At 41.9% G+C, this 70674-nt stretch overlaps 4 protein-coding genes and 1 long non-coding RNA gene across 10 annotated transcripts in view; 1 reads left to right on the top strand and 4 right to left on the bottom strand.

Moving 5' to 3' along the window:
- Positions 1-15645, bottom strand: part of OSCP1 (organic solute carrier partner 1) — a 17437-nt gene extending 1792 nt beyond the window's left edge. The window contains exons 1-10 of one of the 6 annotated variants that reach the window (XM_034413306.2): positions 15407-15591; positions 13621-13650; positions 7295-7449; positions 5709-5876; positions 4498-4578; positions 4280-4383; positions 3927-4055; positions 3769-3838; positions 3159-3335; positions 2954-3017 (exon numbers count right to left, since the gene is read on the bottom strand). In XM_034413306.2, coding sequence (XP_034269197.1) covers positions 2954-3017; positions 3159-3335; positions 3769-3838; positions 3927-4055; positions 4280-4383; positions 4498-4578; positions 5709-5876; positions 7295-7449; positions 13621-13650; positions 15407-15518 — 1090 coding nt within the window. In that variant the 5' untranslated portion in view covers positions 15519-15591. Of the gene's footprint in view, positions 1-2953; positions 3018-3158; positions 3336-3768; positions 3839-3926; positions 4056-4279; positions 4384-4497; positions 4579-5708; positions 5877-7294; positions 7450-13620; positions 13651-15406 lie in introns of all 6 variants that reach the window. The other 5 variants (XM_034413307.3, XM_034413304.3, XM_087876734.1 and 2 more) reach the window with 5 other exon arrangements.
- Positions 15646-17925: 2280 nt separating this feature from the next.
- Positions 17926-27561, bottom strand: LOC117663273 (cornifelin-like). Its single transcript, XM_034413309.2, has 3 exons — positions 27204-27561; positions 25410-25546; positions 17926-18297 (listed from the first exon to the last, which is right to left on the bottom strand). The coding sequence occupies exons 1-3, from the start codon at positions 27307-27309 to the stop codon at positions 18202-18204; spliced, it is 339 nt and encodes a 112-aa protein (XP_034269200.2). The 5' UTR covers positions 27310-27561; the 3' UTR covers positions 17926-18201.
- A 7187-nt stretch (positions 27562-34748) lies between these two features.
- On the bottom strand, positions 34749-49483 carry MRPS15 (mitochondrial ribosomal protein S15). Its single transcript, XM_034413310.3, has 8 exons — positions 49143-49483; positions 48322-48384; positions 47773-47848; positions 47420-47468; positions 46198-46282; positions 38878-38936; positions 35505-35696; positions 34749-34937 (listed from the first exon to the last, which is right to left on the bottom strand). Exons 1-8 carry the CDS (start codon positions 49237-49239, stop codon positions 34827-34829), a joined length of 732 nt encoding a protein of 243 aa, XP_034269201.1. The 5' UTR covers positions 49240-49483; the 3' UTR covers positions 34749-34826.
- LOC117663275 (uncharacterized) lies at positions 49346-51989 on the top strand. The gene is made up of 2 exons (XR_004590661.3): positions 49346-49414; positions 50734-51989. It is a non-coding gene; the product is annotated as an uncharacterized LOC117663275 (long non-coding RNA).
- Positions 51990-60041: 8052 nt separating this feature from the next.
- LOC117663513 (ras-related GTP-binding protein C-like) lies at positions 60042-70049 on the bottom strand. The gene is made up of 7 exons (XM_034413754.3): positions 69730-70049; positions 69285-69488; positions 68817-69016; positions 63557-63671; positions 63002-63144; positions 62244-62392; positions 60042-61311 (listed from the first exon to the last, which is right to left on the bottom strand). The coding sequence occupies exons 1-7, from the start codon at positions 70027-70029 to the stop codon at positions 61163-61165; spliced, it is 1260 nt and encodes a 419-aa protein (XP_034269645.2). The 5' UTR covers positions 70030-70049; the 3' UTR covers positions 60042-61162.
- Positions 70050-70674: the final 625 nt, after the last annotated feature.

Here is a 70674-nt window from a genome sequence, read left to right as displayed (position 1 = left end):
ACACCACTTTTTTGGGGAGTAGTACCATAACATTATATATCAAAGGAAAGATAATTTAATCAAAAATGTAATGCAACGAAGTTTGTTCAATTATCTGTATTCTATGAAAAGTTATAGCCCAATAACCAGAAAAAGGAAGCACAATTTGCTTAGGTTGATATTGGGTAGCTTTCCTTCATCTGATTGTAGCCAATGAGCATGAGTGTTTAGAGAACCAATCAGATGTCGTCTTGTTTTGGCAATAAGCCAATCAGATCACAGTAGGATTCAGTTATTGATGTCATGTATTGAAGCTGAGAGGAGGACATTTGTCTGTGTTATGTGATTGCTATTAAATTGGTTGGGTTTTTTTGTGTTCTGTCATTTAGTAAGCTTGTAAAACATAAAAAAATTAAAGTAATGGTGCAAAGAGTTGACTGGTCACCCAGAAAGTGATGTAAAATAGTATTATTAAGTGAACAAGGCTACAGTTACAGTAGTGGCCAAAATTGTGGAAACCTTTTGGGAAAAGTGTATTTTCTAAAACTAGCTAATAACACTATTTTTTTTTGGGAGTAGTACCATAAAATTATATATCAATGGAAAAATAATTTAATAAAGAATGTAATGCAATAACTTTTATGAAGGATTTGCTATTAGAATAGCAGTTACAGTATAAAGAAAAGTGAAACACGTAGAAAAACGAGATATACAAAAATTATCACTATAGAAAAAACAAGATATACAAAAATTATTAGTCAGTTAATATTTAGTTGGATAACTTTTAGCATGAATTATGGCCTTACAACGTCTTCCCATGGAGTGAACCAAGTCTTTTAATTCTGCAGCTGTTGTAATGTGAAACCAAGATTGAATTATTGCTTCTATTAACAGGTTTTATTGCTGGGTCACTTCTGACTAACAAGTTTCTTTAGTCGGCTCCATAGATTGTCAATTGGGTTAAGGTCTGGGCTATTCCCAGGCCATTCCAGCAATGGAATATGATTATCTTGAAACTCCAAAAATAAGTGGTGTTCTTAGCCATCAAACCTCAAAAATACACTTTTCCCAAAAGGTTTCCACAATTTTGGCCACTACTGTATAAAGAAATTAGAAAAAAAATTGGTGGAAACTTAATCAAGGGTGGCATTTCTAAGTTTTTGAAGAGGTATAAGGAGACTCAGTCAGTACAAAACCATACTGGTAAAGGCAGGAAAAGGTGCACAATAGCAAGTGATGCTAGAAGATTTAAGAGCCTGTGCCTCCGTGACAGAAGAAAATCATCTGGGTGTATACAAAATGAAATGGCGCAATGCAATGTGTTGAGTGCAAGAACTGTTTGGCGCAGATTGCAGGAATTTGGCCTAAAATCTAGAATTCCATGGAAAAAGCCAGTTTTGTCTCTCAAACAAAGGTTGAAAAGGATTATATTCTTGATTAAATTATCTTTCCATTGATATATATATATTTATGGTACTACTCCCAAAAAAAAGTGGTGTTATTAGCCATCAAACCCCAAAAATACACTTTTCCTAAAAGGTTTCCACAATTTTGGCTACTACTGTATACTGGAAACAATGCCAACATTTGATCTATCTCAATCACAAGTATATCAGGGGAGACTTTGCCAAACACTTTACTGAGATTACGGAGCATTACATCCACAGCGATCCCAAGCTTAGCCTAAGGGACTGGTCTTCTGCTACCTCCTTCCAACACCTAAGGGTGTAACTTGTCAGGAATGTATTACGACATCACATAAATTCTTCAACTTCTGTATTTACAGTATGTCAGACATCAGAATGTACATGTGGATGTGGATATTTTGGCATTGCTGTGGCTAGCTATGAATGCTGCTGGTCAGAACATAAAGACTTAAGATTTGTTTAGGAAACAAAGACAATCTTTCTCTATGTCAGAGGTGTCAAACTCAAGGCTTGCGGGCTGAATCTGGCCCACGGGATGCTTAGATCTGGCCCATGGGCCCGCCCAGGAAACAGCGAAGGACCTGCCCACGGTGCCTCTGCCAGCAAAAATACGCGCCCTCCCTGAGCTCTGTTTTTGCTGGCAGAGGGCTGCAGGAGGCTGCCGCGGCCAAAAACAGAGCCTCGATGAGTGACGTTGAGCTGGCCACGCCCCCAGCTCCCCCAGGGTCAAACACAACCCTAATGCAGCCCTCAATGAAATCAAGTTTGACACCCCGCTCTATGTCTTTATCAATCCGGAGTTACACTTCCTACCCCATTTCCTTGATTGAGTTAGGAAAGGCTCTAACGTACCATCCATAATTATTACTCTTTACTTCCATTTCCTCTATATCCTCTTTGTGCTTTTCAATTTGCCAGTGAACTCATGATTCATCCATAATGGATTCTTAACACTTCTCATTTTCCTTTTCACAGAAATGGATCATTTGTGTGTATACTTTTAATATTTTGTTTTTCATGATCTATTCCAGACTTATTTATCTGATAGGATTTTGAGCCATGGTGTGCTGCCTTCCTTTAATCTAGCTTATTATTAAAACAAGCTTCTGGAAGTCCTAGCTACATGACTGACTTCCCTCAGTTTTTCCTCCCCCATTTTTCTTAAAAGCCATGGAGAAGGTGGGGCCTCTCAGTGACTATAATGACTTGTTATGTTTGGTTACAATGCTATCTTTCGTTGAATGTCGGCTACAAGGAACAACCAACTGGGACTGGCTTCGGTCTGCATATGGGTCCATGGAAGTTTTTAACTATTTTGCACAGAAAAAATATTTTCAGACTAATCCACAAATACAGTGGAGTATTTCTAATGAATGTGTGCTGTCTAAAAACATCTTGTTTTTGTATTTTATTAACTGGAACAAAAACATTAAGAGGTATATGAAACTTAAAAGCTTACATATACAAACTGAAGTTGCTCCAGTTAGAAGAAAATGTGTATTACTCATTTTTTGAAGAAATAATAAGATGCAGCAATAAATGTCTACCTGGTCTGCATGGATATTGAGAACTTGATAGGATAACTCCTCTGGGCGAGTCAGGGCAGCGTGTCTTAAGAGATCAGAATAAATACAATTGATTAATTAATTAATTAATCTCCATATATTGACTTTTTATCACTAACTCATTTCTGGAGTATGACGCCTGATATTTCAAAGGCCAAGGGCAACTCTGGATATATGGAAAACCCACCACCATTGCTACTACCATTGAAAGCCAAGTATCATACTCTTCCTCCTCATCAGTGGTGAAAAGATTCAGACGAAAACCAGCCTCCTTGACTAGGGGCTTCTTGATCTCCAAGCCACCCATCAGCCTGGCTAATAAATTCAGCTCTTCTTTAGCAAGAGGGTTGGGAGCAGTGTTCTCCTGCATTGACAACAAAATTTCTAAGAGCTATGGAAAGAAACATGTAAATTACACAATCTGAACTACTGTGAAATGTTATTGGTGCTAATTATTGGTTTCCCAATTTCTCCTATCTGGAAACCAGTAGGTTTGAAATACCACTCTCCCCCCCATCCCTTTCACTTAGTAAGTAGCCCTGGAGTAAAGCAGAATCCACCTTAACAGTAGTTGCAATGGATATAGTTAGATCCCAACAGAAGGAAAGAAACTTGAAATCAAAATTAGAAAGTTTTACAGAATACTCTAAACAAATAACTTCTAGACAGAGTGTCTGCTCCAGTGTAGTAATCTAGGGATTTAGGATATTAATCATGAAACAATCAAATGAACAAAATGAAATGAGGAGCAAAACAGCCTTGATCTGTGTTTCTGAGGGTAAATCAAAGACACTGACCTTAACACGAGATGCCAAGTTTTTGGTGGCCCCTGATACATCTGTCTCTACAGGTCGGCTGATGCTGTATCTAGAGATTAATTGAATTTATGTACATAAGAGGCATAGAGGAAAGTTGCTGAAAGTCCCAAACTGAAATGATGCCAACCATGACTTACATGTTTGTTCCCAGTCTAATGACTCTGTCTCCATGAAGGTTAAATGAGCCTTCCCGATACGGAAGAACATAATTTCCTCCACTGCGGAACTCAATCCTCTGAATTTCATCTCCTTTATTGTTAAAAAGTCTGTAACATTGTAAAGTGTAAATACCGTTTCCTTTTTTCTTATACAATAGATGGGAGAGTTTGGGGACTGAAAAATTCACTCATCAACCCAACCTTGTGAACACTGTTAACCCCCAAAAGGCAGCCTGCAGTATGAAGCTGGGGATTCACATCCATTTGGACTGGTGATCAGCACCTGATCCAGTTAAGGATAGTTTAGGAAAAAGGCAAGTCAAAGGATTCACCTGATGAGTCCAGGGATCTCTGTCCCCCAAGGAACTGAACTTGAGGTTGGCAGCACAAAATGGCCGTTGGAATTCTGGACTTTATCTTTTAAGAGAATGGAAACCTATAAAGAAATACCAAGACTTGTCAATAAAGCTGCTTCACTTGGAAATCACTTATGCTAAACATTTTCCTTTTACCATTATCACACCATGGAAGTAATGTGTAACATGCCTACCCTGATATGTATGTCCTGGAAAAAGATGAGCAGCGTTTGCCGGATGAGCTGAAGTTCCCCAGCAGAGAGCAAGACGTAGGTCTAGAGAAAAGAATCAGAAGCGACAACATCTGATGAGTTCTTAGTTCTTCTTGCCCATTTTAGAGCTAAGTGGACCAAGTATTTCACATGGCCTCATACCTGTCACCAGATTATTATCATATTTATTTTGATGATAGGTTGTAGGACCCCACTTTTAAGCCAAATCTCTCAGTTCCAATGATCAAACTGGAAATCTAGATGCAGGTGCATCATGCTTATGCAATTTAGAATTAATTTCATAATATTTTAAATATTTAAGATATACTTTTAATATGGATATCTGATAAGCATATATGTAAATGACGTGATGGTTCTGTTTTTTATTTATTTATTTATTTTATTTTTATATGCCGCCCTTCTCTGGAGACTCAGGGCGGCTTACAATGCGTTAAGCAATAGCCTTCATACTTTTGTATATTTTATACAAAGTCAGCTTATTGCCCCCACAAACCGGGTCATTTTACCCACCTTAGAAAGGATGGAAGGCTGAGTCGACCTTGAGCCTGGTGAGAATTGAACTCGCAGTAATTGCACGCAGCTGGATGTTAAATGCTGCCTTAGTAGGAGGCATTAGTCTCCTACACCACTCAGGCTCCTGTTTGATCGTTCACTGACGGTGTATCACTGAACCATCAGCGTTCATTCTATGCCATGGCTGTTTATACAATATATTTAACTACAGTAAACTAAACTATAGTAATTTATTTAATTTTCCTAGATTTTTGGATGGGCATGAGAGACTAAAGCAGTGTTTCTCAACCTTGGTACTTGAAGATGGGTGGACTTCAACTCCCAGAATCCCCCAGCTAGCAGCGCTGGCTGGGGGATTCTGGGAGTTGAAGTCCACCCATCTTCAAACTTCCAAGGTTGAGAAATACTGGACTAAAGCATAAACTAACTCTATCGTATGGCTATGCATAACGTGCAAGGTTAAAATTGTAAGTGATTACTTAGGAATTGAGGGTGTCATGAACCCAGCTCATCTGCAATTCACTTGTTCCTTCCATTAACTTTATTCCCAGAAAGCTAAATCTACTGTTGACAAAGCTATAATTCTTTCTATAATTTACGTTGCCTTTTATTTTTTTATACTTTTTCTGTACAGAAGATAGAAGGTAGGGCATTCATACATCAATGAACTTGCGCATGGTAACATCAATTTGGTTCAGAATTTTCGGTGATTCATAGACAAAATCCTTAATGGCGTCCAGGTGGTTGAAAGTGATGAGCAGAAGGTCCTTGGGTCGAAGGCAGAGGAGAACTTGGTACTTGAAAGCCATAGTCATTAGATCATAAAGCTACAGAATAAGCAAGAGATATCAGTTAATTACAGAGGGCAGGTCAGGCAGCAGCATTTATAAAGTTACTTATATTTTGTTAGAACACAGTAACTGACTTCGCATCTCATTCTAATACAGCTAGAAGGATTTTACTTGAAGAATACCAATAATCCTGGCTAGCTTTCAGTGCAATGTTAGTTAAAATGCAGGAAATACCCTTTGCATTCATGCCCAGGACCTAGCAACAATATATTGCACATTATTTACTTAAATGCATAGGGTGATGGTTACAATTAAAAATATTAAGATATACAGATAGTCCTTGATTTACAACAGTTCATTTAGTGACTGTTCAAAGTTATGACAACATTGAAAAAAGTGACTTATGACCATTTTACATATGACTGTTGCAGCATTCCCATGATCACATGATCAAAATTTGGACACTTGACAACTGGCATGAATTTATGACCCCAGGGTCCTGCGATCCCCTTTTGAGACCTTCTGACAAGCAAAGTCAATGGGGAAGCCAGATTCGCTTAACAACCAGGTTACTAATTTAACAACTACAGCGATTCACTTAACAATTCTTATAAAAAAGATCACAAAAAGGGGCAAAATTCATTTAACAACTGTCTTGCTTAGCAACAGAAATTTGGTGCTCAATTGTAGTTGTAAGTCGAGGACTTCCTGTAATAAGCAGAAGCAACAGCGAAAAAGAAGTATGAAATTAATTGAAAGCCCTCAGTTGATAAAGCAAATGATTTGAAATATCTCAGCAGCAAACTTACTAGACATTATCACATCTGCATTCCGATATTGACCAAAACTTAGATCTTAAATGTGTATGCATATTTTATATAATGTAAAGTAAATAAGTAAGTATTCACTTACCACATAGTTTCTTGAAAAAGATTACAAGTAGTTCATTGAAGAATACACATATAAACACATTAATGAAATATTCAGATGCTTTCCCTTAGCAAAGAACATCTTGGTAGCTATTTTGTTCAATAATGCTATTGATATGAATGGAAATCAGCCAAATGAGAATTGAACATATGAATGAGTGAAGCTGAATGTGAGAGTTCAGACTGCCATTTTGGAAGGCTGATGAGGACAAGTTATGGGATGAACAAGTCCAGGGAGAACATGTTTTAAGGGCTAAGACACTTGTTGGTTAAGAAAGCAGAAAAAGACAGGTAGACATTCCATAAGACTACATGACACCATATTTTGTCGTTAGCTATAAAGTCAGTAGGCATTGATGTGATTAAGCACATACACTGAAAATCAGTATTTCAGATAATTTCTCCCCTTCCATGTGCATCTATGTTTCAAGTTGTGTGAACTTAACAATGGCTTTTCTTGATAAAAAAAAGGGTTACCCAGATTCATAAGAAGATATCTAGAGAAAAAGAAAGGTCTGACCTCACCTTATCCATACTGGGGGCATTCAGTCTCATGATGGAGGCATGAACCAACCGCTCAAAAACTGCCCTTAGGGCTTTCCTGGAATAGAGTTCCTGCGGCTTAAACAACTCATCCATAAAATTTTTACTGAAGATGCCCCCAATGATGTCATTCATCACTGAAAAATAAAATAATCATAATTGTTAGAAATCAATTGTTTTAGTTTCCCCAGGAAGAAGCAGGTGTTTTGCAATTCAGAAGACGTGCTGCTGAGGCTGCTTTTTCACTTGAACTTCCTTGCCAGAATATTCCTCCATTGAACAAGAGGCATGCAGAAGATTATTTCCTGATTTCTTGCTGAGGGTTTCACTAGACTGATAGCAATGCAGGAATTGGAAAACATTTTCTTATATTTGGAAAAGAGATGCTCAAAACTGCTTCACCGCTGTTCCTACACCAGGCAATTCCTTCTTCCAACAAGATGGAAAGGAAATGTTTGCAAAATCCAAGAAGCATATTTTTCAACTTTAGTAGTTATAATTTGCAACATTAGTTTTTGCACACTGCTTCAGTTCTGCTTCTTGCAGTCATGACAAAAACATTTTTAAATATGATGTAACTTATTGTGAAAAATAATATCTCAGTTTTAAGATTCTCCAATTAGTTGGGCTAATCTTCTCATTAACTTCTCATTAACTCTTTCTCATTAAAAGAGGATCCCTTTTTCTTATGAGGATCATATTTTAGGCATAGTAGTTTAATTATCAATATTTAGGTGGCATTCAGTAGTATTACTTAAACATTTATGTTTGTTTGTTTTTTGTTTGTTTGTACCCTGCCCATCTCACAGTTTGAGGCAACTCTGGATGGAGTTGTTTTTCCTGCCCCATAAGATCCATAATCTGGATCTCCTGGCTTTGAAGAACTCTCTACTCCATGAATTACCAGACGTTAATAACCTTGAACACTGAAGTGACTCAGACTTTCTAACTGTGACTTATATGGGAGGATCAGATACCAAACAGGCTGGAAATTAACCCATTATCAGCACTGCTTCATCAGGCCTGAGATCAGATTCAAATTAATTACAGAAGTGTTGACTGTCCTTGAGGTTGATGAAGACACTGTCAAGTATTATCCAATATTGTCATTTTTCCTTTCTATGGTGGAGGGAGACAAACATTGAATTTCTTCAGTTCTCTGCACAACTGTCAGAATTCATTGTGACTCCACAACACACTTAACTAGGCCTGTTGCAAATGTATTGGTTGCATTTGCACAGCTTACTTTTAAACTGAGGTGTGGGGTTTTTTTGGAGCTTCATATGCATATATTGTAACCTAGCTCACATGATTGAGTGAATTGTGGAAAACCAGAAAATGGGTTAAGGGCAATTGTATGGACATTCCCCACAATGTCTTTTCTATCTGCCACTTTTATTTTTTCCCTAGCGTCATTCAGCCTAGCATCCAATTGATGTTGCTAATCACAGACTCTCCAGAGACAGATATGCAGCACAATTCCCTCTGGACAAACTCTGAAACATAAAATATCCCTACGAAAGCCTTCATCATGTTGCTTGTGTGCTGATTAGACAAATCAAAAAACATCTTAGCCATTCAGTACTGACCCAGTGGAAGAACCTTTTGCATTGTGCTACCCCCACAACACAAGCCATATTCAGAGGGTAGGAGGTAGGGACTTAATTACTCATTTTTAACCGGGGATTCCTGAATTGTTCCAGGACCTGTAGCAGAAGCCTGCTGCAATTTGTACTTGGGGTGCCCTGAGACTGAACCCCACAAGGAAACAATTAAAAGAAAGGAATGCTACGCAGCCACTGTATTGTACATTTACCATTCGGAGCTGAGTTCTTTTTAGAAACCTGTTGCTCAAATCTATGCAAGTTAAGTGTTTTTTTTCTAAATAAATGATTATCCCCTACTCCTTGTTTACCTGCAAGACTATGGTACAGCATAGGTAAGCGGATCAAAGGTAACACACTGGGGTAATAATTGTGGCTGTCACTAGTGCCCACCACAAATTGCAATGATGCCAAATGCCACCATGAGTTCCCATACATGAGTTCCAAACATCTGATGCCATACCCAAGAGGCAGGCAGGCAGGCAGGCATTTGCATGATAATGCCACGCATGTACTGTTATTTACTCCCCACAGACCCTCACTGTTGCAATCTGCTTTGCATCACTATCTATTAAATTGATTACACAAACAAAAATTTTATGACAGTATGAACAAATGTTGCAAAGTCATACTGAATGGTACTGAAAAGATCTTCAAACAATAAACTTTGGGATAGAGCAGATTTCTCCATCTTGGTGTCTTTCCAGATGCCTTAAAGTAGAAATTTCATCATCCCCAACCTTACCCAAGATCTCTGAGGATGATGGAAAGTGAACCTATATATCTGGAGGGCACCAATTTATGAAGAGATTAGATTAGAAGTAGCAGATTAAGGCAGTTATCTGCAAGAATTGGTGCCCTGGTTACTAATTCTACAGCAGAAGCAACTGATAGAAGGGGAAACAAACGACCAAAACTTTTTGCATTCTGCATATGAACAATTAGACATTGTTCATGCAACCCAGAGTGTTTCATAGCATTTTAGAGTTGGAAGGCACCCTTGAGGCCATATGTGCTTTACACAGGGCTACATTTGAAAACAATGTGGAGGCTAAAACTGGTACATAATGCAGTGATTGCATCATGCCTGTATGCCAGACTTGCTACTGCACAGACTCACAAAATGAAAGGAGTTGGAAGGGAGTCTAGAGATCATCTAGTCCAACTCTCTTGCCCCCTGCAAGAGTCTATAACATCAACATTCCTGATCGATGGCCATTCAGTCTGTGTAAATGCCTTTAGCAAAGGAGAGCCTACCATTCTCTAAGGCAGTATTTCTTAAACATTTACATATATTTTGTACTCTTCCCCCCCATATCTATTCAAAATTGATTTTCTTGCTATTTAAACTTGTTTCTTGTACTTTCTTGTTTTGTTTCCTAAAATAGCTCTGAATAATTCTGCCCTGCCTTCTACATGATAGCCTTTCAGATACTTGAAGACATATCCCAACCTCCAAACATTCCTTGCGAGATTTTCCTTGCATTCTTACTATATTGATTGCATTCCCATGAACAAACTTCCGTGTATCAACGTCCTTCCTAAAATACAATATACAGGGATGAATGCAATAGTCTAGATCCAGTCTGGCTAATGCAAAACAGACAATGAGTTTTGTTGATCTTAAGAACCTGTAATTCTGTTGATGCAGCCTATGATTGCTTTTGCTTCTGAAAAGGACCCAGAATCTTTTGGAGTTTACTGCTACTCAATATGGAGCTCGCATTCTATACACATACTTTTCAATTTTCCTACCCAAATGTAGGAAAATTGCCCATAATATTTATCCCTGCTCAAATTTATCTTGTTGATCTGAGTTATTCTTCAAGTTGTCACATCTTCCTGATTTCTGATATTATCCTCTAAAACAATGTTTCTCAACCTGGGCAACTTGAAGGAAGGTGGACTTCAATTCCCAGAATCCTTCAGCCAGCAATACTAAATTCAATAGAATAGAATAGAATAGAATAAATAAAATAGAATAGAATAGCATAGAATAGCATAGAATAGAACAGAACAGAACAGAACAGAACAGAATTCTTTATTGGCCAAGTGTGATTGGACACACAAGGAATTTATCTCTGGTGAATAAGCTCTCATTGTACAAGCAACAAGTGATAAATCATTATTATAATCATCATAAACATACACTCATCATAAATCATATGATACAACACTTAGTGATAGTCATAGGATACTAAATCAACATAAATCATATTAGGATGCTAAATAAAACAATTAATATAAATCATAAGATATAAGCAACAAACTTGTAGTCATAAGGAGATAGATAATAGGAAAGATGAGAAGGATAATATAGTCCTACTAGGTAGTTTGACAGTATTGTGGGGATTAGTTGTTTAGCAGAGTAATGGTATGGGGGGAAACTGTTCTTGTGTCTATCGTCTTGATGTGCAAATGCCCTGTAGCGTTGTCTTGAGGGAAGAAGTTGAAACAGCTTATGTCCAGGATGTGAGTGGTATGTAGATATTTTTCACAGTCCTCTTTCTGGCTAAGAGGTTTACTAGTTCCTCATTTCTATTCTATTTCTTCATTATTGAACAGTATGATGCAGACTTACTTAAAATGCACTGAAGCATACCTGTTCGGCAGGATAACACTTTTTTCTAGTTATTCCAAGCCCAACTCAAAGTGCTGGTTATTATTTATAAAGACATTGATAGTAGAGTTACAAGCTACATCAAATACTACTTTCTGCCACATTATTCTGATTCTCATATTGGGTCATCTACAAGGGGCGTGTTCAAGGTTTCATCATCTTGGGAGAAAGGGGTAATTAGATGAGAAGGCAGCCTTTCTTTGTGGCCAATCCTCATGCTTTGGTATTTATTTCCAGTACTGACATTGTACAACACTGTGAAAACAATTTTTCCATGTAGACACTTGAAGCTTAACAGTGACTAGGTTTGCTACTGTTTCTTCCTTTATGTATTTTATGTTTTAGGAGGAATAAAATGTGATGAGCATAGTTATGATGTTTCATTAAGCAGGCTTTTTTAGTTTTGTACTCTGACTCTTAAATTTTGTGATATCAGTTAAATGTTTGAAAGAATTAACTGCCAACCTTATTATAATGAAAGTGTAGGATGACAGAGGGGATACTTATAGACATGACTAGGTTTGCTTCAATATCATTCCATATTGATTTAAAATCCATAAATTTGTTCATATGGTGGGAAAAGAGTAATGCTTAAAGATATGAACGTGATTCTGAATTATGTACCAAACATGCAGAATCTATCAATGTTTTGAAAACTATGGAACTACAGAATGAAGCATATTAAAATATTAATCATTTATCATGGAAAGGCAATGCCATTCTAGATTGATAGATTCTAGATTAACTATTTACAAATTGTTTTCCTTTCAATGCAATGGAAAGACTGATCAATAGTACTCTGTATGGCAAAATGGGTTTCCTTTTCACTGTATTTTTTTGTTTTTCTAAATATTTTTCTTTATTTTTAAACATTAAAGCAAATAAATAGAACAAAACAAGCAGATCTTGGAATTCCAAGTATCTTAATTCTGTCAGTCTGTAGTCAAATTAGAGCAGGGAATTTCACTGGCTAAAAAGATTTGATTACATTTAACCTTGACCAAGTATTGTCAAATAATTTGTAGACATTTATAAAGCATTACCTTGAGTGCAAAACATCTACAGCTAGAAAAATTCTTATTGCCAAAAAGTATATTGAGTACTACCATGAGAATAGGCAGTACTTTTTAAAAAAATGGTTATTAATTTAAAATATATTTTCACTACTCGAATTTTCTTTCCTTTTCCTGGGTCATGAATGCATATTATTACCATCCAAATTTATCCTTGAAAAATGTGTCCCAATGAGTTCCCTGGCTGCATGAGGATTTGAACTCAACCTCGCAAATCTCAACTGGTGTTTCCCCTATACTGGCTTTTCCAGGCATGTTTGACTACCTGGCACCATCTCCAGACTTTGACTATGTTGCAAGGAGTTGTACTTTATGCTAGCTTCCAGACTGAAGAAGACTGCTAGATGCATGCTTTTTCTTCCTATTGCTTTTGCAGCCTATTATGAAAGGTAGCCACTTTTGTAGTTATGGTTATTTGGACCTATTATTCTTCCTACGAGCACGCATCCCTTCGCTTCTTCCCTTGCTGGAACCATAATAATTAGTGCTAGGAAATCATTTTCAAAGGGATGGGAGCCATCTACTGTGGGAAATTTCGTAGGATGTCAATAACTGAAATATTGAATATAGTATACGTGTTCCTGGATAATCTGCATTATCAGACATGAATAGATTAAAAAGCGAAGCCAGAAATAGCACAATTATCATTTTTAGGATGTTTTACAATAGGTCAATCTGTCTTGTCTAATGACAATATTTAACCTGTCAATTGATCTACACCTTACCTCAAAGTCTATTTGGATTAACAAATTGGCCTGTTCAACAATGATTCCAATAATTTTTCTATTTTATTTATTTGACTTTTATAGCTGCCCATCTCAACAAGTATTTGAGCCCAATATATTGAAGGGTTTGCCTTATAACACATAAAACAGACCATACACTTCCACAACTTGAACAGAATAAATTTTTTTGAGTAACTGCTCTGAAGAGATTTTCTGGCAGCATCCTTCAACATACTGCATATACATAGTTTGGAATCTCAGTGCAGGTCTAAAAATGTTACAGTACCTCGTCTCCTGTCCACATCAGTCCATTCATCTACACGAAGCATAAAACAGAAAAAATGGCGGGTCAAGTACTAAGAACACACTGAGAACAACGTGGAAAAGAGAAAAGAATTGAAGAGGGATGTACATTTTTTTACTCTTCCACTTAATACGATGATGCACAGCAGAAGAAAAGCTATTGAGGATATTTAAAGTGGCAGTGATAGAGGTGTTATGAAATGGGATTGTATCACTTTTCAAGCCCATTTCACACTCTAGAGAAGAATTGCATTTTCCCGGCATTAAAAATTCTTGAAAATGAAGGAACAGCTCAGCAGCAGCTCAACTTTTATGGTGTCCTACACAAACAAACAAAAATATTCACAGAGAACCAAGGTAGGCTGAGACATCCTCAGAGCCACATGGATGGGCTCTCGTTTTAGAGCGATTCCATGTTTCTCAACAAGAAGAAACTGCAGAAGAGGATTGTTTGATTTCACCCGAAGAGGTAGAAAAATGAAGCACAACCTGGCCACACAACCAAACATTACTATTTTGTTATTTTTCAGTCTCTCCATTTCTCATAGTTTTGTTTTCAGAACACATAGAAAGGTAAAGAAACAAGAGTTTGCCCAGCAGTAAATAAACAAAGCTAAACTAAACTCAGGTGTTTTTGGATCCAGAGGTCCTTAATGGTTGGAAATTAATCAAAGAGAGAAGCAACCTGGAATTAAGGAGAAACAGTGGAACAGCTCGCCTTCAGAAATCATGGGTACTCCATCACTGGAGGCTGTTTAGAGCAGAAGTCTTCAAACTTGGCAGCTTTAAGACTTGTGGACTTCAACTTCCAGAATTCTCTTGCCAGCATAGCTGGCTGGAGAATTCTGGGAGTTGAAGTCCATAGGTCTTAAAGTCCGCAAGTCTTAAAGCTGCCAAGTTTGAAGATCTCTGGTCTAGACAGTCACTTATCTAAAATGGTATATAGGTTCTCCTGCTTGAGTAGGAGGCTGGACTACCTCCAAGGTCCCTTCCAGCTCTATTCTATTCTAAATTTGAACCGTGTGTGTGTGTGTGTGTGTGTGTGTGTGTGTGTGTGTGTGTGAAGGTCTTCCTACTGGACACATTCATTCACATGTGAGCTGATTTATTCTCATCTTGGTGTTTGGTTTCTCCAGTTCACTTCCACACCCCATTCATTGCTCAGCTGTTCTTCATGAGAGAAGAAGGGGCTCTTTTCCAAAAGCCCAGGAAGCAGGAGCCTCTGGAGGGGGGTGGGGGGGAGCCTGGAGCCTCCAGAGGCAAGAGGAGCTTGCAGAGGACAGACAAGCCCCTCGGCCTCTCTGCTTTCCCCCCTCTGGCCCGATTCCAACGGGGTCCAGGAACAAAGGTCGACCACAGCTCCCTCTAACACAGGGGTGGGCAACTCCCTTTTACAACCTGTGGACTTCAACTCCCAGAATTCCTGAGCCAGCTTGGCTGTAACAGGAATTCTGGGAGTTGAAGTCCACAGGTTGTAAAAGGGCCACAGTTGCCCACCCCTGCTCTAACAGGTTTCATCACGAAGAAGGAATATGGCCTATTCCCACTTTCGCTGCACACTTTATTATTGCAGACAAATCGTGACTGGATGGACGCCAGCAAAAGTTTTGCCCTGGGGATCAACCGGGGGGAGGGAGGGGGAACAGAAGCGACCCGGCCTTCCTCCCCAGGCGCCGCGGCTGGTCGACTGTGAAAGGGGGGGGGGGTTTGAGGCGACGAGGCCTGCACTCCCGGGGGCCCCGACTCCCCCTCCCGGCGGCCCCCCTGACCTTGGCGCGCCTTGTCTCCCGGGATGCTCTGCGCGCGCAGCCGCTGGTCCACGATGTACAGCATCTCCCCGCCCAGGTTGAGGACGAGCAGCGGCAGCGTCCGCAACGACATGGCGGGCAGGCAGAAAGAAAACCCCGAGGGGGCGAGAGGGGCGCCGCGTCGTCGCCAAGGCAACGGGAGACGGCTTCCGGTCGAGGGAGGCAGGACTTCCGGGCGCGTTCTGGCGGGCGCGTGCCTGAGGGACAAACGAGAAGGGGGGAGGAGTTAGCGAAGGCCAATCGGGTAAAAAGGGGGTGGAGCCCATTTCCTCCCCGCCCCCCCTCAGCTCCCACGCGGGGATGGTGGCGGGTCCCTTGAGCTGCCGTGGATTTCCCCTCGCGGCCTCTCATTTCAGTCCCACGCACGCCCCGCTCAGCCACCTGCCACAATGACTTCTAGCCATGGGCTGCTGCTCCAGTTTTTGTATTACAGAGAGTCTTTGATTTACAGCCATTCGCTTAGTGACCATCCGAAGGGGCAACGGGAAAAAGCGACATGCTCGTTTTTCACACTTAAGGCGTTGCAGCGGTCACGTGATCAAAATTTGGACGCTGGGCAGCTGACTCCTACTTGAAAGAAGAAGAACACAGGTACTTCTCAATTTATGACCACCATTGAGCCCAACATATTGCTAAGTGAAAAATTCGTCAAGTGGGTTTTGCCCCATTTTATGATTTTTATTGCCGCATTTGTTAAAGGAATCACTGCAATTCATAAATTAGCAACATAGTTGTTAAGTGAATCTGGTTTCCCCATTGACTTTGCTTGTCAGAAGGTCGTAAAAAGGGATCACATGATCCCAGGACGCTGCAACAGTCATAAATGTGAGTCAAGTTGCCAAACATCTGAATCTAAATTGTGTGACCCTAGGGATGCTGAAATGGTCATAATTGTGAAAAATGATCATAACTCACTTTTTTCAGTCCATTGTAACTTCAAACGGTCATTATAATAAAGTTGAGGACTATCTGTAACAGAGTTGGAAGGGACCGTGGAGATGTTCTAGTTCCAGCCGCCTGCTAAAAGCAGGAAATCCTATAACATTCCAGACAAATGGTTGTCCAATCTCTTGTGTTGGAGCACCCACAACTACTGGAGGCAAGTTGTTCCATTGGTTTATTGTTCTGACTGTTCGGTCCGGAAATTTCTTCTTAGTTCTCTCCTTGATTGGTTTCCACTCGTTGCTCCTTGTCCTGCCTTCAGGTGCTTTGCAGAATAGGTTGACTCCCTCTTTGTGGCAAGCCCTGAGATATTGGAAGACTGCTATCATGTCACCCCCCCAATTCTTCTTTTCATCATTCTAGACATAGCCAATTCCAGCAACTGTTCTTTTATATGTTTAGCCTTCAGCCCCCTAATCATCTTTGTTGCTGTTCTCTGCAATTTTTCTAAAGTCCAACATCTGTTTTTATATCATGGCGATCAAAACTGGATACAATATTCCAAGTGTGGTCTTACCAGGGCATTATAAAGTGATATTATCAATTCCCCTGATCTTGATTCTGTCCCTCTATGAATGCAGCGATGTAGGGTTTTAAAGGTGACAACCAGCACCTTGAATTGGACCCGGAAGCAAATTGGCAGCCAATGCAGCTCCTGCAGGAGAGGTACCTGGACCTGCACAAAACCACGTGGGCTGCAGCAATCTGGACCAGTTGGAGCCTCTGGATACTTTTCAAGGGCAGCTCCATGTAGAGTGCATTACGATAGTCAAGATGGGAGGTACCTAGAACAGAAGTGGGCAACTATGGCCCTTTTATGACTTGTGGACTTCAATTCCCAGAATTCCTGAGCTAACATGGCTGGCTCAGGAATTCTGGGAGTTGAAGTCCACAAGTCATAAAAGGGCCATAGTTGCCCACCCCTGACCTAGAGTGTTAAAGGAACATTAAAGCTGTTCCCAATAAAACATTCCTCCTTAAACCTCCATTCTCCTGATGAATTCTAAAAAATCAAGATTTTGGAGTCCCAATACACCTGGTCTTGGTTGGGGAAGACTGCACTAAATCCTTGCAATAAAAGCAAACACAAAAGTTGATAACACAACTTTATATCAACACAGCTTTATCTCAACATAATCATTTCTCCTTTTTCAATATGCCATGCTGCCTGACTGTCTGGAAGGTTTACTAATTGATGCCGTGCAAGGATTAATGGTGCCTGTCTGATTTTGGTTCTTCCTCATAAGCACAGAGTGGCTGATCTTGCTGGATTTTGTGTAGGACCTACCAGGATTGTGATGGGCAGGTGGTTCACAAAAAGAGGTGGCAAAACTTGTTCCTGGGAAAAACATACAGGAGAACCAAAGTTGTAGGTAGCAGGAAAGCTGGAAGGAGTGGAACCCTGGAAGAAGAGAGCACCTCTCGACCTTCTGACAGGCAAACTCAACAGAGAAGCCAGATTCATTTTATAAACATGTTACTAACTTAACTGCAGTGATTCACTTAACAGCTGTGGCAGGAAAGGTCGTAAAATGGGACATAACTCATTTAACAACTGTCTCACTTAGACAGTTAGCACTCACTTAGCAACAGAAATTTTGGGCTCAATTGTGGTCATAACTCAAGGACTACCTGTACGTTTGAGGAAAAACAACTCCACTTTCCCGGTTACCTTCAGGAAAGATAGCTTGAGCCTGCCTCCCCCCTTTTGCAGAGCCTGGTTTCCCAGCTGAAAACATTGCTGGAGTGGAGTGCCTGAAAGTGACCCCGCCACTTCATGATGGCACCTTCTGATCCTGACCCACCTTTGTTCTTTAAGAGCGAGAGTGAGTGTGCACTTCCCGAGCCATTCTGCAAATCTCACACCAGCCACAGAGGCACATCGACAGCGCATCCCTCAAAACAGTGCCCTGGCAAATGGATAAAATTTATTGTGTTAATTCATGGGTGGCCAGGCAGAGAAATTTACCAAGAGACATTATAATTTACTTTACAACAAGGAGACTAAGAAATATGATATTGCAGGCTTCTTACAAAAATAAACTTCAAGTGGCAGGGCAGGAAGTTTTAACATTAAAAGAAATCCCTCCCAAAATGTTGAGAGCAAGGAAGGACTATGCTTTTGTGGTGGATGAACTTAGAAAACGTCAGATACAGTATAGATGGGAGATTCCAACTGGATTGGTGGTGGATTATTCAGGACAGAGATTCCGTCTTAATACATTATGGAAGGCAAGGGATTTTTACTTTAATGTATTAAAGGCTGGAGGTTCTTCTTCTCCAGAAATCAGAGGAAGAAAGGAAATAGAGGAAGCAAGAATGGGAGTGAAAGAAATTACCCAGGCTCAGGCAGAGGCTCAAGGAGGGGCTTTGATTGTTGAAGAAGATTTATTACAACTTACGAGCTCTGCCCAAGATATGGAGTTATTTGGTAAAACAGAGGAGCCGAGGGATCAAAGACAGACTCGAGCAGCAAAGAAACACCAAGAGGAATTAAAGGTGCAGCAAGCCCAGATGAAAGCACAAGAAACTACAAAATCAGAAGCAGTGGGAGGGGCAAGGCCGAAGATCAAAGTGACCTTCAGCTAATGCTTGAAAAGCTTCAAATTGCCAAAAATGGCAAGTAAATTTTTAACTTGGAATGTCAATGGATTAAATTCACCGCAAAAGAGGAGGAAAATATTTCATTATCTGAAGCAGTATAAAAATGACATTATATGCCTACAAGAAACACATATTAGAATGCAAGATCAAAAATATTTAATAAATGCAAGATTGGGGACACATTTTATAGCATCTGCACCGGAAAAGAAAAATGGTATAGTTATATACCTGAAAAAAGGTTTAATAGCTAAATTAATTGAAGCAGATCCACAAGGAAGATATATTGCAATTGAAATCTTAATAGAAGGGAAAAAACCATTATTGATTGGAATATATGCACCAAATCAGCAACAAGAAAGTTTTTATAAGACTTTACATCTAAATTAATACAGTGGAATTATAAAACACATATAATGATGGGAGATTGGAATGGAGTTTTGGATATTATAAAGGACAAAAAAGGATCTCTACAAAATATTCAAACACGTGCTAGATTGCCTAAATCTTTTTTTGATATGATGGAGGATATGGAGCTGAGAGATATTTGGCGTGAGAGGAACGGAGAAGAGAAAGATTTTACCTTTTTTTCTGATAGACATCAGTCATTTTCCAGGATTGATTTTATATTAATTTCTAATGAATTTTTTTCTAGGGTGAAGAAAACGAAAATATGTCCAAGAACATTAACAGATCATAGTCCGGTTTGGATGGAATTAGAATATGAAAAGGCACCCAGGAAGTCCTGGAGGCTGAATGAAAATTTGTTTAGATATGAGGAAAATGTGAAAGAACGTAAACAATTTATGAAAGAATTTTTTGTTATGAATTTGCATAAAGGTACACCTATGGAGACGGTTTGGGATGCAAGTAAAGCATATATGAGAGATATTTTAATTTATTTGAATAATAAATATAGACGTAAACAGGAAAGGAAACAGAAGGAGTTAGAAGAAGAAATAAAAAATAAAGAGCAAGTATTAATTTTAAACCCAATTGACAAGAAAACAAAAGAAGCAATTAATTTATTGCGAGGACAATTTAATATGTTGACGGCAGACCAGGTAGCAACTAATTTGCAATATGCCAAACATAACTCTTTTTGTAATGCGAATAAACCAGGCAGATGGTTGGCATATTTGCTTAGGAAAAAACAAAAGCTACGTACTATAGAGAAAATAGAATATAAGGGTAAAGAGGTGTATCAGCAAAATATGATTAAAAAAGCATTTTCAGAATTCTATATGAAGTTGTATACTAGTGATAAGATTCAAGGTATAGATATAGATAAATATTTACAGAGGGGGAATATCTCTATAATTTCAGAAGAACAAAGGGAAGGTTTGAATCAATTGATAACTGTTGAGGAAATTATTTTAGCAATTAAACAATTGAAGGTGGGAAAAGTCCCTGGGACGGATGGGTTGACAGCGGTTTATTATAAAAATTTGCAAGCAGAAATGGTGGAACCAATTTTTTTTTTTATTTGATTTATATGCCGCCCTTCTCCGGAGACTCAGGGCGGCTTACAAGGCGCTAAGCAATAGCCTTCATTCTTTTGTATATTTATACAAAGTCAGCTTATTGCCCCCACAACTGGGTCCTCAATTTACCTACCTTAGAAAGGATGGAAGGCTGAGTCAACCTTGAGCCTTGGCGAGATTAGAACCTGCAGTAATTGCAGGCAGCTGTTCTTAATAACAGGGTTCTTTAGACCACTGTACTACCAAGGCACTTAAAGAATTATTTAATAAAATACAAACTGGAGGACAAGTGCCTCCTTGGAGAACAGCATTTATTTCCCTGATCCCAAAGGAAGACCAAGATCATACTCAGCCAAAAAACTATAGGCCTATATCGTTGTTAAATACAGATTACAAGATCTTTACTAAAATATGGGCAAATAGGTTGATGCCAGTTATGCAACAAATGATTCACAATGACCAAACTGGTTTCATTAATAGGCGATATATGAAGAGTAATGTAAGACAAATAGTAAATATATTGGAGTATTTGGGAAAAAACAACCAGGTCCTTGCGGTGCTTATATTTTTAGATGCGGAAAAAGCGTTTGATCGACTGAACTGGAATTTTTTATTGAAAATAATTGAAAAGATGCAATTTGGAGAGTATTTTATACAATCTATTAAGGCAATATATCAGCAACAAACGGCACAAGTAATAATTAATGGTAGTTTAACGGAAACTTTTAATATAGAAAAGGGAACAAGACAAGGATGTCCTTTATCTCCATTATTGTTTATTTTGACTCTGGAATTTTTGTTGAAAAAAATACGTGGTTCAGATAAAATAAGGGGAATTAAAATTAGGAATGAGGATTACAAGGTATGAGCATTCGCAGATGACCTGGTTGTGACTTTGACCCAACCAATAAATTCGGTTATATGTTTAATGGATATAATTAATCAATATGGACAAGTCTCTGGATTTAAAATTAATGCAGGGAAAACGAAGATAATAATTAAAAATATGGTTACAAGTCAAAAAGAAGAAATTGAAAGAATAACAGGATTTGAATCAGTTAAGAAGGTTAAGTATTTAGGGGTTTATATTATAACATCAAATGCAAAACTATGTAAGTGTAATTATGAACTATTGTGGCAAAAAATCCAGAAAGAGATGGAAAGTTGGAAAAAATTGCAATTATCACTGCTGGGAACAATAGCTGCAGTAAAGATGAATATTTTGCCAAAAGTTCTTATTTCTTTTTCAAATGATACCAATACTGAAAAAAGATGGAAATTTCAACAAATGGCAGAAGGGTATTACTAATTTTGTGTGGGCAGGAAAGAGACCAAGGATAAAATGAAAAATAATGCAAGATATACGTGAAAGAGGAGGTCTCAAAATGTCTAATTTAAGATTGTATTACGAGGCAGCTGTGCTCTCAGCAATTAGTGATTGGATTAATTTAACAGAAGAGAGAATATTGAATATTGAAGGGTATGATTTGTTATATGGATGGCATGCATATTTACTATATGATAAAAAGGATAAGAATTTTAAAAGTCATATATTAAGAAATGCATTATTACGTGTATAGAAAAAGTATCAATATAAATTAAATAATAAATTACCTGTTTGGACAATACCTAGACATATGATGGAGAATATAAGTGTGGAGCAGAAACAAGATGTGATTACTTATAAAGAGCTTATTTTGGAAAGAGGTATATTGCAATTAAAGTCTTTAGAGGTATTAAAGGAAGAAAGGAAAATTCAAACCTGGTTTCAGTATGGGCAGTTGTATACTAGGTAGAAAGAAGATCAGAAAATTGGCATTTTGCAAAATGAAGAAAACTTAATAAAACAAATCAGGGATCAAAGTCCAATGCATATTAAAAGGTTGTATAATGCATTGATAGAAATAGATTCAGAAACTGAGTTAGTGAAGGATTGTATGATAAAATGGGCACAAAACTTTGGGGAATCAATATCTATGGATGTATGGGAGAAAATATGGGTTTGAAATGTGAAGTTTACTCAAGCCCAAAATCTAAGAGAAAATTTCTACAAAATGTTTTATAGATGGCATTTAGATCCCCAAAAGTTAGCCTGTATGTACCTGAGTTTACAATCTACATGTTGGAGATGTAAATGTGATGATGCAACGTATTTTCATGTATGGTGGACATGTAAGAAAATTAAGGCATTTTGGATTAAGATATGGTGGATTATACAAAATATTCTTAAAAGGAAGATAAAATTTACTCCACAGTTGTTTTTATTGGGTATAATTGAAGGATGTACAGTTATAGAGACTAATCTGATTTTGAATCTAATAACTGCAGCCAGACTTGGTGGCGCGATATTGGAAGAAGGAAGAAATACCTACTATTGAAGAATGGACATTAAAAGTAGCTAATTTGGCGGAGATGGCTAAAATCTCTGCATATTTGAAGGATCGTTCGAATGAAAGATATGTACTGGAATGGAGAAGATGGATTGACTATATACAAAACAAATATGGGACTAAAAAGTTGCAAATAGCTTATGAATGAAATATTTAGATGATTTTTCTTTTTACTTTGACATTTTAGTACCTATGGCGGAGTTAAAGAGTAAGGGGAAGTTAAGAGTTTATAGTTAGTTTGCTTATGTTAGATTATGTTTGTTAAATGCAATACCCTGTATTTTGCTCTGGGAAGTCGGGGGGGGGGGGAGGGAGAGGGGAAGGGGTGGGGGGAGGGGGGAAATTTGTTTGTAAAACATTTTAAAACTTTTCAATTAAAAAAAAAAAAACAGTGCCCTGCAATGTTCAAGCCAAGGAGTGTGTGTCAGGTTTGCACGCTTGGGCCTTGTGCCCTCACACACCAGAAGCTGCATGCGTCAGCCTGATGCTGCCTGTGCAGTTTCCGTAGGAGATGAGACGGGAAATCCCCTCTCAGCCCCTCAAGATGATGAAAAATGTCAGGTGTGTTTATTAACGTCTCTATTCTTCTCGTCCATCCCAAAAAGTTGAAGAGGCATTTTGTTCTCACAGACATCTAAAGCTCATGGCGATCTCTTCACAGGCAGGCTGGTGATTTGAAGTAGGTTGGCAAAGATTCCTGATCTGTGCAGTGAGCATTTATGCAGATGGTTGGGTAGGGTTGAGCTTTAGGGTAGGGTTTAGTGACCATGGTTTAGACTAGACAGCAGTTTTCCTGATGTTTCGCCAGAAATCATGGCCGGCACCTTCAAAGGCCAAGGTGGGCTGCTGGGCTATGCAGACCACAGGCATCAGAGCAGAGACTGACCAGGCCCATTTATGCAGACCACCTACTACACATAAGAATTAAATTTAGTGGCTAAAGTTACTGTTGGAAGATCCAGCATAAATTTAGCCCTGTTTCCCCTACAGCCCTGCTTAGAATACCTGAAGAAGAATCACAGATGGTCCATTAACTACTTTTTACAGTTGGAGACAGAAGAAGAAATTTGGGAAGGCTTGATTTCACATATTTCAGCAGTAGTAGTAATTTTCACTTTAGAATGAGGATGATAGAACTATACAACATAGTAAGGTATGATTTTAGAAAACGGCACTTTTAAGGAATTAGTTATTACTTCTTCCCTTATGTGTGCTAGAACAGAAAGAAAAGGCATTTAATCCCCACTATTTTGGAGCAATGCAAAATATTTGTAGCTTCAACTACTTGTAGCCTTTGAAAAAAAAATGGTCACCAGGTGCTGAATAAATATGCTACAAATGCACTAATTGAAGATCAGCTAAATATTGGATTTCTCTTCCTATTCTTTACAATAGATCTTGGAACTGTTTAGTAAAATTAGCATTAAAAAAGGGCAAGTAGCAATAGAAAAGATCAGTATTGTCCTCCATGCATGACCACTTAGATGTGAAGCTGCAGTATTTGCTTGTTTCACCATATCATGTCTCTAATAGGGCACAATATTTCATAATGCCAAGGCTGTATGGATTGCCTGGATGAGACAAAGCATGCACGGTGTCCTTTATTAAAAATGCAGTGACCCATAGTGTTACAAAGTTGAGATAAATTATTTCTGCTTTCTTTTGCAATAGAAACAAATTAATTCCAGGATTCAAGCAAACTGCAGTTTGTGCTCAGTTCTGATAGCAGGGGTATTTTGTAATTTATTTCACTGACAAGTTGCCTCATACAATTCTTGTGAAACTCCAGTAACTGTCTTGTCAACAAGACTGGCTGAATTCACCCACTGCACTAAAACTGCAAGCTTGTAATTACAAATATGGTTTAAAGCAGTGGTGAAATTCAAATTTTTTTACTACCGGTTCTGTGAGCGTGGCTTGGTGGCCGTGGGTTGGCTAGGTGGGCATGCTTGGTGGGCATGGCAGGGGAAGGATACTGCAAAATCTCCATTCCCACCCCACTTCTGGGGGAAGAATACTGCAAAATCCCCATTCCCTCCCCACTGTGGGGCCAGCCAGATTTGCAGGTTCTCTGAACTACTCAAAATTTCCGCTACCGGTTATCCAGAACCTGTCAGAACCTGCTGAATTTCACCCCTGGTTTAAAGGAGGTGGAGAAACATACCACTGTATGCCGTGCTGTCCTTTCCCTCAAAACTGGAAGTGTTCAGGGTAGACACGAAGGTGAACAAAGTCGCATTACAAGGAATACCATAATTGTAATATAAAATAATAAAGGCAGGACAATAAATTCATTCACATTAAATGAAAATAAATTTCATTTTGTATCTACCACAGGCATTTTAGCAGTTTCAGAGATGAAATCAAGGGGCAATCAAGACAAGCTACTACTCTGCAGCAAAGTGCTTGGTGTAAGAACAAGGGCTGCAATAAACTTTGACAAACTTTTTTTTTAAATATAAATTTCATCTCCCCCACCCCTCCCAGCATCTGCTGTTCTACTTCTCAGAGAAAGATCACCTCCTAGGTGAAATCTTAGCACGTTACCGGGATTCCATAGGAGAGCCGCATGTGTGTTCGGAGTGCAGTCATGCCACCAGGCACCATTCCCAAGCAACAATGTTCTCCATATTTGCGTGCCACGTAGCAGCTCAGAATCATTGGGCAGCAAATTCCAACGCAACCTGCCAAGCAACATAAACACGCATATGCAAGCGAAGATCAATAGAAGTAGGTAGAAAAATGCTGTCCTCCGTAGTCCAGACTTGTAATCATTGCCACTATGTCTCCACTTAGCCAATCCTTTGTGGGTACGAGAGTGAGCGGTGACTGTTCTGTGACAAACCATGATCACCAGTGACCCTGACAGCTGAGAAGCAGACATTTTCTAAGTGTTCCCAGACTTAAGGAGTGGAGGTTGTCATATCCCTGTGATGGTGAACCTATGGCACGCGTGCCACAGATGGCACGTGTATCCATATCGGTGGGCACGCGAGCTCAGGTCCAGTGCGTATGCGCGCGCTGGCCAGCTGATTTTTGGGCCTTCTGGGCCCACCGGAAGTAGGGAAACAGGGCCTCTGGGGGTGGGAGTGGGGAAGGCCGTTTGCAACCTCCCCAGGCTCCTAGAAAGCCTCTGGAGCCTGGGAAGAGAGAAAAACGGGCCTACCGGGCTCACCATGCCATTGCGTGCCAGGAGCAGGGGGACTGCAGGGGGGGTCACATGCACATGGGCTGGGTGCATAAAATTATGGGTGTGGGCACGCACACGTGCAACCCCCCCCTGCAGTCCCCCTGCTCCTGGCACGCGATGGCAAAAAGATTAGCCATCGCTGTCATATCCTGTTCCTTTTTGCTCCCTCAGACAAAAAGAAATCACAATACAATAAAGACGGTATTGGATTAGATGATGGTAAAATTGGGGGACAGTTTTTGCACCCTTTTTACATACCTCTATGTAGCTCTGGGGGGTAAAAGTCCTGTTTTGGCAGTGCTGCCCTAGAACAGGGATCTCCAAACTTGGCAACTTTAAGACTTGTGGACTTGTGTACATTCTGGAGAGAGAGAAGTTCCCTGAGGATGGGCTCCAGCATGAGCCCAAAAACTCGGAAGAATAAAACTTTGATCCTGATGACCAACTCAGATTGGGTCCTGTAACATTATCCTGGGATATTCCCAAAATACTTTTAAGACAAGGTGGTTAACTTTCAACGTAATAAAGTTGGCAGTTAATCTCTGAAAACATTCAGCTGTCCAAAGCAAGAAAGAGAATTGAGCTGGTGTCTTGACATTTAAAATTAAAATATTGTTTAAAGTTTGCTACTAGCTGAAAAATTTACCCAACGCCTAACAAAGTCCTGACCTCAAAAGCCAGATTCCTATACAATTTCTTCTATTTCCAAGAAACCTTAGAGAGAATCCTTCTATAGCTGCAGTTGTTGACATAACAGCATAACCTCAGTCACAAATGAAGACAAAATGAATGATGGCCAGAAACACCTTCTTTAAGAGCAAACCCCATTCCTTAACTAGTACTGATGTTTAGTACAGATCTGCATAGAAACAACCAAGCTCAGAGAACACCAAGGACTTCTCCCACTTTCTTCTCCATTGATATCCCCCAATTAGAAGTTTTGCTTCCTTAACCATCTTGGCCATACTGGCTGAGCAGGATGGGATTTAGTATCAACCTATGTAGAAAGCACCAGGTTGGGAAGTCCACTTAAACTGGAAATAAACCAGAAACCCAGTCTTATTTCAGGAAGAACTAGTTCACAAAGAGTCTCATTCCTCCCTCCTCAGCTGGCTACTCTCCACAGGTATTAGAGGCAGAGATCTACTTACACATGGGACAATCTGAACAGCAGTCATACCTCCCACTGGCCCAGCTGCCTTCTGAGGACTGGGTTACTGGGGAGACAGTCGGCTGGCAAATCACTAACTGGGACATTGGCAAAGATTGGTCTCCTGGGCAGCACAAAATTGCTTCCAAAGAGACATTGGGAGTCTTTTGCAACTGGGCAAGCAGGATGGTATAAACTCTTCTTTGTGGTACCCTGCAGGCTGGGTGAAATGCCAGAGGAAGCAGCAAGAAGTGGGTGGAATAATGCAAAGTCTTGTGAAACAAATAGCTTTCTAAACAGCAGATGGAGCAAATAAAAAAACTGTCCTAGAACAGCTTTTGCCTGGTATTTACAGTAAGAATATTATTTATTTATTTATTTATTTATTTATTTATTTATTTATTTATTTATTTATTTATTTATTTATTTATTTATTTATTTATTTATTTATTTATTTATTTATTTATTTATTTATTGAATTTCTATACCGCCCTTCTCCCGAAGGACTCAGGGCAGTGAACAGAGTAAGATTTCATATACATATAATAAATTTATTTTTTATTTTTTATTTTTTTTATAAACAGTAAATAATAAATTGAGTCAACTTAGTGTATCTGCTAAGACCTTGGCATAGAAATTAGATGTTTATGCTAGCCCTGCTTGTTGAAACAGAAAGGTCTTCAGGGCACGTCGGAAAGTGCAAAGATCTGGGATTATTCATATTCCATGGGGTATTTTGTTCCAAAGAGTAGGTGCCCCCACAGAGAAGGCTCTCTCCCTTGGAACTACTAGACGACATTGTTTTAATGATGGTACTATGAGTAGGCCTACTCTGTGAGAGCATATTGGTTGATGGGAGGTTATCGGTTGCAGCAGGTGATCTCGTAAGTACTCAGGTCCTAAGCCATGGAGCACTTTAAAGGTAAGAACCAACACCTTGAAGCGCACTCGGAAGGCCACCGGAAGCCAGTGCAGCTCACGTAGAAGAGGTGTTACATGTGAGCGCCATGTTGCTCCCATAATTACTCGCGCAGCCGCATTCTGGACCAGTTGGAGCTTCCGGGTGCACTTCAAGGGGAGCCCCATGTAGACAGCATTGCAGTAGTCAAGTCGGGAAATGACGAGGGCTTGAGTGACTGTGCGTAATGAGTCCCGGTCTAGAAAGGGACGCAATTGGCGAATCAGACAAACCTGATAGAAAGCTCCTCTGGCCATGGCTGTTATATGACCTTCTAAAGACAGTCGTGCATCCAGGAGGATGCCTAAATTGCGAGCTTTCTCTGCGCGGGTCAATGACTCATCCCCAATAGTTAGTGATGGGACTAACTGGCTGTACCAGGATGCCGGTAGCCACAGCCACTCAGTCTTGGAAGGGTTGACTTGAAGCCTGTTTCTCCCCATCCAGACTCGCATGACCTCAAGGCACCGGGACATCACTTCAAGGGCATCATTGGGGTGGTTTGTGGTGGAGATGTACAGCTGAGTGTCATCAGCGTACAGATGACATTGCACCCCAAAACCACGGATGATCTCCCCCAATGGCTTCACATAAATGTTGAACAGGAGAGGCGAGAGGACCGACCCCGCAAGTAAGGGGCCTCGAGGTCGATCTCTGTCCACCTGTCAACACTGACTGCGACCTGTCAGAGAGGTAGGACGAGAACCACCGTAATACAGTGCCTCCCACTCCCAGCCCCTCCAACTGGTGCAGCATGATACCATGATCAATGGTATCAAAAGCTGCTGAGAGATCTAATAGGACCAGGATAGAGGAACATCCCTTATCCCGAGCCCTCCAGAGATCATCAACCAACACAACCAATGCTGTTTCTGTCCTGTATCCAGGCCTGAAGCCGGACTGGAACGAGTCTAGATAGACAGCTTCATCCAGGTACTGTGGGAGCTGTCGTGCCACCACACTTTCGACAACCTTCGCTAAAAAGCGAAGGTTGGAGACTGGACGGTAGTTTGCTAAAACAGCCAGATCCAGAGAGGGCTTCTTAAGGAGGGGTCTCACCACCACCTCTTTCAAGGCGGGAGGTAAGAATCCCTCACTCAGAGAAGCGTTAATAATTCTCTGGAGCCAGCTACGTGTAACCTCCCGGGTAGCCAGCACTAGCCAGGAAGGGCACGGGTCCAATAAACATGTGGTCGCATTCAGCTTCCCCAGTAACCTGTCCACGTCCTCAGGAGTCACAGTATCAAACTCATCCCAGATAATGTCCTCAAGATCTGCCCTCGTCATTTCATCCGAATTAACCCAGTTAAGAGTCCAAGCCTTCCCGAATCTGAGCGATTTTATTGTGCAGATATTGTGCAAAATCCTCAACTCGTCCTTGCAGAGGGTCTTCCCGGGCTCTCACCTGGAGTAGAGAGTGGGTAACCCTAAACAAGGCGGCTGGGTGATTATCTGCCAATGCAATAAGAGAGGAAAATTAGTTACATTTTGCCGCTTTTATCGCCACTAAGTAGGTCTTAATATAAGATCTCACTAGTGTTCGGTCGGATTCGGAACGGCTGGTCCTCCAACTGCTCTCTAGGCGTCTTTTCCGATGTTTCATCCCCCTCAGCTCATCAGAGAACCAAGGAGCTGGGTAGGTTCAATGCCGGGTCAGAGGCCGCAAAGGCATGACCCGGTCTAAAGCACCAGCAGCCATCCTATCCCAGGATGCCACTAGGTCTTCAGCCGAGTCATGAGCCAAGGTCTCAGGAAATGGCCCAAGGTCCATCCGGAACCTATCAGGATCCATCAGGCGCCTGGGGCGGAACCATTTGATTCCGCCTCCCTGCAGTGGGTTGTAGTGGTCAGAAGGTCAAGCTTAAGGAGAGAATGGTCTGACCATGACAAGGGTTCGATGACTATATCCCCTATATCTAGACCATTCAGCCATTGGTCAGAGATAAAGATCAAATCCAGAGTATGTCCCCCCGTGTGAGTAGGGCCATGAACTAATTGGGTCAGGTCCATGGCCGTCATGGAAGCCATAAACTCCTGAGCCCCTTCAGACGTTTCACCAATGGATGGCAGGTTGAAATCTCCCATAACCAGTAGCTTAGGAGTCTCAACTGCCACCTCGGCTATTACATTGAGGAGCTCAGGCAGGGCTGCTGATACGTGGCAGGGAGCCAGGTACGCAATCCACAGGCTCATCTGTAACCCATAACCCCACTTCACGAGGAGGGACAGTGACTTCCCTAGGGTCAAGACCTTCCTTTATAATGACCGCCACACCTCCACCCCTGCCCCGAGTCCTTGGCTGATGGAATGCGCGGAAACCTGGTGGGCACATTTCTACGAGGGGGACCCCCCCTTCATTGCCCAACCAGGTCTCTGTAATAGCTGCCAGGTCCGCTTTCCCCTCCTGAATTAGGTCACAAATGAGGGGGGCTTTGTTAGCCGCGGACCTGGCATTGCATAACATCAGCCTAAGACTCGGGCTCTGAGACCTTGAGCAACCCAAGGAACGAGAAGAGCTTTGGAGGTCGGAGCACGCCAACGCTTGAAGATAGTGGGTGCGTACCCCCCCTGACATGATGTGGCCTCCTGCTCCCACCATATCTGCCTCTCCCAACCATAACCTTGATGGAACAGCCCATTTCCACACCAGTATTAAGTCTGCCTATTCCCAGGTCTGAGTTTCCTACAATGTAATTTTGTGTTGACTTTGGCTTCACTTTTGGAAAATTATTTGCTAATCCCTCCCTCTGTGGATTGCCCCCCAAATCCACATGATCCACCCTGTTTATACCCACCCCTCTTTCAGAAGCCATTAAAATTTTGGTTAGAAAATTAGATAAGAAAGCCCTTAATCCCCTCTTAGCACCGTGCCACCTCTCGGGATTCCAAAATCCGTCATCAAGGTAGGCCCTCGATAATGTGGAGGCCCAAATTTGCGAGAGGGGGGAGTCTCGCAATGCCAAAAGTTCGGTCACCAAATACTTCTAGTAAGTCAGATGGGTATAGCATTTGAGATATATTATATATATTAGAGCACCAGCAGTGCTTCAGCTTGCAGGGAAGGGAGGGGCTCAGGTGTTAAGAATGTTATCCATCCCACTTGTTTAATTAGCAAAGAAAGACTCCTGGTTCATTTCTTTTTCCAAGAGTATACTTTACTGAGAACAAAGCAGTTAGATTAGAGCAGACAGAATCTGTTGGCTGGTGCAAAAATGATGCAATTAACATTCCCTTTTCCCCTGGCCATTCCCCATTATCAGTCATGTCCAATTAAAAGTTCTCTGGTTGTTTTGGAAAATGGACCCTGCATTCACGCCTTTCCCATCTCCACATTCCTTTTGTTGATCTTGTGCTTGATTGGTGCTCCTCAGTCAGGACCAGCTCTGCTTCAAACCCAAACCTTCCCTAAGCACCCACCTTCCAATCTCCCCCACTCCCCCCATGATGTGAAGCTGGCAAAGGATGCAATGTGAAGCAAGCAGCAGAATGACAGCTATGACAAAGGCAGAGAGTAGATGTTGCTGCTTCAGATTGTAAATGAAAACTCTGGTGAGGATTGCAAAAAGGTGTTGTCTTAGAGACTGCTTATGGTCCTGGGGTCCTAGGCTGCTCTTCCCAGAGAGCACAACTGACATTACATATTGTGCACTGTGCTATCAGAGCTAAGAGCCTGATAGTACAGTGGACTAAAGCACTGTTATTAACATCTGCTGCTTGCAATTACTGCAAGTTCAAATCTCACCAGGCTCAAGGTTGACTCAGCCTTCCATCCTTTCAAAGGTAGGTAAAATGAGGACCCAGATTGTGGGGGCAATAAGCTGACTTTGTATAAATATTCAGAAGTATGAAGGCTATTGCTTAACGCATTGTAAGCCACCCTGAGTCTCCTGAGAAGGGCGGCATATAAATTAAAGCAAAAAAAAAAAAAAAAAAAGTGTCTGCCCCAACATTGAAGGTAGGAAGGTTGATGTAGGGGAAAGAATTGGATTCCCAGCTCACTTTCTACATCCCAGGAACCTGCCACTTTATTTCCCTCCCACAATCTGATGTCATTCAAGATGTGTTCAAAATAACCACAATACATCTTGAATGGTTGCAGGAATTGGGCATGTCTAATTTAATGAAAGGAGGACTAGGGGTGACATGATAGCAACATTCCAGTATCTAAAGGGCTGCCACAAAGAAGGAGCCAATCTAGTTATTTCTCCAAAGTACCTGAAGGCAGGACAAGAAGCAACGGATAGAAACTAATCAAGAAGAGAACCAAGCTAGAACTAAGGAGAAATTTTGTGACAGTTGGAACAATTAACCAGTGGAACGACTTGCTTCCAGAAGTTGTGGCTAATCCGTCACTGGAGATTTTTAAGAGATTTGACAAGCCATTTGTCCAGAACGGTATAAGGCCTCCTGCTTGGGCAGGGGGTTGGACTAGAAGACCTCCAAAGTCCTTCCATCTCTGTTATTCTGATGGCACAAAGGTGAAGTCGAAAAACCTAACAAGGCAAATATTTTGGCTTGAGCATTTCCAGTTTTTTTCCCCTTAATCTCACATTACCATTTATTGAAAACAAAAAGCAAATTTTGTGAAATAAAAGCCCCGAGACATGCAATAGGCCCTTTGCAAGAAAAAGAGCCTTAGTTATGCTCCTATTCCTTAGGCTGCATTTGGCCAAGTCTTTCAGTATTTTTATATACTCAGGAAAACAGTTAAGCTGGACAGTCTGCCAAAACAATGGAATAGTTTTGACTCATAAATTGAGGGTCTCCATTTCAATTTTTTAAAAAGAAACTGAGGCTCCCTGGGAAGATGAAAACAAACCTCACTTTACACTGGTCACAAGAACAAGGGCACCACTGGACCGAGTCCTGCAGGAAGAGGACAGGGAATTATGCTTTTGGTTCAATCCAATTTGGTGGATCTCCTTCCTCGGACTCTGAGAATGGCAGAACAATCCCTACTAATATTTAGGTAACTGGAACAATAACTAATACAGTGGTGCTCTTAAGTTTACATACCCTGGCAGAATTTATGATTTCTTGCCCATTTTTCAGAGAATATGAATGATAACACGAAAACTTTTCTTTCACTCATGGTTAGTGTTTGGCTGAAGCCATTTATTATCAATCAACTGTGTTTACTCTTTTTCAATCATAATGACAACAGAAACGACCCAAATGACCCTGATCACAAGTTTACATACCCTGGTGATTATGGCCTGATAACACGCACACAGGCTGACACAAAGGGGTGTGAATGGCTATTAAAGGTAACCATCTCACCTGTCTGTTTGCATGTAATTAGTGTGTGTGTATAAAAGGTCAATGAGTTTCTGGCCTCCTGACAGACTCTTGCATCCTTCATCCAGTGCTGCACTGACGTTTCTGGATTCCGAGTCATGGGGAAAGCAAAAGAATTGTCAAAGGATCTGACAAATGCACAATAAGGAGGCACTTGAAGAAAGATGGGCTGCATGGTCGAGTCGCCAGAAGAAAGCCATTACTACGCAAATGCCACAAAGTATTCCGCTTACAATACGCCAAACAGCACAGAGACAAGCCTCAAACCTCCTGGCACAAAGTCATTTGGAGTGATGAGACCAAAATTGAGCTTTTTGGCCACAACCATAAACGCTACGTTTGGAGAGGAGTCAACAAGGCCTATGATGAAAAGTACACCATTCTTACTGTGAAACACGGAGGTGGATTGCTGATGTTTTGGGGATGTGTGAGCTACAAAGGCACAGGAAATTTGGTCAGAATTGATTGAATGCAGTATGTTATCAAAAGATACTGGAGGACAATTTGCATTCATCAGCCCGGAAGATGTGCATGGGACGTACTTGGACATTCCAACATGGCACTGATCCTAAACACAAGCCAAGTCGACCTGTCATTGGCTACAGCAGAATAAAGTGAAGGTTCTGGAGTGGCCATCTCAGTCTCCTGACCTCAATATCATTGAGCCACTCTGGGGAGATCTCAAATGTGCAGTTCATGCAAAACAGCCCAAGAATTTACAGGACCTGGAGGCTTTTTGCCAGGAAGAATGGGCAGCTTTACCATCTGAGAAGATAAAGAGCCTCATCCACACATACCACAAAAGACTTCAAGCTGTCATTGATGTTAAAGGGAGCAATACACCGTATTAAGATTATGTAAACTTGTGATCAGGGTCATTTGGGTAGTTTCTATTGTCATTATGATTGAAAAAGAGTAAACACAGTTGATTGATAATAAATGGCTTCAGCCAAACACTAACCATGAGTGAAAGAAAAGTTTTCGTGTTATCATTCACATTCTCTGAAAAATGGCCAAGAAATCATAAATTCTGCCAGGGTATGTAAACTTATGAGCACAACTGTATCTAACACAAGAGTCTCCGAACGTGGTAATTTTAAGACTTGTGGACTTCAGCTCCCAGAATCCATCCTAGCTGGGGAATTCTGAAAGTTGAAGTCCACAAATTTTAAAATTGACAAGTTTGGAGATCCCTGATCTAACATTCTTACTACACCTCAAACATATAGATGGAAGTAAAAAAAAAAAAGATATACACATATTTGCACACAGACAGATGCAAATGAAAAGTTGGTGTTCAATGTTTTATTATCTTGAAGATTTGTTCCTCAGTTTGAGCTTCTCCCATCAACAGAAGTTATGTCCAGCTCAGCCTGAGGTCTCCTCCTTTGGCTGAGCCTGCTCCTTTATTCCTTCATCTTGCTTTTCCATCTGCTTCAATCTTTCCAGAGCTCTTAGCTTTTGCTTCTCTTTGTAGATCTGAATATTAATGAGAAGGAGAGATTTAATTGGGGATTTAGCTACCCAAATGTCCTTTCAGCCTGGAGAAATAAGCAGCTTTTGCTTCCACTGCCACCATAAATGGAAGGTCCCCACTCCTATGTCTGCAACTGCTACAATGAGACAGTAAGGACCAAACCACAACGTAGTCTGCCCCATTTTATCTGAATGTGAAACATGAAGCCAACTGAAAATGGTCAAAGGAATAAGCTCTGGCTCAGTCATGCTATTTTCTGCAAAGATTAAGGCAGGGCAAGCTGCCCTCTACCCACAAGCTGCTCGCTGCTGCTGAGGATGCTTCGCTTAGCTATGCCACTTAGGCTTTCCTACTCTTACATGCTGTCCTTAACCACCCACTCTAACGCAAGGGACAGAAATGCTGTTCAACTCATTGGACAGGATCCTTGTCAAACATGGCCTTCCAAGCCTCTTTCCTTGTCTGAAGTCTATGCAGAAGAGTGGAACATGCCCATCTCTACGCTACAGAAGCTGCCATTGCCCAGGCTGTTTCCATAGGTGACCTTGGGCCAGCCATTCTTAACTTACCATGGCTCGAAATTCCTTCTTGACAGCTGCGCGCCGTGTGATTTTCCGCCGGTATTGTGGAGGAGGGGAGTACTCAATTTCCAGCTGCTTGCACGTGTTCTCAAAGGTATCATAGCGGCTATTACGTAGGTATTTCAGCAACACGGTCCGCCGGTCAGTGGCTATCATCATACGGGTAAGGTTAACCTTGTCCTAGAAAGTTGCAGCCTCTTCAGTGAATTATCCATGGATCCAAGTCTTTTAATTTTTCAACTTTCTGGTTATTAATTTACTGACAACATTTGCAAGTTTATTGAAAGACAGCAATAATTTGCTAGAAGGAAAAATATTATCGTGTTGGGGAATATGGATTATTTTTTATTACACTGTAATCTCTAAGAACAGTATTAAAAATAAACTTTTGTACTTCTCAGAATTGGATCTGGTTGAAGGTTGTCAAACCCAATTGCATTGCGGGCCGGATTATGACATATCATGATGTTTTTTACCTTTGTGTACCCAGGGTGGGCGTGGCCTGCACGGGCCATATCCAGCCCGAGGGCCACCAGTTTGACAGGCCTGGTCTAGCTTATGGGATGCAGACAATAGGATACTGGCTTGTAAGGAGGTCTCTGGATTAGAAATCCTGCCATAATATGCCAGAACTGACCAGGAGTTAGCAGCGAACACTGTTACTATGTGGCATAGTAACAATTCAGGCTGGTAGCCTAAACTCCACCTTCTCCCTCTTAATGTAAAGCTTTATGATAGTGATGGTCAATATCAATATATTTATTTGTTGTTGACCTTGGTATTGGAAAACTGAAATTTGGAACGCCAGAGGAGTGCATCCAAAGAGCATGAATAATCAAATGAAATGACCAAGAGAAAAACAGCCATGATGTATCTTTGTGAAATGATGAAAGTTGGAAGATGTAACAGAGTTGAATGAAGATAGTCTACTCTTATTAAATTATTGGATATATGCAGGAAAGGGAAGGTATAGGCTTAATTATGAATAAAAGCCTAAAATATACAATGGGAAGTACTAATTCACATCAACTTGATTGTTATGGGTACGTATGAAAGAAGGAATCCACAGAGCAGGCCATACAACATGTGGCCAGCTGGTTTTTTTTTTTATAAACATAATAAATTCATCCCTGCAACTGCATCCCTGGAAAATGTGGTTTCACTGCTGCTGCCAGCTTCAGCCCTGCCCACTCCACAACTGTCTGGCATAATGAAAAGGAGACTGAGGAATATCTGTTTAGAAAAGGCTATGTTTGTTTTAAGCCTAACTTAAGCCTCCCTACACATAGAAAAGGAATAAATTTAAAAGCATGACCGGTTGCATCATCTGTGAAGAAAGATTAGTGAAAGTAATTCACTATGATTTGATTTACTTTGGCCAGGCCATGCATGCAAATTAATTGGAGATGTCAGTGATGCTAGGAATAGTTAGTGGAGCAAGAAGAAAGGGCAAGCAAAGAACCCATTGGCTTGATTCCACCACAGCTGATACAAAGAAAAACATTCAACAATTGAAAGAAACTGTGCTTAACAGGGTAACATGGAGAGCATTTGCCTATAAAGTTGCCAATAGTTGGAGATGACTACATGACTAAAACAACAATACAAGAATGATAAAAAGTTCTGAATGTGATAGCAATTTAGTTTTTGGTAGTGTCAATAATGAATTTTGAGGAAAATTGGATGTTGAAGGAAAAAAAATCCAAAAGAGTGAAAGAAGAATAAATGTAGGGGAAAAAAGTCTGAATCCTGAATAATATTAGAAGACAGATTACTCTCGCAACAGAATGAATGGAGAGAGGACAGAGATGCTGCTTGAAAACAAGTGAAAAAAACAAGCTTACAGAACTCCATGGTTATATTAACAGAATCTATGAAAAATTATGCTTAGTGAAATGACAAAATGAAAACAAGACTACAGATGAGGCCAGTTATAAAAAATTGAAAGTGAATGAAAAAGATGGCACAATGTGCATGGAGAAAAAAGACAGCTGCTAAGAAAGTGGTCCAAGAGTATAAAGAATGACATCAGAAGTAGTTAAGGGAAAAAAAGGTGATTTTAATGGGATTAAAAAAAAAAATTCGGGATAAAACAAGGGAATACCAGTACAGTGAACAGAATTAAAAAATAAGAGGGATTTATTGATTTACGAATGTTGCACCACAACAGCAGTCATTCACCCTTACGACCAACCACAGAGACACTGCAACATTCCCCCTGCCTATTCCCCCGCCTCCCCAGGGACCTAACAGGCACTGAGCCTGTGGAGACTCACTTACTTTGCAAAGATCCCCATGATCAGGCGAGCTGTCTCCTCTCCAGCCATTCTTTGCCTGCTCCTGGAGCTCCAATAGCGGAGCGGCGAGAGCAGAGACAGAGTGGGATGAGCAGGCCCTGCTCGGCTTGGCTGACTCACCGAGGCTGCCTGTGCAGGACATCCAATCTGCCTTTGGAGTGCCAGGCAGCCTCAGTGAGCCTGAAGGAGGCAGAGATCACACCCCTGAAGGCTTCCATTCTCCGTGCCAAAAGCTTTTGCTCTGGAAAATGGAAGGCTGCAGGGGCGCAAGATTGTACCCTTGAAGGCCGCCGTTCTCCAGTGTGGTCATACATGGTACAGAATGAATGAAGATTGTATTGCAAAATAAATATGTGAATGGGTTGTGAGGAAAGGAAGATTGAAAGCAAGACATGGTTGGATGCAGTTTATGAAATCCTCAAAAAAGATGTCTCTGGAGATCCTCAATCATCCAGGTCATGGTTGTCCCAAAGGTGCTTTTTTCAAAAGGCAACTAGACTTTCTTGTTTTTTTCCTTGAAGATGTTTTGCTTCTCATCAAGATACCTCAATCAGAACTGAAGAAGCGAAACATCTTCAGGGAAAAAAAACCAGGAAAGTCTAGTTGCCTTTTGGGAAAAAAAAAAACAACAACCCACTTTTGGGTCCTCAAAAAGGAAAAGCTCAGAATTTGAATGATGAAAGAACAATCTACAAAATGATAGATGGACACGATGGAAGCAAAGATAGTTTGCAAAGTGAGAACAAAGTGGTGAGATATCGCCATTGGTTTTACTTCTCCCCTTCTCTCATGCCTCCAGCTCTCTTCCCTTAAGGAACTTCATCTGACCCCATAAGAAACGAATAGTGTGATGGGTATATGCATCTGTGCTGAATTTTGCGAGGGTCACTTGAAGAATGAACCACTTTGCATCTGAAGATACTTGCATTCAATAAGGACTGCCAAAAATCCAATTCTCTGCCATCCATTTGTTTGCAGTGCTTTTCAACAAAATCTGCTGACTTAGAAGACACGGTTTATAGAGGTTACATAACCAGCAGCTTAAACGCTTTGAAGGCTCTTACCTTGGGGTGCATATGCAGATGTTCTTTGAGGGTGCGGATCATGGCTGTCAAGTAGGCAACTAGGACATTAAGAAAAAAAGTTAGAAAAGCTCCTGTTAGATTTTCTTCTCCTATTTTAGAGAGTACACATGAACATTAGCAGCCAGATACACTTTTAAGAGGCAGAATTTCTTCTTGGCGAAAGGGAGTTCAGTGTTACACATGAGAATAGACTTCCTGGTTGTTTCTGTGTTCTCCTGAAAGAAGGCAGAGCGAGTCTGGAAAGAAGTGAAAACAGGAAATAGGACCATTTCAGCCGAATAATCAGCTCTACTGGGCATCTCAATTATTTCTAGTCCAACCAATCAGAAGCACTATATTCTTTAAGAACTCTTTGTCCTCTTCTTTGTTTAATCCCTTTTCCTTTTATGTTGCATTTTTTGATACAAAAAGCATGTAGATATCTGTATGATTACGACTGATCTTATTTTTTAAAATTAGATTTTACATCCCCTTTAACAACATTTGTGCAAAATGATGCACACAATGCTCCCACCTCCTATTTTTCCTGGAACAATAACCCTGTGAGGTGGGTTGGGCTGAGAGTGTGCTTGTCCCAAAGTCACCCAGCTGGCTTTGTGCCTAAAGAAAGACTTGTGATCTCCTGATCCCTTAATCAGTATTCTAAACCGTCTGTCTTATATAAGTTTTCAGGAAATTGTTTTGGTTGAAGTTTACAACCAAACTTCAGAGGCATAATCTGAGGTTTACATAATCAGAGGCATAAATGGGTGGCTACCACACCCCTCGGTTTTCCCAGTTGTGTGGCTGTGAAAGTTGGACCATAAGAAAGGCTGAGCGCCAAAGAATGGAGGCCTTTGAACTCTGGTGCTGGAGAAGACTCCTGCGAGTCCCTTGGACTGCAAGGCGATCCAACCGGTCAGTTCTAGAGGAGATCAACCCTGGCTGCTCTTTAGAAGGCCAGATCCTGAAGAGGAAACTCAAACACTTTGGCCACCTAATGAGAAGGAAGGACTCACTGGAGAAGAACCTAATGCTGGGAACGATGGAGGGCAAAAGAAGAATGGGACGGCAGAGAACAAGGTGGCTGGATGGAGTCATTGAAGCAGTTGGCGTGAGCTTCAATGGACTCCGGGGGATGGTAGAGGATAGGAAGGCCTGGAAGAACGTTGTCCATGGGGTCGTGATGGGTCGGACACGGCTTCACGACTAACAACAACCACACCCCTCAGAAGATAAATCTCCTCCGTCTCCAAATATCTGTGAACCAGGCACCACTTTTCTCTGCCAGAAGCCAAAGCAGAAAGGAACAGCCACAATTTATCTGCTCCTGGGCAAATGGTGAAATTATTGTTGAATATAATTCAGATTTGCTTGAGAAGAGAAGGGGGAAGATGAAGGGAAGAGAAGGAATGTCATGCCAAATTCCTGCCAAGGTGGCACACAAGGCACCAAGTCTGACACACAAGTACCCTAACCCGGAGCCTTCTTATAGCCTTCTGCCCAAAAGGCAAATGTCAAAGAAAACTTTCTCAAGACAACAAACTTGTTGGATAGCAATTCTATGTAATATTATCATTTGTGCAGCAGGATTCAGTTGAGGTTTGACTTTCACAAGTCTTCTTTTCCTGCTGTACTCTGGAGTTATTGCCTCAGTGGGATGTTGAAACCTGCATTGAAGCTGCAGGAAATGAACTCCCTCTTTCACCACGTTCCCGGCCATCCAGTCCACCCCACCGCTCCAGTGGCTGCCCAGCTCCTGTCTTAATAGCCCCCCCACCCTCCCGGTGAAGGGGAGAATGCCATCTTGCTGGATCATGGGCTCCACTGTCCAATTCCTCTTTCCTGAAAAAGTCCTTCCTAGCAATTCAACCAGAATTTGCCTTGCTTTAACTTAAAATCTATTGCTTAATGAATATGCTATTTCTTTATTGAATTTATGGCCAAATTGGTATCTGGTTACAAAACAGGTCTTGACCACCTGGGTGACACCATTTCAGCTGTGTGAAATGAGCTGTAAAGGTAACCTTGAGGAGCAGCAGAGGCACAAAGCAAGACATTAGCCAGAGAAAAAAACGGAAGTCCAAGGAAGAACTTCCACCTGAGAAAGCACCTCAGACAAGACTCCCCTTAGTTCCGATGAAGATTGGGAGAGGCAACATTTAGACTTGCAAGATTCTGTTACTTCACAATAAAAGCAGTATTATCATCCACAACTTTGGTTTCCTGCGCTGATCTAGTTCAAAGAGCTGAGAGCATACAATGGCATTCCCCTACCCCCTTTAACAGTCTTTTCTTTAATCTGCCTTCATAAAAATTAAGTTTCTGCCCCCTAGTATTCTTGTTGCCCTTCTCTGAGCCTGGAAGGTTTTTTGTTAATCTAAAAATGTGCCCAGAATGGTGCCGACTACTCAAGGTGAGGTCTGAATGAGTGCAATTAAAGCAGAACACCATGGAACTCTTCTTTCTCGTGTTCTGGAAACTATATTTTTATTGATGCTACCTAAACGTTTTTTGTTTATTTATGGCCACAAAACGGACTCATTTAGGTTATGGTCACCTGCACCTGCAGGGTGTTTTTCCCATGCAGTTACTGCCAGGTCCGCTTTCTCCCATCCTATTGCAATGCATGCGAGTTCTATTTCCTGCAAGAGTTCGCATTTGTCTGTTTTAATGCAAACATACATTCTAATCCTGTTTCTCTAAAGATACCAACATTGTTTGTTTCAGATTTATTTCCATTTGACTGCATTAGTTATTCAATCCAATTTTGAATGCCCTGCAAAATGTAGTAAGCATCATCATCCATTGGATTAATAAAAATGACAATGACTGCAAGGCCAAGACCAAACTCTGCAGCTCTTTGTCTCCTTCCAATGAGGAGGAACAGCGGATGAATCCCAAGTACTATTTTCAAGTCCAACTTCTAGCCACTTCATGTCAACAATGTAGAATGTGGGGGGCATGGGGCGGCAACATTGGTTCCCCCAATAATTGCCAAATTGTTTCTGCCCTCCCTTCCTACTCCATGTGCCTTCCTCCTACAGATGGGTGTTTGGTGGAAGAAGATGTCCATCCTAGATTGGGGTGGGCGATTCTTTGGTCAAACTGCACTCTCCTTCTAGAACCTCCAGGCAACCTCAAGACCCATTTGTAAGCTCCTACTTGATTAGCCTGAATGACAAAAAGGATATTTTATCAAACATGATAAAGTCATTTGGCAGATAAAGTAATTTAGATTTGCTCCACCATGGACTCTGATTGGGCAGGGCAGGAGCCTGAGTGGCGTAGAAGGCTAATGCCTCCTACTAAGGCAGCATTTAACATCCAGCTGCCTGCAATTACTGCGAGTTCAATTCTCACTAGGCTCGAGATCGACTCAGCCTTATATCCTTTCTAAGGTGGGTAAAATGAGGACCCAGTTTGTGGGGGCAATAAGCTGACTTTGTATAAAATATACAAAAGTATGAAGGCTATTGCTTAACGCATTGTAAGCCGCCCTGAGTCTCCGGAGAAGGGCGGCATATAAAAATAAATAAAATTTAAAAAAAAAAAATTAAAAAATTTAATCAAGAGCATTTCTACCACTAAGGAATGTTAATGAAAAACTGATATGACATCAGCTTGGCAATATTTGTCACACCTTTGTTTCATTTGTGATCTTAAATGCATACATGACACAAATTTTCCCCCACAATAATCCTGTGTGGGAGGTTTGGCTGAAGGAAAATGGCTGCCCCATCGTCACCCATGAGCTTCCATGATTGGGTCAATCCAACACTTTAACCTATTACACCAGGTTTGTATGTGTGATTTAATTATTTTTAAAAAAGGTATTAGTCACCTTACTCCAACAGGCTGATAAGCTTATCCATACTGACTTCTGGCAACAAACATGTTTTTTATGCGTGCATCTAATATAAGCCTTCCCCCCAAAATAAGCCCTACTTAAGACCCTGCACAGCTAGTCACCTGTCCATTCTGTCTGGTTGTTTGTGGTGCTGCGGCTGTGAGGCAGGGGGTGGAGCTGCCCCACAGACCCCACACCAGCTTATCCCCTGCAGCCAGGCTATCCACGCCCCAACACTTGCCTCGTGGTGGCAGAACCAGCAACCATATGCAGCAGGAGCTGTGGCCGCTGGCCCACATCTTCCTTCTTGCGGCTGCAACTGAGCAGGAGTCCGAGAGGCGCACCAGTGCTGCAGCCATGAGGTGAGGCATGGATGGCCTGGCTGTGGGGGCCGAGGTAAGCTGCTGTGGGGCATGTGCAACAGCTCTACCCCTCTGCCTCACGGCAGCGGCACTCATGTGCCTCCTGCCCCACTGCAAGCAAGAACAATTGGGTGTTACGTACATGGGGGAAAAAGACACCCCTGAAAATAAGCCCTGGTGCTTATTTTGCCCCCCCCCCCCCCAAAAAAAAAAAAAAAAAAGATCCGGTCATTTTCAGGGAAACACAGGTAACTTTGTGATTTTATTCAAATCACCTACATTCTAAACTTAAGAGGCCATTAAAACATACAAAGCAACTAAATCCAATTACACCAACAGAAGTATAGACTGTGAGATTGGGAAAATAGAAAGACGATTTATAAGCTTTCCTTTTATACGAAAAGGAATGAGTCAACTTCCAGATGTTCCCAACAATTCTTCACATCTCGCCCTTCCACAGATAAATACAGCTACTGTGGTGAAGATTTTTTCCTTCTGCTTGACCAGTTTCCGAGAACAGTAAGAAATTGAAAATCAAAACTCTCCAGATCTCCATTAGGCCCTTCCAAAACATAATGAGATGATAGAATAGAATAGAATAGAATAGAATAGAATAGAATAGAATAGAATAGAATAGAATAGAATAGAATAGAATAACAGAGTTGGAAGGGATCTTGGAGGTCATCTAGTCCAACCCCCTGCTTAGGCAGGAAACCCTACACCACTTCAGACAAATGGTTATCCAACATCTTCTGAAAACTTCCAGTGTTTGAGCATTTACAACTTCTGAAGGCAAGTTGTTCCACTGATTAATTGTTCTGTCTGGAAATTTCTCCTTAGTTCTAAGTTGCTTCTCTCCTTGATTAGTTTCCATCCATTGCTCCTTGTTCTGCCTTCAGGTGCTTTGGAGAATAGCTTGACTCCCTCTTCTTTGTGGCAGCTCCTGAGATATTGGAAGACTGCTATCATGTCACTCCTAGTCCTTCTTTTCATCAAACTAGACATAGCCAATTCCAGCAACTGTTCTTTTATATGTTTAGCCTTCAATCCCCTAATCATCTTTGTTGCTGTTCTCTGCAATTTTTCTAAAGTCCAACATCTGTTTTATATCATGGCGGTCAAAACTGGATACAATATTCCAAGTGTGGTCTTACCAGGGCATTATAAAGTGGTATTATCAATTCACCTGATCTTGATTCTGTCCCTCTATTAATGCAGCAATGTAGGGTTTTAAAGATGACACACTCTTTTCCAGTCCTCTGGCAGTTCCCTGGTGCTCAAGGATCTTTGAAAGATATAGTTCAGTAGTTCTGAGATCTCATCTGCTAGTTCCTTCAGAACCCTGGGGTGTAATCCATCTGGTTCTGGTGATTTGAACTCATCTAGGATAGACAGGTGTTCACTTACTATTTTCTTCCTTATTTTAACTTGTGTTCCTAATCTGTTTTTTGTGGTGCTGTTTTTGATAGGTTGGACTGTTTTTCCCCTTTGTGTAAAGACCTTCTTGCCACTTTCTCCCAGCAATGGACCAATTGTTTCCTTGACTTTTTTTCTTGTTTCTAACATATTGGAAGCTTTTTTTTTTGTTACTTTTTACTTTTGTCACAAGCCTTTGTTCGTTATGAGCCTTAGCTTTTCTCACTTCATCTTTGCAGGCTCAGGCTTTTTGCTGATATTCTGCCTTAGTTATGTGCCCCTCTTTCCACTTTTTATACTTGTCCTTTTTGTCTTTCAATTTGTCAGAATTCTTTATGCAGTGATGTTGGTTTCTTTTGAGAGCTGGTATTTTTCTTCTTCATTAGTATTGTGCTAGACTGGGCTTTTATAATCTCACTTTTCAAAATTTCCCAAGCTTCTTGAGTTGTTTTCCCCTTGAGGATTCTCATCCATGGAACCTTCCCAAGCTCTAAGTTTATTGAAATTAGCTCTCTTAAAGTCCAAGACTCTAGTTTGACTTTGTTCTACTACTTGTGCTTGGATAATGTTGAATTCCAATATTGCATGATCACTTGCCCCCAAGGTTCCTGTAGCTTCAACAACTTCTATCATTTCATCTTTGTTAGTGAGAATTAAGTCCAATATGGCTGATCCCCTTGTTCCCTTCTCTACTTTTTGGAAAACAAAGTTGTCTGCTAGGTTTGTCTTCCACTTGGTGCAAAGTTTGTCTCCCAGTTGATGTCAGAGTAGTTAAAATCCCCCATTACTATTGTGATGTGCTTCCTACATATCTTAGTTAGCTAACTAGCAAAAAGTTCATCTATTTCCTCTGTTTGGTTGGGTGGCCTATAGTATAGACCTATGGCAATGTCATTTTCCCCCCTTTAATATTGACCCAAATGAATTCAAGATAATTTTCATCATTGTTGTGCTCATTTCTGTTGAGATGTAGTTATTTCTTACATATAGTGCAACTCCACCTCCTCTTTTATTTGGTCTATTTCTTTTAAATAATTTAAATTCTTCTAGCTGTAAATTTCATTAGTGGGTTTCATCCCACCAAGTTTCCATAATAGCAACAGTATCATATCCGCCCTCATTTACTTGAATTTCTAATTCACCCTGTTTATTCCTCATACTGTGCATTGGTGTATAGGCATTTGAGTCCATTTTGACTGACCCTGTGTTTATTGTCTACATAACCTGTGTTGTGCCTGACTGCCCCTACTTTCTTGCCACCTGTTTGATTAGTGCACATGGTATGGCACTCACTATTAAATGCTTGGTTTTGCTTGACAGCAAGGTTGATAATCTTACCCGCACAAATATCTGTTACATGCACTGATAACCCTATTAATTTTAGATTGCTGGGGACAGAAATGTTCTGTATCAATTAATTCTGTCCCCGCTATTCAGTTTAAATGCTTATCCAGAAAATCTGTGAATTTAATGCCAAGTAACTCAATCCCTTTCTTTGATGGATGCAAACCATTTCTTTTGTACAGTTTTTCATTGGACCAGCTGCAGACATCATGACTTATAAAACCAAAGCCTTCCCTTTTACACCATTAAACTCCATTAGCCACACATTAAACTCTGCTGATGCCAACAGACTCCCTGGCAGCCATGGAGTTAAATGGGAGGAGGGATAGCTTCCACTTTTCTGCCTACCTTGAACCTCTGGAGATCCACAGTCGTTTGGGCTCCTACGGACTTTGGCTGCTAGCTGCTCTTTCTTCATTTTCACTTTTTCCTTCTACAGGCACAAGTAGACATTGGGGAATGGAAGACAACAGATAAAAAATTGCAAGTACAGTTGGTTGAACATTTCAGACAGTTTCTCAACAAGTACAGTATTTTAGTACTGCTCCATCTAGGGCTTCAGATGAAAATCCTGAGGGAAAGAGCCTCAAAGTTATTTGCTTACTGTGGAAGAAAATGGGAATTTTGTTGTCATAGAACCCATAAAATCATGTAGGGATGGTTCACACTTAATCACATCTGTTGCAACTGAGATTTGTAAAGCATGCTAAGATTCTTTTCATTCAAAAACATTTTTTTACAACTGTTTTGACTTGGTATTATTGTACTAACCAAGTTTATGATTAAGAAGAATTATACAAATTCAGAAATGGGTTAATTTGGTCACCTGATTAAGTATGTTCTGCAAACACAGTCATGAAGGACAATAAAGGTTCACAAACATCATGGCTGTTGGTATACTGTACAGGCAGTCCTTAGGTTATAACAGCAATTGGGACCAGGAATTCTGTTGCTAAGCAATGCAGTTGTAAAGCATGTCATGTAATCACATCATTTAACAATAGCAGTTCCAGTAGTCTTGGCTGTTATCATGACGACTGCAATTATAGATTGTTGATTGTAAATTAAATGGACCTACAGTATGTAAAATCTGGCATGTAGTATTAACATAGGATATTGCTTGTTTTCTATCCAGATCAGGCACTTACTTGAGGCCATAATTGTAATCCAGTCCTCCTGCAGGACTCTGCTGGCCAAAAATGGGCCGCGCAGAGGCCCTGTGCAGTCCCCTGTGTGGCCTGTTGTCAGCCAGCAGAGTGGCTGAGGCAGGAGGCCAAAACAGGATGCTGAGAGGCCGCACATCCCTCCCCTCATTTTGGCCAGCAGAGGCACCACGGGCTGGTACTTTGATATTTCCTGGCCAGCCCTGCGGGCCAGATTTAAGCACCCCGTGGGCCGCATTTGGCCCGCATCCCTTGAGTTTGACATCCTTGCTCTAAAACAATAAAACAGAGTTCTGGTAGCTCCTGTGATGTTTGTTCCCTGACTTAAAGTGATCTGAAGGGTTATTTGGTAATAGTATTTGCTCCTAAATCCCAAACTTTCTATAAAAGGAAAACAAAAAACTAACCTGGCTTGCCATTTCCAGAGACAGCATTCTTCTGACAACATCATCCACCCTGCAGGAAAGCACAGAGTCTCCCTGGATTTATTTTTATTTTTTAATCTCCTGAGGGGTTTAGCATTTGCCATTGGTCTCAAATGGTTTTAGGATATAGCAAAGGAAATTAAAAGTAATGCTGAAGGGACCATTTTTTCCAGAGAATATTAACAGAGCATACATGAAGGGTGGATATTTTGTGAGATTGTATCTTGGGAGCTTTTTTTCTTCCAACTGTAAAATAAGGTAGGTGACAGAATTATCACTGAAAGGAAGTAGAAACCCCCACACACCCATTTCCCACCAATCCCTGCAAATCTTACTTGTCTACAGTTGAGACATTGGCATAATCTTTCCTCAACATTGTATCAGGCAGATCATCCAGATGGCTGGGGATAGCTGAAAAGAAAGAAAGAATTGCTCTCTTGCTATACATTTTTGTTCAGCAATTATTTTTTCAACAATGGCCAATATTTGTACTAGATATCTGTAGATGCTCCCAAAATGGAATTTTAAGATTTTCAAGGTCCTTCTCAATTCCCTGGTGGTAAGGAGAAAGAAGGAAGTGGAAGAAAATTCCTACTGTGTAAGATTAGTTGCTCAGAAATCAGAAGTAAATCCAACTCTCCAATTTTTTGAGCTAATATGTCTATTGATATGAAAAGGAAGGAAGGTACCACAGTTTACTCCTATCACCTTTTGTTTTCCCATTTCAATGGATCAGGGTTTGGGATTACGGACAAATGTTCAAATCCACAAAAAAAGCATCCTCAGCAACCTGATTCCAAACCAACCATTGCTTATTTAATTTATGGTCTGCCTTTCCACCCAAAAGGCACACAGGACCAAGCTGAAAAATTTATAATACATACCTTCTTTTTTTTTCCGGACAGGCCTGGCATATTCTCTGACTATTTGGAGAAACGGGCTCTTCCCTGAAAAGACAAAAAATGCAAAACCAATTCAGAACAACACACTGGGCAACCATCTTCTTGCCGGAAGTCATGTGGTGACAAAAATAACTTGACTGCCCCTTGATGTCAGGGGACATTAAGCAGCCTGTCCGTCTAGACAAGCAAGCATTTTGTTCCCGGTTTTGAAGAACCGGCTGGTTTTTTCCTTGCCTGCCCTTCAAGAACACGGAGAGGAAGTAAAAAGGCTCACAAGCCAAGCGACTGCTTGTTTTTAACCTCAGGGCGGTGTTTTCGAGACATCTTTACGCATGATCGTAGTTTATTCAACAAAAGCGCTGGGTTCCCGGACACGGAAAACTGAAACAGGGCAGGGGAATTTGTACCGTGTTATTCGGTTCCTGCCCTCTTTTAACCCAGCCTACAGAGAGGCGCCCAGGGATGAGAACCCCAATGCAAAGACTTTTTCCTCCCGCCCTCTGCGAATCAGGTCCGGGCGACCCCACAAATCTCCCTCCGGCCCAGCCAGGCCGCGATCCTCCCCGCCAGAAACGGGGCCGATCGAGAAGCTCCAGGCGGGCAGCTCCATCGTAGCCAAGGCCGAATGGACCCCCTCCATCCCCGCATCCTGCACTCGTGCAGACACAGCAACATGGATGCTGTAGTCCGACAGCTGAGGGGGAAGCGGTGTAGAGCGCGGGCAGAGCAGGGCAGAGAGAGGGGGGTGCTGCCCCCCCCCCCACGTCGGCTCGACGTCTGGCCGCCCGCTAACCCTTCCTCACCCGGTCCCTGACGCGCCTCCTTCGCCGGCCCCGCGACGAGCTTAGGGCGGCTTCCCCCGGCGAGCGCAGAGGCGCCCCGCAGCACCAGCCGCAGCATCCCCGGCGGTCAAGGGCTGGGCGCCGCCATCTTTCGCGTCAGAAGGGCGCGCCGAGAGGCCCGAGTGCGGCGCGTAGGGAGGGGCCGGCGGGCTCGCGCATGCGCCCTTGCACAGCGGAAGGCGGTGGTAAGATGGCGGGCGTTTAATTCTGCCTCGTAGAGTCGTTTCCGGAGAGTGAGTGAAATGAGTGGGAAGGGTCCTTGTAGGTCATCTAGTCCAATCTCCCGCCCACGCAGGAGACCCTACACCAGAGGTCCTCAAACTTGGCAGCTTTAAGACTTGTGGACTTCAACCCCCAGAATTCTCCAGCCAGCTATGCTATGCTGGAGAATTCTGGGAGTTGAAGTCCACAAGTCTTAAAGCTGCCAAGTTTGAAGACCTCAGGCTTGGGCCTCGGTGTGCATATTTTCCAATGAGACAAACCGAGACAGGAAGATCATTTTATTACAATTGGTCAGCATATTCAGACAAAAGGGATTCCTTATTCAAAGAGGGAATCCCGATCTTTAGCTTACATCCCCTTTTAGTTAGCATAACAAAGAAATCTGAAAGAGGAAAGTTGATTCGACAGGATAATAGCATACATGTTTATTAAAATGAGGTCTGAAGGGAAATAAATTGCAAGGAGAAAGCTCGTTTAGGGTTCACAAAAGAGATAAGCCAGATCCCAATATGTACTAACAAACTGTTCTTATCAGGAGCTAGTCTCTAGCTTTATCAGTTTAGGAATGTTAAAACCTAATAAATCTTGAACATCACTTTAAAAGAAAGAATATAAATCAGATTAAAATACAAAGTAACTATTTTAGTTAACAAATAACAAAACCCATGTTATTTGCCCCCCACCCCCCAGACCAGTCTCTTCTTGAAAACTTCCAATGGTGAATCCAGTTCTACCCTCGCATCGTACATGGCATCATTTAATGATCTATAGGGAAATAATAATAAAGATAGAATATAAAATACTGATATACTAGATTTAGTAAAAGCTTGTTATTCTGTAATCATTAGGTTCCTGTAACATTCTGGTGTTTTAAAGGTATAAAAAGAGGTTACATCTCTGAAGGTGTGAGCCCTCCCATATACATATCTCTGTATGTGTTTGGAATGGTTTTACCCAGCCTTTTGTCTTTGATCAAAGATTAAATGTTGATTCTTATTCAAGCCTCCATTTAAGTCTTTCTTTTTGGTTCACCGAGAGCTTAAGCTTATAGCTGGACCGTACAGATCTGAACTGAGAATCCTATTTTACGTGTGCCTTGTCAGAGAGGCTGAGAGTTAACATATTGTAGACAATCCCAAAAGTGTTGTTTCCTTTTAGTTGGAAAAGTGAGTTGGCATGTGGCTGAGGGGTAGCATTCAGTGGTAGCAGAGGTCAGGTTTCTAAGATGCACTTTTGCAGTTCCCTGGGGAAGGGAAATGACCAGACAAAACATTGTCCTTGACATTTTATGGTTCTTTGCTTAAAAGTCCTTCTGTCCCATTTTATTCAGGGATGCTGAAGAAAATGGAGATTGACAAAGCAGATGACTTGAAGATTCAATCCTTAGTTTTGCATGGAATCCAAAAAAAAGTTCCTGAATCTTGCAAAGATTTATGAAATTAGGCAAAAGAAGGATGAGAGTCCTGGGGATTTTTTCAAAGGATATACCAGGCTTTCAGACAATATACCGATTTAGATCCTGAAGTTCCAGACAATTCGAAAATGATAAGACATGATTTTTATAGGGCAATCAGCAGTAGATATTAGAAGAAAGTTAACAGAAGGTAGGTCTGAGGAAAGCTATTTCAGAGTTGGCTGAGTTAGCTTAACAGAGGGCAGGAAGAAAATAAAGAAAGAAATCCAGAAGGCTCGTTGAAATGCTATCTTCCTAGCAGATGCCTTTAGACAGGAATAGGGAGCAACAATTCAGAAGAGGCAGATGAGAGGGAGTTCAGGGAATCCGAAGTAGGACACCCCACTCCACCTCTAGTAGAGGACGTGGAAGAAGAAAGGTCTTGGGGCCCAATCAGTGTGCTGTATGCAGAAATGAAGGACATAGGAAGAGTGAATGCCTGATGGCTGAATGCCATGTGAGCAGAAGAAAAAAAATTAAGAAAATAAATGTTTAAAGATAAATCAACTAAATGTTGGAAATGTCACAGACACCGGGATTGTATTATCATATGTGGTGGACATGTGCAGAAGCGAGAAACTACTGGGCAAGAATTTGGATATGGTTAGAGAAAATGACCCAGCAACATATTGTTTTAAAACTGGAGCTGTTTTTATTGGGTATTTTATCTGAGAAATATAGTAAAGGACCTGTATATTTGACATGTATATTATTCATGTAATAACAGCAGCAAGAATTGTATTTGCACAAAATTGGAAAGCAGAAAAAATCCCTACAGAGGGTGAGATAATTAAGAAAATATTAGAATGTGCAGAAATGAATAGATTAACATTGGCAATTAAAGGGGAAGAATCGGAGTATTATAACACATGGGAGCAACTTTATCATTAGATAGAAAATGAATATGGACAAAAAGTGGTATAAAATTAAATAAATCTGGAAGAAAAATGTTTTTAACAGGAGGTATATTAAACTGAAATGTAAAAGCAAAGAAATATATATATTAAGAAAATGATGGTAAGCATTAAATATGATACAAAAATTTGTATCCCAATGACACACTGATTGATTAATGATGTAATGTTTGTTTTAAAAGAAAAAATAAAAAACTTTTTATAAAAAAAATACAAAAAGATCTGGATAATTGGGCAAAGTTACAACTATCACTAATTAGAAGAATTGCTACAATCAAAATGAACGTATTACCGAAAATTTTATTCCTCTTCCAAACCTTTCTGATCAAATTAGGAAGGAAATTCTTTCAAGAATTAAACAAAGTAATATTAAAATTTATTTGGTTAGGGAAGAAGTCCTGAATAAAATTAGAATTCCAACAGGACAGTAGAAACAAGGGAGGCATTGGACTCCCGGATTGGGAATTCTACTACCATGCAGCAACCATGACATGGCTAAAAAATTGGATTAATCTAAAAAAACAAAAGTATACTGACTATAGTGGGCCATGACCTGCAACTCGGCTGGCATGCATTCATTTGGGAAGGAAAAAACAAATCACACTCATACTTCCAGAGACATCAAGTAAGGGATGCCCTGCTATACATTTGGGAGAAAATTAAGAAAAACCATTATATTAAAAATTCACTCTGGCTATCGATGGAGGCAATCAGTCTATATGCCAACCATCCTCCTGGTTTATTTGCATTTTCATCTGAGCTTCAACAGAGCTGCGGAACGTGCCAATGCCATGGTAGAGCAGTACATAAAATGCTATGTGGATTACCAACAAGAAAACTGGGCAGATCTGCTGCCTTTTGTGGAAGTGGCTTACAACAATACAGTGCATAGCAGCAACGAACTAACCCCCTTTCAAGTCACTAGCGGCATGGAATTTGTTCCCATGCCCGAGTTGCCGAGAGAGCCGCCCTCCTCCATGACTCTAGCCGAATGGATGGAGTTGCTCAAGAGAGTTTGGGAAAACACCAAGAAAGCACTAGCGGAGGCAGCGGAAGCATATAAGAAACAAGCAGATAAACGGCGATCTCTTCAACCTCCCTTTCGCATGGGAGGTTGCTTTTACCTGTCCACCAAATAAGTTAAATTGAAATTGCCCAGCAGGAAGCTAGGACCTAAGTTCTTAGGACCATTTTCAATAGTGAAAGTAATTAACCCAGTAACAATTCAACTTAACCTCCCATGCCTATTAGGGAAAGTGCATCCAGTTTTCCATAGCTGCTTGCTGAAACCTGCTGTTCAAGACTGAGACCACAGGACTGCCCAGTGCCTAAACCGATGGTAGTGAAAGGGGAAACTCCTTATGAGGTTAAGAAAATTTTGGACTCCAAATTGCATAGGGGTCGTTTGCAATATTTAGTCCATTGGAAAAGATACCCTTTGTCTGGAGCTACCTGGGTTAAGAGCTGGGATGTGAAGGCAGATAGGTTAGTCAGTGAAACAATTCCACAATAAATTCCCTAATAAACCAAAGGGTCCTCGGGGTGGGTGGGTGGGGGGAGGCGGTTAGGGACTGACTGACTGGACTAACCTCCTACATTTATTTCGTTTCAGGACACGTTCACTGGCTGAGGGCAGGCAGCCTGTCAGCCCTGGAGGCCATCTTTTACTTTGGATCTTCAGGACTGCCACACTTGGTGGATGGGCATGCTGTGGGAAACAGGAGTGGGGTGGATGGAGACAGGGTGAGATGTATAGCCATAACAACATTCTTTTCTCTGGGAGTCAAGGACATTCAGCCTGCACCTGGAGAGGGTGATTGGGAAGCAAATCCAGTTGGGATGGGGACATGATTGGACATGTGAGTGCAAGAGAAGGAACTTTGATTTTGATTTGGGTGGGGAAAACCCGGAGGCCTTTTAGATTTGGGTTTTCCCAGATGTGCCAATATGACATCTCTAATAAAATGGAACTTTGAGGAGAATACCTGCTTTGGAGTTTTACTTTGGTTGGGGGTGTTAATTGGAACCCTGACAATAGCTTTGTCTTGCAAGCAGGCTCTTAGTGAATAAGGAACTGCCTTTGAGCCAGCAAGTGTCCTGCTGCAGCCAGGCGTCGAATTGCAAAAAGAGTCATATATGCCTCATTGCCCTTGTCCAGGGAAGCTGTCTGTGGAGTCAGTCCAAGGCATAGCGTTGTGTCCAACCTGGAGGGCGGTGTGGCTAGATGCCTGGTGTCCCTGCACAATGATGGGGCATGGGAATGGAAACTGCAGGAAGCCCAACTCTATGCGAAGCTGTGTAAGTGTGAATTCCACAAGTCCCTCTTACACTACCTGGGATACCGGCTCTTGAATGGAGGAATGGAGATGGATCCCAATAAGGTGAAGGCAATACTAGAGTGGGAGCCCCCTCAGACCAGGAGGCAACTACAGAGTTTTCTGGGCTTTGCAAACTTTTAGCGCCAATTCAACCCCACCTTTGCCTAGATAGTCCTACCGATTACCAATTTGCTAAAGACAGGGAAAGGGGCAAAACCAAAACCCAGCCAGCCCCTGGAGTGGTCCCTTAACTGCCAATCACTTTTGAAAAGTTGAAGGGCCTGTTCACTGCAGAGCCGATCCTGAAACACACCAACCCAGAGGAGCCATTTGCGATGCAGGCGGATGCCAGCGATTTAGCAGTGGAGGCAGTCCTACTCCAAAGGAATGCTGAAGGAATTACAACCCTGTGCTTACACGTCTCACAGGTTGTCTGACACTGAAAGATGCTGGGTTATCTGGGAGAAGGTGGCTTACACAGTCCGATGGGCTCTCCCAACATGGAGACAGTTCCTGGAGGGTAGCAAGATCCTCTTCGAGGTCTGGACAGACCATAAATGCTGAAAGTCACATACCCACACCCACCCTGTCTCCTAAGCAGGTCCAGTGGGCCCAGTACTTTAACTGGTTTAACTTCACTCTCCGGTATCTGCCCCGGAGGAAAATCTTCCTTGCAGATTCCCTCTCTCACATGCTGCAGCACAATAGCACCCAAGAGGCAGTGGTGACATCCATCATCCAATCCAAGCAGCGAGCAGCACTTGCTCTCACCTGACAACAAGCAACACCCGGCAGGAGCCAGCACAAGAGTTAGGGCAATCCTTAAAAGATGCCCTAGTAAGAGATTCCAGCAGCACCTGTGAGGGAGGGGCTGGTGTGGAAAGGCACCAAAATATATGTTCCAGTCAGCCAGCGGGCCTGGATTTTACAGAGGAATCACAATGCCAGGGCAGCAGGACATTTAGGGTTCATAAAGACCCTGTACCAAGTGAAGAGACAGTTCTGGTGGTCAAAAATGAAAAAGGACATAGAAGCTTATATGGCCAGCTGTGTGCCCTACAGTGAAATGAACGCCTGGGAAGCCCCCCTGATTACTGCAGCTGGTAGCTAAGCCGATGGACCCCTGGGAGACCTTCATGGACTTTAGAGCAAGGATAGAGTACGGCATTCACTTTAATGGGGTAGCTGTCAATCCAAGCTATGGCTCTGGAGCGTCCCTCTCCACAGACGCATCGAATTAGAAAAAGGGGCACATATTCATCTTTCCATGGCGGATCCTGAAAACACATGGCTTTATGGCTTCCCCAGCCAGGGCAAAGATGTGCCTCTTTTTCTAATTCAACATCTCTGGAGGTGGACACATGCTGGGTGAAAGGCAGTCCTGCATTCACTGTAAAGAGCCTCCCCGGAAGCCAAACATATGCCTTGCACTGACTCGGACTTCTCAGGTGCTAAATACCAACAGTACATAATTTTATACAAATTCATAATCATTTTTTTTATAACTACAATATAATTCAATGTTAATTTCCAACAGATCATTTTCATAAATATTCTTGTCAAGTTTTATTCTCGTTCTTCTTCCAATGCATCATTAATGAAATTATCAACAGGTTAAGGATGGAGACTTCTGGTTTGATGTCGCGGCGAGAAAATCGGGGAAATAGTGGGCTCTGATGAGCCCCGCGAAAACCCCGGCTGCCAAACCGCCACCAAAGGGTCTTCGGACCAGAACCGTCCTGCAGGGACGGGGAGGAAGAGAGGCACCTCGGACGACCAAGAGGAACAGGCAAGTTCCTCAGAGGTTGGAGGGAACTCTCTGCAGTCGGTGGTGGGGGGCGGCAGCCATGACGGCTGCCACGAAGCTGGGACAAACCGGGCAAGTGATGTGCAGGAGAAAAGAGCGATGCCTTTTGAAGCCGGGTGAGTGACAACTAACCCAGGCTCGAAACAACGTGGCTTTTTTTATTTGTAAGACCCCTAGCCTTAAAACAATGGCTGAGGAGCTATGGGGCATAGAAGATTTTAAGATGAAATTTTTAAAAGAAAAGAAAAAGACCCGACTGAAAATTGATATTTGAATAGACTAAATTGGAAAAGTAAACATTGAGACTTGGTTCAAAATTGAACAACTTTAAATTTGAATTGGATTTCTAAAGAAAAGAAGTTAGAGAAGAATTATTATTTTTAAAATACAGAAGGAGTGAATTAAGCTGGAATGTTACATAATTGAAACAAAATGGCGATTTGCATGACTAAAGGAAATTGTGGATTGCAGAGGGACACCTTCTGGTTTAAAGAGAAACATTGTAACTTGCTTCTTGTTTTGGAACATTGTGAACAGATAACCGTGGGATTTTGGAGGTGGAGCTGCTTTTTCTTCGTCTGCAGGCAATTTGACTTTGGTGAGAAAAAAAAAAGGGAAAGTATGATGGAACTTTTATAATTGGACTAATTGGCAGAGGAACAAAAGAAGGAAATTGACGTGATTTGCTTGAAATAGAAGTAAGAAAAAGAACTAAATTGATATATGGAGAATTAAACTGTGAACATTGAAATTGAAATGAAATATATGCTAACAGATAAGGAAATGAGGAATGACATACACATGGCTGGAAAAAAGAAGATAGAAACAATGTGATTAAAAATAAAGTAATGCATAGATGGGCAGTAATAATAAAAAGGAGTTTCTATAGATGAATAAAAATGAATATGAATATGAGAAGAATTTGATATAATATATAAAAATTGAAATAAAGAAGAAAGTTAGAATATAAGAGGAATAGAATATATTAACAGAATTTTATTGATTTACATAAGGATGTGTTTGGAGTAAGAACTAACCTCAATGTTAAATTGTTATAAAGATGATAATGACAACGTGATTGAACATTAATAAGCAATATATAGATGAATGGTAAAATTAAAAAAAAGGGTGATTATGCTGGGATAGACAGCAAAACAGAGATGATTATACTGGGTATAACAGTAAAGATAAAAATAATTATGCTGGGATTGACAGTAAAAATGATGATTATACTGGGCGTAACAGTAAAATTTAAGAAGATTATGCTGTGATTAACAGCCAAAAGAGGATGATTTAAGATGAAGATTATATACTGGGATAAACTCTTAGAAATAAAAGATAACCATACTGGAATTAATACTAATAATGAAATGATTGTGTTGTGACTGCGTAAATACTTTGATGATTCATACTTTCAAGATAATATCCATCCATATTAAAAGGAAAAGAAATTGTAATGATATTGAATTAAGGACTTTAAGATTAATGTAATGGGTTTTAAGAATTTTTTCTTTTGTCAAATAGAATTTATGGCAACAATGTTAGAGAATATTAAATTGTGTTATTTGAAAATTAAAATTTGTGGTGAAATAATAGAGGGTAATGCTCTCTACATGGGGCTCCCCTTGGGGTGCACCCGGAGGCTCCAGTTGGTCCATAATGTGGGCGTGCAGGGGATTATGGGAGCGACGGGACGCTCCCATGTGACACCTCTCCTGCGTGAGCTGCACTGGCTTCCTGTGGTCTTCCGGGTGCGCTTCAAGGTGTTGGTGACCACCTTTAAAACGCTCCATGGCTTAGGGCCGGGGTATTTACGAGACCGTCTTCTGCCGCCAATAGCCTCCCACCGGCCAGTTCGCTCACACAGAGAAGGACTCCTCAGGGTGCCGTCGGCCAGACAATGTCGGCTGGCGACCCCCAGGGGGAGAGCCTTCTCTGTGGCGGCACCTGCCCTCTGGAACAACCTACCCCCAGAGATACGCACGATACCAGACCTCCGGACTTTTCGGCGGGCCCTGAAAACACATCTATTCCATTTAGCTGGGCTGGCTTGACCCCATCCTTATGGTTTTAAATTTATAATTGGTTTTAATTGGGTTATTTTAAATTGACGGCCAAAAGTATTTAATGTTTTTAAAATTGTTTTTAAATTTTATATGTTGTGTTTTTACCGTGGCTGTTCACCGCCCTGAGTCCTGTTGGAGAAGGGTGGTATACAAATTAAATAAATAAATAAATAATTGATTTGTGTAAAATGATACAAGTTAATTTCCTTTTTTTTTTTGCTTTTTTAAAAAAAAATAAGGTAATTAGTGGGGATTTGGGAAAAGCTTTTGTCAAAGAGGAATTAGTAATTGTACCTACTTATGACTGGATTAATGGCTCGTTCTGAAAAGATTTTTGTATGTTTATGTGTTTTTTTTTTAAAAAATTGTTCAAAAAACAACAACAGGTTAAGGATATGATTATATATCCAATAAGTTAATTACTAGAGTACCACCAATTTATCAGTGGCCAGTATACATATATAATAGTATCAAAAAAGTACAAATGAAACCTTAACGCCTGGTGGCTCAGCAGACTAAAAGCATTGTGATTAACACCAGCTGTCTGCAATTACTGTAAGTTTGAATCTCACCAGGCTCAAGGTTGACTCAGCCTTCCATCCTTTCTAAGGTAGGTAAAATGAGGACCCAGTTTGTGGGGGCAATAAGCTGACTTTGTATAAATATACAAAAGTATGAAGGCTATTGCTTAACGCCTTGTAAGCTGCCCTGAGTCTCCGGAGAAGGGCGGCATATAAATCAAATTAAAAAAAAAAAAGATCTACCTTGTAGCTCCCATCCATCTGTTCTTATATGAGATTGCTAAACAGAATGCCTTTCTCTTGGATTGTATTTATGTACTCTCTATTAAGAAATCATCAATACTTTTTTTCCTGGAAGTTAGAAATCTTTTAAAATCAGGGCAACTGGATGGAGCTGAGCGTTTACTGGCCAGATGCCCTTCCTTAGACCTCATGGAGTTCATAGCAGATATTTCTTTGCACCCTAAGAGAGAAATATCTGCCGGTTTCAACCTTCTGAATGGGAGAACTCCTTCACCACGAGGCTACTACTTTTTCCTAGATATCTTATCACCATCAGACTTGAATATTGTCAAAGAAACTATGGGGACATCTTGAATACACATTGCGTGCAAGATCTAACAATAGTAATACTGAACTAAAAAAAAATCCGTAAAGAAGAAGGATAAATATCCAAAAGGATAGTTTCTAAGCTACGTAAGGTGTTTGAAAGCTGCAGTTTCCACCAAAGGAGCTATTCCAAAGTGCCCGTGTTTCCCCTAAAATAAGACCAGGGCTTATTTTCTTTTCGGCCCCAAAATAAGGACTGGTGCTGCTAGTCATAGGAGGCTGCATGGCATGTTGTACGGCGACACTGGTGTGATATGCCTTGCGGTGTTCTGTCGTGAGTGGTGGCACTGGTGCAATGCGCCACATGGCATCCAGTTGTGAGTGGCTGCAGAAGTCAGGCAGTGGCACGACAGGTATTGGGGCCTGGGAGGCCCAGCTGCAGCGGTCCTAAGTTAAGCGGGTTCAGAGTGCATGGGGCAGCTCCATCCCCCCACCCCAGCTTGATTTTTATGCATGCGCCTCAACCCATCTCGTACAACCAGATGGTGGGCAGGGCTTAACTAGGGCTTATTTATGGGGTAGGGCTTATATTAGGCGCAGACATTAAAATCAGGCTAGGATGTTTTCGGGATAGGTCATATTTTCGGGGAAACATGGTAATATCTGAGTTTCCCAAGAGAATTACATTACTGTTTTTCCATAAATAGGTGGTTGGACTTCCCTACAAGTTGAAAGGAAACATGATTAAGCAGAAGGCAGAATTTCTGCAAGGTATTAATTAAGACTGACAACCACCACTAATAATAATAACAGCTGTTAGCTCCTTGGTTAGGACTTGAACTGTTGAATTTTTTACCAATTCCAGACTGTGAATCGAACTGAAGATTAAATCTTAAATAACTATAATAATAATGGGGTAAATTATTTCAACACAATGTGTGCAACTTTAAAACTTCTCACTGGAAATACAAAAATTGTATTTCCTTGTATTTAATTCAGAGGAGAGAAACTTGTCGAGATAAAGATCTTTTATTAACGTAGTCTGGGAACATATCCACTCCAGACCTGACCTTCTGGCAGAATGCAATCACCTGTGAAGAGTGTTCAAGCATCTGTTAAACCTTCAACAAACTCACACTGACATTTTGAGTAAAGAACAGAGTTGGAGGCTCTGGAAGTGCTGTCGTCATTTACCTGCCCAAACACGGATGATCTACAGGAAGATTCACAGAAAACATTTCATCAGATGGAAAGTATTCTTACTGAAGAAAGTTTCACATGTTGTTACAAATGAACAAAATTGTTTGCAACTTATAACCCAAACCTGTAATTGCTCCATTCTTCTCAAAGCCGCACATATTTTTTTCAAAAATAAAATGGCCCTCTTATGTGATCAGGCGGCCTCAAGAATGAAATATGGAATGAAACCAAATGAATTCTAGCCATTTTAGCCATGGCAGGGTGAAATGGAATTATTTGTGAGTGTAAAGGTTTCTCCTGATCAGTTGTGCCCCCCTCTAAGGGACGGCGCACATCCCCGTTTCCTAGCAGAGGGAGCCAGCGCAGCCCAAAGAGGCTTCAGAAAAATAGTGTGAAAGAAAAAACAGTGCAAGAATGAATGCGGGAACCGATATCGAGTGACCAAAAGCTTGACAATTCCAGACATGACATTTCAAAGAGTTCTGCGGACAGTTAGAGCTAGAAAAGCAGATAAGCGCTTTCATTCCATGGGTTTGCAGAGGAGAGGTCACAGGATAGATTACTTTTTTCAGGCATTGCCACAAAAGTATGCGATAACTCAGGTGGAATGTGTTGAGCAAATAAATTAGGAACCACGTTTGAATTTCAGAGCCTCTGGAGCACATCCTGAAACAAACAAGGAAGTTCCCCCGTGGAGGAGAGGAGAGGAGAGGCCGCCTGCCTAAGTATGACGAAAGTCACCACTCTGCATCGTGGCTTCCCCTCATACGGTCACTCCTGGGTGTCCGTCTGAGCTATGACAGCAAGTCCCCAAGGCAGACTCCGCTTGCTTCAAACGAGACGGATGACGTTGTGCCGCCCGTCCTCCGTGCTGCTGCTCCTGCCCTGATCCACACCCAGGGTAGGCAAGCAAGCCCCAGGCCGTCCCGACTCAGTCCTCCTTCGGGGTGCCGTTATGAGTCACTGCTTTCAAATTGGGAATGTTGGCTTGATGGCCGCAGGGGCGGTGAGAGGAAAGGCCCACTTCAAAGACCTCGTGGATGGCCTTCCGGAAGCAGTGGAAATTGTAGTCTATGAGGCCTGCGAAGAAAAAGGGAAGAGAGGCATCAGTTGGGAAGATCTCAGGAAACTTCTGTTCCTTCAGCTTTCCCACTGACCATGGGATCTGATTATGATGGCAACTAGGACTGCAAAGATTGGGTCACTAAGCAATGCAACTGCACTTTACAACTGCATCATCTAATAACCGAAATTCCAGTCCCAATTGCTGTAAGTCAAGGACTACCTGTACTGTATGGCATTTAATGCAATGTTAGTATAATGCCCTTTTTCTGTGGTTGTCATTTGTGCAGGGGTTCAAACACTGATTTAAGAAAAGTTATATGGCCGCCCACTCACTCTCAGTGACTCTGGGTGGCTGACAAAAATAACGTTTTTTAATTTATTATATGGCTACTTAGCTAAGGTATTCAAGCTAAGAGAAATTACCCTCCCTCCCATGCTGGAATAATTATTTCATTGTCTGCAAGGGCAACCTTTAATGCAGCTTTAAAACAATTTTGCCAAAAGGAGTGATAAGTAACAGTTTTATGGAACATTCCGAGCAGCCTCTGCTTCCAATGAACTGAACAGCTGAAGCATTTCTAAGGTTGCTCTCTGATGCTTGGAACACTTGAGCTATGTTCCAACTTTCACCTCTCTAGGACAGGGGTCCCCAACCCCCACGGCCTGTTCGGCACAGCTCATCTTGTGTGCTACAGTTCCCCTCTTGCCCCTCCCCTGCCGGGTTGGGGACTGCTGCTCTAAGACACAGCCAGCTCAGACTAAATATTTCAGATGAAACTGTTTTGCCCCGAGTTTGAAGCAGGGCCTATTTTCTATTTTGGAAAAAATAACAAAACTATGATTATTGTTTTTAATGGTGGTGTTTGTGCTGCTGGTCCGTGACTGTGATAAAGACTGAAAAAGATTGACGGAACAAAATGATGAGGCGCACAAGCCCATTTGCTCACCTTTGCGTTCAAAGCTTTCTTCTCTGAGGATACACACCAAGGCTAGAAATTTTGTCACTTCTTTTAAATATAAAACAGTTGTGTTATTGAGCTTAATAATTGCCATAGATTCCTCGTCATATGCACTACCGCTGCCATCTTCTTTTAACCTAGAGTAGGTTGAAGGAAAAAGACACAGCATACCTGAGATTTAGACTGACCACTTAAACTTGATACAACTCAGATGCCTCATTTATATTTAAGCAACTGAACAGAACTTTACCACAAACGTACAATCTTTACAATTTATGACAACTTCGGAAATGTACATTTGCTTTTTAGCTTGATTAATCTGCAGATACGTTTTAATATCCTTACATTTATATTAATATATATTTATATTAATATAGAAGTCAGCTTATCATAATACTGAAAGAACTTTGTTATTTTATTTATTCATTAAATTTATATGCTGCCCATCTCACTGACAAGTGAGCAGCAGTTATATTTTGACAGAAATACCTGTTCTGTGATCATGACGTGAGACATACCAGGTTTCATAAGGATGCTTGCTCAGGATTCTAGACAAAATCAGTTTTAACGACAAAATTATGCCAACCATAAGCAAGGCGGCATAGCATCCCCCACCTTATAAACTAAATCCTTCACAATTTTTAGGGTCATCCTGCATTTCTCAAAATATCCCTGAACAGTAAAGGATCTTAGAAGTCAGACTTCTTTCACGATTGCTGTTCCATACTTCCAGAGCATTTACTTACCCATATATGCAAGAAACATCAATGACAACGTCAATCATGTCGCAACATAACTCGTAGGACTGCATGTCAACAGGGGAACTGTCTGTTGCAATATAGATCTTGCTGACAACATCAAAAAGAAAAGCTTTTTCTATCCCCGAGTTCTTCAGAACATGAAAAGACAGGTTTAAATTAAGATTACATTTCACAAATGCCCACATTTGTCCCAAGATTCATTTGCTTTTATTTATTTTGCAATACTTTATTGTACATACTCAGGAGGTAAAAATATCCACAATATAACACACTACATATTTTAATAAGTTTTACTAGCGTGCAATCCAAATCTTTGATGTACAAAGATTATTAGTTTAAAATGTCTAATATAAACCAGATAATCTGTTAAAGCTCAGCAAGATTCAGCAGTCTCCAGCCCACCTCTGCTTTGGAGGCAAAAGTTCTCTCCAAGATCTCTTGGTGTCAGTTTCATCATCTCCTAAATGAAAATCACTCATTTGCTAACTTTCACCACATTATTCACCCTTTCAAAATGTGGAATAATTAACTGCTACTTACTGATATAAAGATATTCAGCAAGTTTTCCAAAGTGGGCAGCTGTGGAATGAGCTTCTGCACCACCTTACTGAAGGCCTCAAATATTGAGTGATCATAGATGCTGGTCAAATAAAAGCTAAAAAAACAAAACAAAAAAAAGAACTCTATAATTAGTTACCGGAATGGTTTCAAATGTTACCTGCTGTTTTGGCCAAACTAATACCACCACTGATACCATTCCCCAACTAGAATCTGTTGAAATTCATTTCTTTGTGCGATTCACAATTAACTAATATAGTTATGATTTACTGAAACCACCTGGATCTGCATGGCACATTAAGATTATGAAATCTGGGCTTCCGGTTTGGCTTCCGTCGCCACCAGACGGTCCCTTGAGACCGCCAGCCCTGTCGCCCGTAAAGAGCCACCTTTACAGCTGAAAGGCGGCTCGATAAACTCCGTTTCCATAAGGAAACGAGAGACAGAGCCGGCGAGGGCAGATAGAACCCTCTGCGAAGTCCCCAGAGTTCTTTTTTTGTCTCTGGGGAGGAAGCAGGATGAGGCTCCCTATTTTCGCTCGCCGCTGCTCCGGGCTTCGGGAGAACTCTGCGCTTTGCAGAGCCAGGCGATGGGACCAGACCAACTAACGAAAACTAACAGATTCTCTGAACAAGTAGGATGAAATCCGGACCTGGGACCCTAAATTGCAAGTATTTTCAATAACCCTAAGACTGACTTTAAAAGTAAAGAAGAGTGGAAGGGGGGAAAAAAAGAAAGTTTAAAATGGCGACTGGCTGAGGCTTGAGAAGAAAGCCGAAAGCGAAAGTCCTTCTGTTTGACTAGTTCAATATGTTACAAAGTAATTGGGACAACAGCGCTGGCTAGAAGTGAAGAGAAAAATTCCTATTTCATGCTTCTTCCTTCTTAGAGACTTGATATTGATATTGTTTGGAGAGAAGTTTCCTTCTTTAAAGGGAAAAAAAAAATCTGCTTGTGTGGCAGGATGGCGTTAAAACTGACAAAGCCAGACAACCAAGCTGTGTGTGGGGGGGGCTCCCCAATTAAAAACCACATGAACAAGTTTTGAGCTTGCAGATGCAGAGGAATGGCTTTAAAGATCTAACGCAATTTGTTCTGGAGGAGATGGCAAGACATAATGAGATTGTGAACCAGAACCTTGAAAAATTTAGACAGGAAATTAAAGAGTTGGTTCAACAAAAGTATGATAAATTCAAGCAACATATGATAAATTTCTTAGACGCAATGATAAAGATGGATAAAGAGATTAATTTAGAAATAGAGTCTAAAATGAAGGAAGTTGATCATAAGATTTATAATTTGGATAATAAAATACAAAGAATTGAAAATGATTTAACAATGATTCAAGAAAATAGCTCAGAAGTAGAGTCAAAAATAAAGGAAGCTGACAACAAGACTTACAATGCAGATAATATAAAACAAAGGATTGAAAATGAAGTCACAATGATGCAATTCAGATTTATGGAATTTGCGGTCAGAATTAGGGGAATACAGGAAAATAAAAAAGAAGATTTGAGAAAGATGTCTGCTGAAGTTCTGGCTGGGATTTTAAAGGTTAGTCCTGAAGAGGTATCCTGTAAGATTGATAAGGCCTACAGAGCAAATTCTTGGTTGGCAAAGCAAAGGCTGTTGCCTAGAGATGTGGTGATTTACTTTACCGATAAAGGAATAAGAAATGATATTGTGCAAAAGTCTTTTAACTCCACTCTTGAAATGCATGGAAGGAAGATTTGGATATTTAAAGAGCTGCCGCCCAAGATGTTAAAAGATAGAAAGGATTTTGGATTTTTGGTGACTGAGCTAAAGAAACAAAAAATCCCATTTAGGTGGGATGCTCCAGTTGGAATAATATTGAGATATCAAGGAGAAAGATATCAACTAAATACTGTTGAAAAAGCGGAAGAATTTTATTATAAGGTTCTTAAAATGGATTCAACATCTCCATGTATAACACATGAGGGGAATAAAGAAAAGCAAAATCAACAAGAGATTGAAACCCAGGCTAAGCAGATGGAGGTGGAGGTAATGGAAAAACAACAAGTTACAGAGGCCTTTTTGGATGAGCCGCTTTTGGATTCTCCTTCAGAGGTTATAGTTGGATTACCTATAAATACAAGAGAGGCGGCTTTGGATTCTAATGTGATGACTTATCAAGTTACAGACCAGCATGGAAATCAATCAGTTGATATACAACTCATAGAAAGGCAACCAGGATGGAGATCTAAGCCACAAAAAGTTAAGAAGAGAAGAAGCAGATCCTACAAAAATAAAAACTTTTAGACTAAACAACAGTGTAATGCCAGTTACTTAAGAGACAATTAAATACATGAAAATATAGCTGAGGCAAAGTATTGGTTTATACTATTTTGAGGAGAGTGACAGATCTCTGCAGTGCTGTACTTTTGGGATGTGGAAGATGGCCTTAAATTGAGTGGATTGGAACTTTCTATTCTGGACTCTTTGACAAATGGATTACGTTTATGCTGAGCTACAAGGCAAGAAAACTATGGGATTGGGGCATGCAGAAGATCTGGTTGTTACCCTAACACGGTGGTTGGAATGAATAATCTAGATGAAAGACATTACAAAAGACACTATATAGAATATAAATATAAAGTCACTCGGGTGGTTTTTTGATATATGAAAACATTTATTATTGATGGGGGCAGATGGTAATTGAAGATACCGAACATACTGTTGGAATTAGAATTTGATGTTACCCTAACATGGGTGATGGGAGGAGGGGGGAAAAAAAGGGGGAAAAATCTATATTTGAAAAACTTTTTCAATTAAAAAAAAAAAGATTATGAAATCTGCACTAACATTTTTATTTCAATTAACAAACTGCTTAATCTGTAAATAAATGATCTGTTATACTGATCTACTATATTTATACCAAATCAAGAAGAGGACTAATTGGTGAGAGGGAAAGAACTTTGTTTCAAGATGAACCAAATTTCAGTTTTCAGAAATTCAAGAAAATGATAAAATCATTTGATGAGAAAAAGTAGAATTGCTAATTGTGACAGCATTTGAGATTCAGAAATAGTATATTCTGGGCTTTGGCTGTTAGTGCTGAATCATTAAACAATCGTGCAGGTCATTAACTAACTATCGTCCAGTCTCCAACCTTCGCTTCGTTGCGAAGGTTGTTGAGAGTGTGGTAGCGCAACAGCTTCCCTGGTACCTGGATGAAGCTGTCTATCTAGACCCGCTCCAGTCTGGCTTCCGGCCTGGGCACAGCACGGAAACGGCTTTGGTCGCGTTGGTGGATGATCTCTGGAGGGCTCGGGACAGGGGTTGCTCCTTATCCTGGTCCTGTTAGACCTCTCAGCGGCTTTTGATACCATCGACCATGGTATCATGTTGCACCGGTTGGCGGGGTTGGGGGTGGGGGGCACCGTTCTGCGGTGGTTCTCCTCCTACCTCTCTGACCGGTCGCAATCTGTGTTGACAGGGGGGCAGTGGTCGACCCCGAGGCACCTTGCTTGTGGGGTGCCACAAGGGTCGGTCCTCTTGCCCCTTCTGTTCAACATTTATGTGAAGCCGCTGGGTGAGATCATCCGTGGCTTCGGGGTGGAGTTCCATCAGTACGCTGATGACACCCAGCTGTACATCTCCACCCCAGGCCACCCCAACGATGCCCTTGAAGTGATGTCCCAGTGCCTGGAGGCCGTGCAGGCCTGGATGGAGAGAAACAGGCTCCGACTCAACCCCTCCAAGACCGAGTGGTTGTGGCTTCCGGCGTCCTGATATAGCCAGCTGAAGCCATCGCTGGCTGTTGGGGGCGAATCACTTGCCCCCACGGAGAGGGCTCGTAACTTGGGCGTCCTCCTGGACGCACGGCTGTCTTTAGAAGATCATTTGACGGCCGTGGCCAGGGGGGCTTTTTATCAGGTCCACCTGATACGCCAGTTACGCCCCTTTCTAGATCGTGACTCCCTACGCACAGTCACTCAGGCACTCGTTACTCCCTGCCTGGACTACTGCAACGCTCTCTACATGGGGCTCCCCCTGGGGTGCACCCGGAGGCTCCAACTGGTCCAGAACGCGGCCGCGCGGGGGATTATGGGGGCGACGAGGCGCTCCCATGTGACACCTCTCCTGCGCGAGCTGCACTGGCTCCCGGTGGTCTTCCGGGTGCGCTTCAAGGTGTTGGTGACCACCTTTAAAGCGCTCCATGGCTTAGGGCCGGGGTACTTACGAGACCACCTTCTGCCACCAATAGCCTCCCACCGGCCAGTACGCTCGCACAGAGTGGGCCTCCTCAGGGTGCCGTCCGCCAGACAATGTCGGCTAGCGACCCCCAGGGGGAGAGCCTTCTCTGTGGTGGCGCCCACCCTCTGGAACAACCTCCCCCCAGAGATACGTACAATAACAGACCTCCGGATTTTTCGTCGGGCCCTGAAAACCTATTTATTTCAACTAGCTGGGCTGGCTTGAGTTAAATTTTAAATTGATTTTAAATTGGGTTGTTTTAATTTACGGCCAAAATATTTAATTATTTTAAACTGTTTTTAAATTTTGTATGTTCTGTTTTTTACTTTGGCTGTTCACCGCCCTGAGTCCTATTTGGAGAAGGGCGGTATAGAAATGGAAATAAATAAATAAATAAATAAAATAAATTAAGTGGAGCATGAGGTGCCTCAGGCATGGGCCTTGGAAGCTGAGCAGAGGCCCAGGCTCGCCTGCCCTAACCCTCCCAAGGCCTCACCCACCACCACCTCGATGCCCCATGCTCCACTTCTTGCCCCTTGGCCTCACAGGCCTTTTCCCACTCTCACCGGATTGTCACAGGGCCGATTCACCCAGCAGCCCAAACACCCTCCTCCTCTTCCAGAGCACTGGAATGGATTGCTTTGTTGCATGGCTGCATGGCACAATTCTGGAAGCCGCTGCCACTGTGTCTGAGACAAAATGGCGGCCACTTTCAGGTTGCTATCGTGCAGCCTGGGAACAAGATTTGCCATTTTGCTGTTTAAGGCGGATTGCACAGTGCTTTCTGCAGCTTCCAGACCTTGTTAAGGCAGCAAAATGCAGCTTTTGTTGTTGGGGCACTCGGCAGTGGCATTTTCTGGCCAGGGAAAAACGGCGCCCACTTCTGGAATCGTGCCATGGGTACCATCAAATCAGCATTTCTGTACTGAAAGAGGCCTCCCTGCTATCCACGTGTTCTGGCCCCAACTTGTAATTAGTAACAGCCATCCAAAAGCATGTAAGAAACTACAGAAACGTCACTTGCCTAAGATGTAGTTTTTCTAAGCCGGCATCGGCAAGATCATCATTGGCCCTTTGATGGATGTCCCTTTGAGTTTCAATTTTATGGTCGTCCGATAAGCCGTCCACTTTATGAATAAAAACTTCAAAGTTCATTTCTGGGTTGATTTTGTAGGCTTTGGAAACGGTAATATGGAGCCTGGTTAATGCTTCCATGTAGTCATCCTGTAAAAGAAATGGGATATATCTGTTTTTGCAGGATCCTTTTAGTTTACCGGACACCGTAAAAACGTGCAAGATTTTTGCAGGCCTTGGATCTTTTGAGGAATCCCAAGAGCAGCTTGGACTGGGGGCCATTTCTAGACCCTTGAGAAGCGGAGACAAAAGCAGAGGAAACCGTAACAGGCTAATGGCATCGTTACCGCAAACCCTGGTTAGTTTATGCTGAGCTCAGCGTTGCTGGGGGGGCCTTGGCTGGTCCCCCCTCCCCCACCTGCGCGTCGATGACGTAGATGAGCGCTCCGGTGCCTCGGAAGATCATCTCGTAGTCGAAGGTGGGGTCGAAGAAGTCCATCTGGCCAGGGAAGTCCCAGATCTGGAAGTTGACGAAGGAGCTGCTGGAGACGTCGTCCTTGTAGATTTTGTTGGTGCTCTCCAGGAAGAGCGTCTCGTTGGGGGACATTTTGTGGAAGACCACCTGCCGGACACAAACCACGGGCTGCTCAGGCCGGGCCTCCCCCTCCCCCTCCCCTCCCTCCCCCTCTTCCTCCTCTCCCCCTCTTCCTCCTCCCTCCCCCTCCCCCTCTTCCTCCTCCCTCCCCCTCCCCTCCCTCCCCCCTCTTCCTCCTCCCTCCCCCTCCCCCTCTTCCCACCCCCGCAGCCTGGCTAGCCCGCCCAGCCCCCCCCCCCCGCAGAGCCCGGCCTCCGCCCAAGGGCACCTTCTGGATCGAGGACTTCCCGCTGCGCCGAAGCCCCATCAGCAGGATGCGGGGCTGCTTGGAGGAGTCGCCCCCGCCGGCCCCCAGCCCGCCTCCGGGCCCCGCCAGGCCCAGCCCGCCGCCGCCGCCGCCCGCCAGCTCGGCCCCGTCGTCCTCCCCCGCCTCGTCCTCGTCGGCGCCGTAGCCGAAGTCTTTGGGGAAGGCATCGGCCGCGCCCAGGCTGCCCGCGGGCAAAGCTGCGCCGGACAGCTGCGCCGGCTCCTCGGAGGCGCCCGCGGCCCCGAACGGCATGGCGGCCATGACAGCCCGGCCCCAGGCGGACGCGCAGCCCATTGGCCGGCGCCGGAGGCCACGTGACACCCCCTCGCCCACGGACACACCTCCCTGGCGCCGGGCTGCTTCCGGGTCCGGGCCGCCGCGGGCGCCCCCTCCGGCCGGGCGGTTGCAGGGCAGCCAAGCGGCAGCCAGCCCAGCCGAGGCTCCTGCAGCCCCCGAGAGTCCGGAGCCCCGAGAGCGAGGCTGAAGCCGGGGAAGGGAAGAGGCAGCGGTGACCGGATTCGCGTCCTTGTGAGCCACGACTTGTAAGGAGGGAACAATTTGGCTCAATCTAATGGAAGGAGTGAAAGTCAAGGAGCAGCTCTTATCCAGAACTAGAAGGACGGACAGAAGTGGACGAGGCGATGGAAGGGGATGTTGAAAGGCTGGTGAAATGGTGAAATTCTGTGCCTCAAAAAGTGAATTTACAGTGCAGGGCAGGGGTGAAATTCAGCAGGTTCTGCAGAACCGGTAGCGGAAATTTTGAGTAGTACGAAGAACCGGCAAATGCCACCTCTGGCTGGGATGGGAATGGGGATTTTGCAGTATCCTTCCCCTGCCACTCCCACCAAACCCCACCAAGCCACGCCCACAGAACCGGTAGTAAAAAAAATGGATTTCACCACTTGT

The sequence above is a fragment of the Pantherophis guttatus genome, chromosome 10, assembly GCF_059756535.1.
Source record: "Pantherophis guttatus breed Tessera chromosome 10, ASM5975653v1, whole genome shotgun sequence".
In the NCBI taxonomy this organism is placed as follows: domain Eukaryota; kingdom Metazoa; phylum Chordata; class Lepidosauria; order Squamata; family Colubridae; genus Pantherophis; species Pantherophis guttatus.
Note: the sequence above shows the minus strand (reverse complement) of the source record. Positions and strands in the feature narration are given on the sequence as shown.

Excerpts from the sequence above, each read along its gene's own strand:
- LOC117663513 (XM_034413754.3), bottom strand. The coding sequence starts at position 70,029 with ATGGCCGCCATGCCGTTCGGGGCCGCGGGCGCCTCCGAGGAGCCGGCG. Across the intron at positions 63,145-63,556 it reads TGCTGAATATCTTTATATCA|AACTCGGGGATAGAAAAAGC; the intron begins GTAAGTAGCAGT and ends CATGTTCTGAAG. Across the intron at positions 61,312-62,243 it reads AGAAAGCTTTGAACGCAAAG|GCCTCATAGACTACAATTTC; the intron begins GTGAGCAAATGG and ends TTTTCTTCGCAG.
- LOC117663273 (XM_034413309.2), bottom strand. The coding sequence starts at position 27,309 with ATGTCCCAGTTAGTGATTTGCCAGCCGACTGTCTCCCCAGTAACCCAG. Across the intron at positions 25,547-27,203 it reads CTGTTCAGATTGTCCCATGT|GTTGCGTTGGAATTTGCTGC; the intron begins GTAAGTAGATCT and ends GTTGCTTGGCAG. Across the intron at positions 18,298-25,409 it reads GGCTCTCCTATGGAATCCCG|GGCACTGTTTTGAGGGATGC; the intron begins GTAACGTGCTAA and ends TCCATTTGCCAG.
- MRPS15 (XM_034413310.3), bottom strand. The coding sequence starts at position 49,239 with ATGCTGCGGCTGGTGCTGCGGGGCGCCTCTGCGCTCGCCGGGGGAAGC. Across the intron at positions 47,849-48,321 it reads TGTCCGGAAAAAAAAAGAAG|CTATCCCCAGCCATCTGGAT; the intron begins GTATGTATTATA and ends CTTTCTTTTCAG. Across the intron at positions 34,938-35,504 it reads AGAAGGAATTTCGAGCCATG|ATCTACAAAGAGAAGCAAAA; the intron begins GTAAGTTAAGAA and ends ATTAATATTCAG.